At 34.9% G+C, this 71,196-nt stretch overlaps 6 protein-coding genes, 1 long non-coding RNA gene and 1 pseudogene across 9 annotated transcripts; 2 read left to right on the top strand and 6 right to left on the bottom strand.

The window, feature by feature from the left end:
* Positions 1-4,063: 4,063 nt before the first annotated feature.
* On the bottom strand, positions 4,064-6,252 carry LOC113703157 (BURP domain-containing protein 5-like). The gene is made up of 3 exons (XM_027224434.2): positions 6,094-6,252; positions 5,871-5,970; positions 4,064-5,432 (listed from the first exon to the last, which is right to left on the bottom strand). The coding sequence occupies exons 1-3, from the start codon at positions 6,133-6,135 to the stop codon at positions 4,690-4,692; spliced, it is 885 nt and encodes a 294-aa protein (XP_027080235.1). The 5' UTR covers positions 6,136-6,252; the 3' UTR covers positions 4,064-4,689.
* Positions 6,253-18,551: 12,299 nt separating this feature from the next.
* LOC113703158 (BURP domain-containing protein 3-like) lies at positions 18,552-21,801 on the bottom strand (annotated as a pseudogene).
* Positions 21,802-28,556: 6,755 nt separating this feature from the next.
* Positions 28,557-31,205, top strand: LOC140012807 (uncharacterized). Its single transcript, XM_072061122.1, has 3 exons — positions 28,557-28,837; positions 29,374-29,673; positions 30,011-31,205. The coding sequence occupies exons 1-3, from the start codon at positions 28,557-28,559 to the stop codon at positions 31,203-31,205; spliced, it is 1,776 nt and encodes a 591-aa protein (XP_071917223.1).
* Positions 31,206-33,193: 1,988 nt separating this feature from the next.
* LOC113704871 (zinc finger BED domain-containing protein RICESLEEPER 2-like) lies at positions 33,194-37,464 on the bottom strand. 2 transcript variants are annotated; one of them, XR_011819770.1, is made up of 2 exons: positions 37,245-37,464; positions 33,194-33,659 (listed from the first exon to the last, which is right to left on the bottom strand). XR_011819770.1 is itself a non-coding variant. In XM_027226741.2 (2 exons), exons 1-2 carry the CDS (start codon positions 35,868-35,870, stop codon positions 33,600-33,602), a joined length of 2,181 nt encoding a protein of 726 aa, XP_027082542.2. In that variant the 5' UTR covers positions 35,871-36,620; the 3' UTR covers positions 33,194-33,599. The 2 variants fall into 2 exon arrangements, 1 of the variants encoding a protein (XP_027082542.2); XM_027226741.2 differs by lacking the exon at positions 37,245-37,464 and adding an exon at positions 33,750-36,620.
* Positions 37,465-39,876: 2,412 nt separating this feature from the next.
* LOC113703150 (UPF0481 protein At3g47200-like) lies at positions 39,877-42,179 on the bottom strand. 2 transcript variants are annotated; one of them, XM_027224428.2, is made up of 2 exons: positions 41,864-42,179; positions 39,877-41,741 (listed from the first exon to the last, which is right to left on the bottom strand). In XM_027224428.2, the coding sequence occupies exon 2, from the start codon at positions 41,704-41,706 to the stop codon at positions 40,003-40,005; it is 1,704 nt and encodes a 567-aa protein (XP_027080229.2). In that variant the 5' UTR covers positions 41,707-41,741; positions 41,864-42,179; the 3' UTR covers positions 39,877-40,002. The 2 variants fall into 2 exon arrangements, with proteins under 2 accessions (XP_027080229.2, XP_027080228.2); XM_027224427.2 differs by having other exon boundaries at positions 41,857-42,179.
* Positions 42,180-50,427: 8,248 nt separating this feature from the next.
* LOC113703155 (BURP domain-containing protein 3-like) lies at positions 50,428-52,082 on the top strand. The gene is made up of 3 exons (XM_027224432.2): positions 50,428-50,586; positions 50,699-50,798; positions 51,013-52,082. The coding sequence occupies exons 1-3, from the start codon at positions 50,545-50,547 to the stop codon at positions 51,795-51,797; spliced, it is 927 nt and encodes a 308-aa protein (XP_027080233.1). The 5' UTR covers positions 50,428-50,544; the 3' UTR covers positions 51,798-52,082.
* A 2,069-nt stretch (positions 52,083-54,151) lies between these two features.
* LOC140012593 (uncharacterized) lies at positions 54,152-54,506 on the bottom strand. The gene is made up of 2 exons (XR_011819771.1): positions 54,350-54,506; positions 54,152-54,226 (listed from the first exon to the last, which is right to left on the bottom strand). It is a non-coding gene; the product is annotated as an uncharacterized lncRNA (long non-coding RNA).
* Positions 54,507-63,617: 9,111 nt separating this feature from the next.
* Positions 63,618-65,554, bottom strand: LOC113704872 (UPF0481 protein At3g47200-like). The gene is made up of 2 exons (XM_027226742.2): positions 65,316-65,554; positions 63,618-65,192 (listed from the first exon to the last, which is right to left on the bottom strand). Exon 2 carries the CDS (start codon positions 65,155-65,157, stop codon positions 63,634-63,636), a length of 1,524 nt encoding a protein of 507 aa, XP_027082543.1. The 5' UTR covers positions 65,158-65,192; positions 65,316-65,554; the 3' UTR covers positions 63,618-63,633.
* Positions 65,555-71,196: the final 5,642 nt, after the last annotated feature.

Below are 71,196 nucleotides of genomic sequence, written 5' to 3' on the forward strand. Positions count from 1 at the left end.
CCTTCCAAACTCTTTATCTTTTGTATTTGATTCCAAGTTTGGTTAATATACAAGATATGAATTTTGTGTTCAATACGTGTCTTTAAAGTTTATACCTTGGGTTTGGTTGAACTATCTATGATTGTTAGTGTTAATTGTTTGGTTATTTGATTGCTATGATTTGAGCAAGTTATTTAGCACTTTAACTCTTTAAATCATGATTAATCTGGTACCATTAATTGTGATTATCTAAGGTGTTGTTTCTGCAATAAAAATTGAGATTTAACACTGGTTCAAGAAGTGCTAAACATAGGGAGTACACTCATAAGAGTAGAGGTGCACCTATGTAGTTTTAGTGATTAATTTCATGCAATTTCACTGAAGAAATGAACTTGTAGCTAATTTCATAACCATGAGAATAGGTATGGATTAGTTATGAGTACAGTTGATTCACTACGAAAGTAGGTTTCACATGTTTAAGGAAATTACACCATAACTAGCCTAGATGTAGTATTCAATTATCCAAAAATGGCACTTGCATAAGTAGTTAGGGATACCACAACCTAAGGAGCTTTCATTTGTTATTTTCTTGTATACGTTCAGTAGGTTTTAATTTGTTATAATTCATTAATAGTCTAAATAATAGAGAATTTTTAGTAGTACTGGTAATTGCAATCTTGCTTGTGAGATCGACCCTTAATACCCTATACTCGCTTGCGATTCGTATACTTACGATAAATCGCGTGTGGGGTATTTAGGAGTTTATAAATGTAAAACTTGATTAGGATGAACTTAATTGTATATGTATACCCTGCGCACGTCACTAAGACTTACTCTAATCGTGGAAACCAAAACCCCCGAACTTTTGGAAGCCATATAGCCGATCCAAGAGATCAGGACATACCAGAAAATTCACAACCTTATGGAGAGGTCATAGCTCGAAGGGCCGAGTTTGTGGTCTCTAGTCTAGGGTTTTTTGAAGAGATTGTTAGGCATATGAAAGGTAAGGATAGAGGTGAATCTTCTCGAAGATAGCCCGAAGAGTCTTCTTTGTCTTCTTTCGAGGGTGACTCGGATGACCATCACTCCAAGAGAAAGAAGCAAAAGGACCTTTCTAAATTGAAAGGCAAAGTGCATTCTAAAGTTTCCTCAGTTTTCGAGAGCACTGCTCAAGAACCCGTTCAAGAGGAAGGACACAAGTGAATGGTCTAGATACGGATCGGCCCTTTACGGAGATAACATGGTCTTTTCACCCCTAACATTAACGAAGAAGTTTTTCCAGCGAACTTCAAATTCCCAAATGTTCCATTCTATGATGGAAAAGGTGATCATGAAGACCAAGTTGATGCCTTCTTATCGGCATTCAGATTGTATGGGATCTCCAACGCAGTGATGTGTCGGGCGCTTCATCATTTTGTTAAGACTTAATAGTTGAGCAATTTAATGGCTAGTCTTCTCATGCATGGTATGCACCGATCTTTAGAATCAGCATAGTATGCAGGGTCAACCGCCATCCCCAAGTTTTTGAGAATTTTCTTTTAGCTCCTAGGAAATTTTAGAAAATTTCATTAAAAATCCTTCTCTTGCACCCGTAGATTATTAGTTTTGAGTGTAATTCTATGATTATGGCTTGTATGTTTTTTTTTTCTCTTCTAACGCTTAGCTATTCAATCTTGATATCTGATTATAGCTCAAAATTTTTTTATCATTGCCTTCTTTTAACAAAAAAATAATAGTAAATTTAGTGACATGAACACAACAATGAAGCTGCGTATTCATTACTGAATCGAAATATGCATTAGTTATTTATTAATAGGGTTATTATCACTTTACCTCTTAACATTCGGTGTCACTATCAGTTTCTCCTTTAACGTTACTTTTTAGTCACTTTACTCTCAAGACTAATGGTCAAACTTAACGAACTTTATTAATTAAAGTGAAAAGATACGTTTAACCCTTAAAATTATTATCACTTTATCCTCATAAACTATAGCCTCATTATCAATTTATCCCCTACAGTTATTTTTAGCCAATTTATCGCACTATTAAATCAACTTAGCCAATTAAAGAACTCTAGAAGAAAGTACTATTTTCTTTGTATAATAAAAATAATAAAAAATTTAGAATAACTCTTCTCCTTTTTAGTATTAAGAAAAAAAATCAAATTGTTAATCTCTTTCTTCTTAGTAATCTTATTAATATTGAAAATAAAAGAAAGATGTGGAGGAGAAGGGGAAGGGGGAGAGAGAAAGAGCTCAATTCTTTTTTAAAAAATACAAATAAGAATAAATTAAATACTTTTATTATTTTAAAATTATTTTATTTTTCTGTTTACCACCAAATTTCAATCCTAATCCCGACAACCTTAAAGTAATACGATAATATTAGACTCTTCTTTATTTACTTTCTTTGCAAAATCTAATTTTCTATCTCCTTCTTTCCTATCTCCTTTTCTTTTCCTAGCATTAGTAAGTGTGAAAAAAGAAATTTGAGAAATTCTTTTATTTTTATGTTTTTGGATCCCTTAAAGTGAAAAAAATGAAGAATAACCTTTCCAACTTTTTCATTTTTAATTATATATAAAAAGGGTAAATATATTTTAAAAATTTTGACCATACTAGTTAGATTAACGATGAGATAAAATGCTTAGAAAATAATGTTAGGAATTAAAGTGATCGTATCACTATAATTTCAAGGGATAAAGTGGTAATAACAATGTGATAATGCTATAGAATAAAGAGGTATTTTCGTCTAAAATTTTTTAACATATTGAGTTGAATTACTTATGAACGTGAAATGACTAAAAGATAATATTATGGGGTAAATTGATAGTAGTGATATAGTTTAAGAGAGTAAAGTGATAATAACCCATATTAATATGACTACTCATTTCTCTATTCTTCTCATTCCTACAATCTTAAAGGCAAAAAGTTGAATATTCTCTAATCTCAAACTCTGAAAAGCAATCATATTTGATCAGGGTGTAAATTGAAAATACCCATATACATACTATTGCTAAGATGTGTGATATTTGCACTCTTATATTAGCCTCTCATTTTGAAATTCACTTACTGAATAAAAGGCCATCTATGAGTGTGAGTGGCAAATTTGGGAGTGGAAATATCACTTTTTTGTGTCTAATTAGATGCATGTATTGGTTTTATATGTTTGAGGAGAAAACTTTTGAATATATACAAAATTAATTATTAGTTTCAACTTCACATATAAAAGATCACATGTATTTAGGACCAAGTACATAAATTTGAATTTGGCAGATAAAAAAATTGAAATAATTAATTAGTTGAATAGATCACATGTATTTAGTTTTGAAAAAAAATTTCTTGGCATAGTAAATAGAATTTGGAATAAATCAACATGTAATGCTAATGCAATTAATAACAAGTTGAACTTCACAGATTAACAACAAAATAGCAAGGTCAAAAATATTTAAAGAGGAAAAGTTTAAATTTTTCATAAAACAAAAGTTAGGTGTAGGGTGACAATGCAATTTCATTTAATCTTATGGGGCATAATAAAGATCTTCAATGAAAATTTTTGGAATTTCATAGGGACTAAAAACAATAAAAAACTTGGCTGTCCCCGTAGCTTCCCGCCGCCCATGAAAAATTGGCCACATGCATGGTTTATTGCCCCACTCAAAACGAATGATTGGCATTCTGAAAGATTATTTTGCTGATGTCCATGAAAAGAATTATGTGACATCCTATAAAACTGATAGGGACAAATATTCAAAGAATTTATTGTAATTATTATTATTAGAATAGGAAAGAAGAATCTCTTATCCATTGGTCCCCTCCCCTTTGTCTGCATTGAACAATGTTCTGTGGTATAAGCAGGAATGATTGTACAATCTAAACTAGTAAAGCTAAAAATCAACCAAACAACTGAACCACTAACACTACTTAAAAATGAAACCAGGCACCTTTACATCTTTGTAATATTTTTTTTTTTTTGTGAAGAAGTCAATTGACTTTTATTGACTAAACAAACCTAATCCCCAGAGCATACTCCAAAAGCCGGCAACTCTTGGAGCAGCCCCAGGAGACTTATCTACCCAACAAAATCTTTGTAATATTAGATTGACATATATAATTTGATATCAAAGTAGAGAACAAACTAAACAAGGATTTATTTAATTATGGCAACATAATGGATAGAACTCCCAAGCTGCAGAAGACATACGTAAAAACATCAGAGCAACAAATATAGATCACTACTTGGGAGGCGTTAACAAGTTTCTGTACTATATTTAGTGCTTCGGAACCCAGACAATGTGATCCTCAGGAAGGAAATGGCAGATTGGAACAGTTCCTGGCTTCACCTTCAGCAGCTGAAAAGCCAAATGCTTTGGGTTCCATGCATGGTTCAAAGTCGTGGTCGCGGTCACGGTCGCGGCCCGGAACGTTCCACATCGGTCTCGACATATCGGTCGCGGTCTCGGTGAGACGCAAATTTTAAAATATTTAATATTCTAAAAATTATTAATAATATAAAAAAAGTATGCTAAACAAAAATAATAAAAAATAGCAAAAGAATTGGCCGAGTCAATCCGTCACGGTGTAACTCGGCCGATTTCTCGTCTTAACTTGGGATAACTCGGAGTGACTCGGTGTGACTCGGCCGAGTCAATCCGTCGCAGTGACGTCTCGGCCGATTTCTCGGCGAGTCAAGTATCTCGGTATCGTTTCGTCACGGTATCGTATCGGTAGGGGCCGAGACGGTGACGACTCGGCCGAGTCGTCTCGGTCTCGGCCGAGACTTCGAACCATGGTTCCATGCTGATGTATCCCGGTGACAAACAGCTACAGCCTTGACTTTTGCTCCATCGGCACCAACTAAATTAACCATATATGCATCTGTATCCTGTGTGGTGTGGCAGTAGAAAACTGCGTAGAAATAGTTTTGCCTGTGGCAAGAAACTATTTCTTTATCGTCGTTGTTCAACTTGGAAACAGACACAATACCATATTTCTGGACTTTTGCATCTGTTTTTTGTGCTTCGTTAGAAATTGCTTGAACATCTTTGCCCAGCTTTGAAGTAGTGAAATCTACCATTGATTCGAGAGAAGTCGCACAATACTTGTCTTCCCCTTTCATTGCAGGCACCTCGCATTCTGCTATCGTTTCCTTAATAATTCCAGCATCTTGTGATTGTGGATTCAGTGAGTATTTGTTCAAAATTTCAGGAACAGATTTTGACGAGAAGGGAATCGAATTAGCAACCTGGCGGGGCAGGAAAGCCGTAGTACTTTTCACTGATTCAACAAACTTCATATTCATGCTTGAGCCGCGATTGAGGTCCATTTTCAAGAAAAAAACTTTCACTTTTGGGTCAATATGGACATCTTCAGTAGGATTTCCACAATACCTTTTGAAACGGCAATAGTCATTATATTTTTTCAACCTGAAATTGCCCCTTTCCGGCCACTTCCCTGTATTCATTGGATGAGCAACAAATTAGTACAACATATAAATCCGGCCAGCTTTTATTTCTGGTAATGGACTACAATGTCCCTGCGCAAATTCTTCCAGCAATATCCCCATTTTTAAGATCCTTGTCATATGCTTGCTCATGATTAATGGAAGAGTAAAATTATTAAAAGAAAACCGTGTTAGCTCTTTCCTTTTCTTTTTTTTAACACGGTACAAGAAAACCCCTGTAATTATTGAAGTACTTTTTCTTTTTGCATTGTTTTAAGTGAAACTAGAAGTTTTCTATTATAATTTCTCCTTTTTTTGTTTAAGGTTTTTGAACTTGATGAGTGTCTTTCAATTCCCCCAGAATCTAAGGGAAACAAACAAAGACTCAACTCGAGCAATAGAAGCACAGTAAATGGTAGATATAGGAAAGGACCATTTCTGAGACAAACCATCTTTTAGCAGGTCTCTAACAGCTTTGGGCATAGGAGTGTTTGGAAGCTTGGATTTCCAATAAGCTTCAAGATCTGCATGGTTTGCGCCAACTCCTAGCTGAAGTATATTTCACGATACGGAAAAAGAGTTATGCAGTCAGTTTGTACACCATCCAAAGTGCGAGCAAATTATCTATCTAAAAATTAACGTAGCTTAACTTTTTCAGTAATGTATACTCACAAAAAGAAAAGAGAGAAAGTAGAGAAGCTTGAGAAATTCCATAATAGTTTATGCGCACGAGCCACGGTAGGCTGCTAGTATGCAAGACGGAGTGAAGATAGTACTAAAAGCCAATATATTTGAGCGAGATGGCACAAGAAACTTGGCAGCTTTATTTATAAGCGGAAGGGCCAAGTGCGATATCCAATTGTTTGAGAGGGGGAAAGTTTTGATAGGTTGGCAATACTATTCATGGTACGACACCAATCAAGTTTTAACATGCACCTTAAGTAGGACTGTGCTAACCAACTAATCTTAGAGTAGCTGGCCTCTAAGAGAGTCTTAAGGCTCTACTTGCGTAGGCACTCATCTGGACTGATGATGGTTGAGTCCTTAACCCGACCTGGATCTAATAAATTTTTTGGGTTTGGATTGAAAAATAATTTCGATATCCAAATTCTGACATGTTTACTCTAACAAAAAAAATGGATCGGATACGGAATATAGGATTTCGACCCGTATCTAAACAATATATTAATAATTTAAAATATAAATATTTTTAAATACATTTTTTTACCAAATTAATAATTTAGTAATGGCTTTATAGATTGATTTATGGTTAGTTTTGGATTGACTATTGTGAGTTATTTGTTACTTAGTTTTATAATTTGATTTGTTTAAATTGAAAGATTGGATTTGTGATTGATTTTAGATTTAATTTTGAAATATTTAAATTTAAACCTTTTTTTTCAGGGTAGACCCGGACCCTACTCGGGACCCGTCGGACTCGGTTTCTGGACTCTAAAGTCAAAACCGAGTCTACTACATAAAAGCAGGTTCAAGTTCAAAATTTTCAATTCCAACCCAAACTCAGCCCGTTGACGCTCATATGAGCCCCCTCCCCATCCTCCCGGATCTCTCCCTTGGCCCTGTTGGCTCACCCCCTCCCCATATTATAGAGTAGAAAAAAAAAAAAAAAAGGATTGTGCTTCTTGATAGAGAGTGAAGATAATACTGACGGCCAAGATACATTAGTGAGACATCACAGTAAGTGAACTTAATCATCACCTAAAATCAAATGTGCACCTAAGAAAACTGTCATCATCTCTACTATTCATGGTACGACACCAATAAAATTTTGACATATATATTTTCTCTAAACACGCACCTTAACTACGATTAGGTTTCTTCACAGAGAGAATGAAGATAATACTGAAGGCCAAAATATATACATTAATGAGATACCAAAAATTGGCCGCAATTTTTAAATAAGTGAACTTAATCATGACCTAATATTAAATGTGCACCTAAGAAAACTGTCATCATCTCTACTATTCATGGTAAGGCACCAATAAAGGTTTGACATAGTTACTCTAAACATCCACCTTAACTACGATTAGTTTCTTGACAGAGAGAGTGCAGATAATACTGAAGGCCAAAATACATTATTGAGATATCACAGGAATTTGGCCGCTTTTTTTTTCTTTTTTTAAAATAAGTGAACTTAACCATCACCTAAAATTAAATGTGCACCTAATAATAGAAAATATTTGAAATATTTCCTTAAAATATTTTTTAATTATTTTTTTATTTTACACATCACATCATTATATATTATTTTATAAAATTCTAAAAACTTGCAATTCAAACAGGGTTTGAGGCTGCGCTTATAAATTGGCACAGTCTTTGACCCCACTCATAAATGTAGTAGGAAGCATTAATGCGAGCGGAAAATATCAAGGGACATCCTAAAAGGTGATTGGCTTCACCATGTGTTTGGATATGTATTATGAAAAATTTCTCGAGATTCTTTAAACATATTTTTTTTGAAACACTTTTAACTCTCATATATATCATATTACGAAACATGTGCTATGACAAATAAAAAAAAATCTTTCCCAAGTAATATTCAATCAAAACACAATAGTTCTTCTACCTAAGACGATCCAATAATCTGCTTATAGTAGGTCATGATTTATCCACCCTACACTAGAGGTGGCAATATGGATAAATGGTTTATAATTGGTTTTGACTTAATGGATGACGGATGAAATTTATCCAATCCATTTAGATCCATTTATTCCATTTAATAAATGGATCTAAATGGATTAAATAAAAACCAATTATCCATTTATAATCCATTTATATATTTTGGTTACTTTTTTTTTTTGTATTACTATTTCTTGTAATATGAAGATACTTGTTTATGTACTTGTAAATTTTAGGTGTATTTGGATGAGAAAAAGGACAAAATACTTAGATTTTATATGTGTGTGTGTATTCTTTATTACTCGTCAGATATTATATTTTTCATTCCATAAAGTAAGTGTACATCAATATAAATCAGAATTGTTCAGTCTTTGTTCTTCTCCAGCCACATATTATAATCTTTTTAACATTTCTATAGACGCTTTTATCTCCAAACGATCCAAAATAAAATGTCTATGATAGACGTGAAGTCAATAACTTGAACAGCCTTAATTTTCTTTCGTGAGTGCCTGATATATCAATTAAGCACGACAAGTCGCAATTTATTACTACTACTAAACTGGTCCAAGTCAAAGAAGAGGATAAGGATGAGGTCTTTAATCTGTTACTTACAAGTGTAAAAGTAGAAAAAGAGAAAAATTAATAATAATAATGATGATCCACCGCACGAAAGGATAAACAATGAAGATAAACCAAAGACACTAAAAAAGGCTAAATGAAATGAAGTGAATGTGGCCAAAATACCACAAATCTGATCTCATTAAATTGCCTCAACAACGTGTCACATTCGGCCTTTGCTCTCTCTCCAATTTTGCAGTGTACAACTATTTCCAATGCTTTGCACTAAAATGAATCCCGGGGTAAAACATCGTCAGATTATGTGGTTAAATTTCAGGATTTACCGAAAAATCCCAAGAATAAGTAGACAGAGAAACTAATAAAGGTGGCTAAGATTACTGGTAGTGCAAAATATTTACTGGGACTTTCTTTTTTTTTTTAATCGTTATTATTAGGTAAATACACATACATGTGTGGGTGCAGTTAATATATTGTTAAAAGTTAGTTGGTCCCGTTTTGTTTGTGTGCGGGTCTGAGTCGGTGACTCTCTCACTCTATGTATGACTCGCTGCTCAATAACGTGAAGAAATATATGGTTTTAGTCATTTCCTTTCCATTTCTTTTATTTGATTTTTAAGTAAATGGATATATATGGTTTTTATAGATAATTCATATAAATCCATTTAATTTAATGGTTTTACTTTGGTCAACCATTTAAAACCAATACTATAAATGGATAATCCAAATCCATTTAATTATGGATTATATGGATGGATAAATAGATTTCAATCCAAATTGCCACCTCTACTACATATAGTGAGTGCGCTGCCGTGGTTCCGTCAGCGCTAAATTAGCTGAAAGGTAAGGATAGTAAGGTGAATGTTAATCGCATTCTATTTTTTTATAATGACATTCTCATTATCTTTTTTAAGCATATGATTGTTGTTCATCAGACTATATAATAATAAATATAATGAGAGTACCGCTATTTAAAAAAAAAAAAGTGGAGTACAATTAATGTACATATCCCAGATAGTAATCCCCAAAAAAGTATCCAGCCTTATACATGAGGAGAAAAAAATAAAGACTTTACTCTCCTGGACGTTAGGCCGCTAAACTGCTACGCCTTCAACTAGGTAGACGGAGCATTTTACCTAATTTTCAAACACTCCAACTATCAAAGGATTTTCCCATCTTAATTTTCAATGTTTGTATACCTTATGTGCTTTTATTCATTCATTGTTTGTCCTTTTAGGTAATGAAAATGGGAAGGTAGGTTACTTGTTTTTAGCTAGACAAGGTGCTTTATGCTAATTATGGATGAAATTCTTCCCATGATTTTGGTCACATATTAAACGCTCCATTAGTTTTGTACTTGATGTGCATCTGGGAGTGGAGATGTCTGGATAAAAAGTATGATTAAAAGGTGAATCTAGCAAAGAGGATATTACAAGGTAGGGACAAGGTTCTGATCGTCATGGAATACATGTTTCTACTAATTTCTTCATCAGTTTTTCAGTTGTATGCACAAGGCTTGCCATCTGACAGGCCGTGTTTGTATTGTCATTTTTTTCTCAAAAAATTTTTTACGGTTTTTTTATTAATATATTTTTCAATCATTTTTTTATTTCACATATAACAAATTATTACAATACATTTTTCTCAAAAATTTCGTAAACTAGCAATCCAAACTGCACTTTTTATATGCTTATACATGATGTCCAAAGTATAGAGATTTTGATTACGGGAATCTTCAAAAAGGCCCTGCAGGTATCTCTGAATTTCAAGATATGGTGAATGGGAGAGAATGATGGGCATTATCGCACCACTGGGACTTACGTCGGGACCATAATTTAAGTTTTCTTGCAAATTGAAATAGACACCTGAAGACGTAGATATTCCCAATTACGTGTGAAACTTTTTCTTCTTGGGTTCCAATTTGTATCTTTTTAGAGTAGGAAAGAGGAATCTCTTATGTCTGATCCCTTGGTCGCCTCCTTATCTGTGGTTTAAATTGAACATGGATCATAATGCGTATGCTCAAGGGTTGCAATTTCTATTTTGTGACATATTGTTTAAACATACACCTATATATGTTATATTGGCATTGGAAAATGTAAGTTACATGAAAAAATGTCGTAACTTATACTGTGATATAACTGTGTATAGATATATATCAACTACCTATACAACTATACATATTTAAAGATATCTGAACACTAAAGAGTACATATATCAATTCATAGTCTTTCTTCTAAAATTTTCTTTTTGTAGCAGGTGAGGAGTGGGATTTAGGCACCGTTTTGATTGAGGGAATGGGAGAAAAAGGAATGGAGAGGAATTGGAGGAGTTTGAGTTTTGTTGTTTAGATTTATTTTTGATGAGGGAAAGGAAAGGATAAGGAAAGAAAGAGTATAGTTTTTTTTTTTTTTGTTATTAAGTAATGGTTTCCACCCAAAAATGGGCAGAAATAGAAGGAATAAAACTAAATTAATTGAAATAATTTATTTTTTTTTAAAATATCATTTTTCGCTACCTTTTCCAGTAAATTAACACTTGATATTTTCTTTTCCTTTCTTTTCCTTCTTAATCCAAACAAAAATTTAGTATTTCATTTTTTTCCACCATATTTGATCCAAACAAGATAGATGAAATTCACTTTTCTCCAGTCTTCTTTTTTTTGTCCGACATGATAGATTTTATACTACACATACACCTACTCTACATTAGGAGAAGGGGATGACTCAAACGGATCAAGGGATAATCTGATGTGAACTGAACTACTACTGGTTCAGACAGGTTTCTACACACCTGGTGGTTGAGCATTCTAGGAAATCCTGTGAGGACCCGCAAATTTCTTATATTTTTTCTCAAAAATGCCTTTTATTTGGAAATTACTATTTATTAAAGCCCTACTACCCAATCATTCCACAATAAGTGTAAATAAACCTAGAAAGTAGGGTTTCACTTTTCGGTTTCAAGATTGGAGCAAATTAGGGTTTTTGCGATTTTTCGCCGGATGAATTTTCGGTACGGAGCAAAGATCGAATTTGGTGATTAAAAGTGACTTTTAAGTGAGAAATAATATGTGATTAGGAGCAATGAGATAAGGTTGGTGAATAGGAAGTAAAAACCCTAGTACGTGTGTTTTTAAGAAAAACGACGCAAACCAGCGGGTCCCTTAACGCTTTAGACTTGCAATCATTTTCGCTTCGTTAATCATTTTCTGTTTTATGTTTTACAAGAGAGCCCAAAGAAATTGAGCAGTATTTATATTTTCAGAGGTATACATTAATAATACACATTTTTTAAAATAGACGACCACAAGTGATGTCCTATTTTAGAGGAGGGGAACTGCAACCAAAAGCAAACTCTATGGTTGAATCAAGAAATGTGACGTGAGTATTCACCAAAAATAAAAAAAATAAAAATGTGAACGATGGACCAACTGGACTCGAGCACCTAAAAAGAAAAAGAAAAAGAAAAAGAAAAACTGGACTCAAGCAGATAATATTTACGGATCATACAGAGCCGAAATGTGAATGACACACATGGCCCTAGAACTGGGACAAAAATTACTGGGCCATAGCCGGGTTGGGCCGGGCAAAAATGGCCATCTGCACATACCACCAAGGTTAGGTATTTCTACCAAAAAAAAAAAAAAAACAAAGGCAGGTTAGGGAAACGAACCATTAGAACTATTATTTTGTATTGATTTTAACCATAATCCTCTAACTCCATAAATATTTTTTTTTTAATGTGAATTTTACGCTAATATGACAGGTAATATGCTTTGTGATGTTTGGTTTTTATGTCTTGGCAAGTTGAAAAACTAAAAAAAGAAAAAGAAAATAGCAACAAATTAGCTTTGCTTGGATTGTGATTTTTTGTAGAAAATTTTTTACGTTTTTTGTGAATATATTTTTTAATCATTTTTTTATCTCACATACATCAAATTGTAAAGTACATTTTTCTTTAAATACTCCTAAAAATAGCAATTCAAATAGGCCTGAGTCTGCCTCTTGAGGACGTTAGACTCTTGTCATGTTTGGCAAAGTAAAAATGTCGACCGATCCCTCTTGTTACAAGCTATGTTTTCAGAATCGGACCGGGTATCGACTCGGTCAAACTCAGGGGTCAATGGGTTCAATCGGGTTCGATCGGGGCTAAGTCGGATGATGTCATAAATAAAAATTATTTAAAAATTAAAACATTATATTTAAAATACCTAATAACATGTTAATATTAATAAAGGTATATTCATATATATTTGATATTTCAAATATATTTAACAAAAAAATACAAAGAAATTAAACAATCAAGTAGCAATTTATATTATTTAATGAACATTAACAAGTTTAGAATCAAAATTATGGACTTAATTGAAAAATAACACTAAACTTTAAGACAACATTTATAAAGTATGAAATATTTGAGGTATATTAATAATTTTTAACAACTTAGGGGTCAAAATATAATATTAAAAATATTTTGACCTTTCAAAAAAAAGTAAAAAAAAAACCAGGTTCTTTTTGCCTGTCAAACCCGGTTTTTGACCTGGTTTGACCGAGTTTTTAATTTTCCAGTTTTTAGAGTTAATTCGAAAAGGACAATTAGTCGATTCCCGGTTCGACTGGTCGGACCGGCCGATCCGGTCCGAGTTTATAAACAGAGGTTACAAGAAGTTGATGTTTGGTGGTCACTTGATTGCCATTCAGCTGCGTTTTCCTTCCCTAGAGTTCTTTCGTTTGGGTCCATCTTTAGTTGGGAGAGAAGGAAATTGTATGGATTCTAATGCGGCACAGTTTTTAACCTGCATGCAATATTTCATGTAATGGATAGTAAAATCATTTGTCCACATTATTAATCATTTTGGTACATCGTCTAATTTGCAACACTGTAAAAACATGATGTTGAAAACTGTGTATAACTGGATTAATCTTTCCTACACTTACAGTGTATATATTATCAGTGTTGAATAACTTTTGCACATATGTCATGAATCCAATGCTGACAATTTATACATCGTCAGCGCAGGAATGATTTACTCATAAAGTTTTATCCAATTGTATATACTTTTTTTCAACATTTAGAATTTAGAATTTGGCCAATCATGCAGGGCTCCTATTTCTACTTTAGTTAGCAGACTCCTTAGTTCGTGAAAATGTGTCCTAAGAAGCGACAAATTTGCAATGTTAATGTTGAAATGGACGTAATTTTTTGTTCAGATCTATTTGAAGTTTCAAAGGTCCGTTTGGATTGAAGGATTTGGGTGGATTTGATTTGAAATCCTCCAAATCCTATCTGGTTGTTTGGGAAACTCAAGAGGGTTTTGGATTTAAAATCCACCACAAATTCCCCTATAATTAGGCATCATTTGAAATCTCATTTTCACGGTCTCTTCCTTGAGCTATTATTTCTCTACCTTGAAGCCTTCTCGTAAGCATGTGTAAGTCTCGGTGAGATATGCCGGCCATTGTTGCCGACAACTGGATAGCTCAGAAGTGCAGAGAAAAATGAAGGAAAACGATTTTGAATCCCCTGTGTGATTTGCGTTGGTTTGCGTCTCGATTTAGTTGAATAGATCGTATTTATAATAGAGAGAAGTTACAGCTAAGGGAAAGAGAGAATTGAGAAGTTGGGTGCAGCTGCCGGAAACGCATGAGTGCAGAAGCAGGGAATTGAAATAGTGGGAATTGAAATAGTGACCGGCATCGAAGAAGAAGAGGAAATAGGAATTTGACATTTAGCCCTCAAGTTTTTGGTTTCACAGTTTTACGTCATGTATTTTTGCCAATTTATTAATTCTCCTTGTTTTGTGATTTTTTTATATCCAAACAATGTATTTCAATTATTAAGAATTTGAAAACTATTCATCTCAAATGCATTCATTTGAAATTCTCCCTCAAATTCGAAACAACCGATCCAAAGGAATAAAATCATTTAGAAAGTTTCAGTCTTCTTGATGGCTTGGATTAGAGGTAGGGTATGATGTACTTGTCCTAAAAAGGGTTTTACGACTTAAAATTACATCCTTCATTGCGAGCGGTGCAAATTACCAAACGACATTTTCCTCCTATGCTTATTGCTTAGTGTGCATGGTACAAGGTCACAAGGGTGGCCAAGTTAATACGAAATTATAAATACTAGTTCACAGGCCCCAAAAAAATGGTTGCTACAGCCTACAACTGCTATTTTTCAGTAGAAAAGAACAGTAGAGAGAAAGTGGGAGGGGTTAGATTGGATAGTAAGATGGAAGGAATTGTGAATAGAGAATATTGAATTCAGGACCTTCTGCTTATTAAAAAAAAAAAAGAATAGTAGACATAGGAGTGTCAATACGGCCGGGCCAGCCCGAGCCCAATCCGTTCGACCCGATAAAAAGCCTAATGAACCTACAATACCAGTGAGCCGGACTGAGTTTGGGCCTCAAAACTAGGCTCATATTAAATATGAACCGAGCCCGGGCTTTATTAGGCTCAAGCCCGATAGGCCCGGCCCTATATATAATATAATATAGGTAATTTTTATAATATTTATATTTTGATAATATAATTATATATATAGGTATTATATATAATATTTAAGTTTTAGTTGTAGAAAACAAAAAAAACATTAGTTTTTGTAAAAAAAAAAATGGAAAAGTGGATGCCATCATGAGCCATGATGGCTCATCCTTTTGACCCTAGAAGAGCAAGTGAGCAACGGTAGGAGTAAGAGGAAAAACAAGGAAAGAGACAACGGCTAAAAGAAGAAAAAGAGAAAATGAAGAGAAGAAAAGAAGGAGAAATGAGAAGAAAAAGAAAAAGGGAAAAAGAGAAGAGAGAAAGGGGGGATCTAAGGAAAAAAAAAGAGATGAGAGGGAGGCAACGAAAGAGAGAAGGGAGAGAGAAGGAAAACCATAGAAGAAAGAAAGAGCAGAAAAAGACACAAGACACAAGAAGAAGAAAAAAGCTCTCACTTTCCAGTCTCCACTCCGTCTCTCAATCTTTTCCTGTTTTACAATTTTCCTTTTTTTGGCATTAGATGTCAGATGCAAACAATGAAGACATTGTTATTACAATCACAGATGTTGAAGCAACAAAAACTGCAGCTAAACAAGAACCTGAAGGAGAAGAAACAAATAAAGGTGAAACGAGGAAAAGAGAAATGAACGTGAAGTCCAAAGTTTGGCTCCATTTCACTAAGATTTCACCAAAGGAGGAGGAATGTACTTGCAATTATTGCAAGAAAGTTTTCTCCTGCCATAGCAAAGGAGGAATAACTCATTTGCATCGTCATATATTTGGTGGCATATGTGTAGCCTACAAAAGATCCATGGGTGGACAATCGTCAAAAAGGCAAACACTTCTTAGTTTCCCCAAAGGTAATTCAGATCAAGTTAATAACTCTATTTGGAAATTCGATCAAGAGAGTAGTCGAAAAGATCTGAGAGTGCTTTCAGTACAGGGGACGTGTTTTGAATAAGTTTTGTAGCTCATTGTTACCCTCCACTGTTGAAGCATTAATTTGTATTCAAGATTGGATTAAAGATGCACATAAGGAAATTGATTTTGAACAAGAATTTGATCCTGATTTTACTGGTTAGTAGCAATATTTAAAAATTTTCATTAATTATTTGATTTCTTGTTGATATTTAGACTAACAAGTAGTGTTTATTCTACCAGCTCTTCTTCCGTCCAAGAGTTAAAATCAACTCCTCTACTGGTTTTTTTGAGAGCCAATATTGGTAATGTATATTTAAAACTCTAACTTTTTTTATTGGTTGAGTAAATTTTTATATGAGCTTGGGTTAAACCCGAATAAGGCTCACAACCCGAATATTATGTGAGCCGAGCATGAGTTCACATTTATTAACCCGAACTTCATAGTCCGAAACCCGAAGATGTTATAAATTAAAAGAGTTGAGCTTGTGCTTATAAAAGCCCGGCTCATTAGGCCCGATTGACAGACCTAAGTAGACATAAGGAAAGAGAAACTGGAAAAAGGGGATGAAAAAAACACAGAAAATGCACCCCCCCAAATAAAAAAAAAAAAAGGACAAGCAAAAAAATTTCATATATTGTGTAGTTTGTATCTACCATTTTCCCACTCAAGTGTAATGGAAAAAGTGTAATTGCCTTACGGTAAGTAGAAGGTAGTACAATAACTAGGCTTAATTACACTATTCTCCCTGTGATTAGGTGTTTGTTGCACTTTGCCCCTTGAGTTCATTTTATTAACACTTTACCCCTTATGACCAACAGTTAAAGTTCATAGTTAGTATTTCCACCGAAATAGGATAATGAAACTACTTTTGTGCTCATATAATCATAAAGTGCCTAGATTTACTGAAAATCCTATTGCTTCTCCCTTGTTTTCTTTCTTCTTTTATGCTTTTTTTTTCTATCTACACCATTTCCTTCCATTGCTACTATTCTTTTTATATGTAAAATAATTATTTAAAAATACCTTTCTCAATTCTTTTGATTTTCTTGACACTTTTTGTATATGGAATATCTATATTAGAAAATGCTACATGTTGATTAAGTAAGAAAGCATATTTCATCAATTTTTTTTAATCAAAACAAATATAAACATGTTAGATATTATTATTATCTATTTATAAATACCATTTTAGAATGACAAATAAACAAATTAATGGTACAAAATCAATTGTTAAAGTAAATTGACAATTTAATTCTATATATCCGATAGTTATATTAGAGGACAAAGTGACTAAATTGGAAAATGTAGAAAAATGAAAGAAAATATGACACAAAAAAGAAAAGAAAGGAAGGTTGGTCTATTTGGCAATTAATGTTTGAGAGTTAGCTAATCTCAAGACTTGATATTCAAGAGCATTAAGCTCATTATTTTCATCATGTTGGATGGAAAAACTAGCCCTAAGTTTTGACCATTTCATAGGAGGTAAAATGTTGATAATCAGAATTCAAGAAGCAAAGTGCAACAAGCACCTAATCACATGGGGCAATGTGTAATTAATCTAATGCTAACCCTAGAACTTATACCTCCTTTTTTTTTTTCCTTTTTGTTAGTATTCATCTATTTACTTGTTTGAACATCCATTGTTTTATGTCTGAAGTTATAAATACTATGATCATGTAATCAAGTTGTAAGTTTTTCTGAAAGGTAGACAAATTGAAATAGAATGTACAATTTAGGGTGAATGGAAATTCATCACAAAGTGACTTAAATCAAAATTGTGTCCAGAAAAACATTAATTGAAAACTTTTGGCATAAAAGTAGTATGTGTCAGTTTGCTAGTAAGAGCCTAACTGTTTTATTACCAAAAAAAAAAAAAAGAGCCTAACTGTTCTCATAATAAAAATGACTTACGTATAACTGATACAAATTCTCCTCAAACATAAATAGGATCGCGAGTGTAAATTCTCAATGTTACCATCTAGCACAAGTGCACAGCCGACCATTACCGATTAGGAATTCATGGAGAAACAGATGCAAATGCCAACACAAAAGCATGGATGTCGCATGGATTTGGACACGGGTAGGGTTGGTCCGGAAGGTTGATATGTTTGTTGTAGATTCATCAAAAAAGTTTATACATTTGTTATAGGATCTATATATTATGCAATAAACAACATAATATAGGAGGTTTTTATTATAGACAGGGATGATTATATGGAATGTAAAAATGTAAATTTACATACTAGTTTGAAGGGTAAATTTGTTAATTTATTAGTTTAAGTTTGACTTTTACTATTGACTGATAATTTAACCTAAATCATGAGGGGGGTTATATATAAATTTTTAAATTATATAGAGTTATGTGATAAAGTATCAAATCATAGGAAGTAAAAGGTAATTTACCAAAATAGTGGATTTACACATCAACTACATGCAAGTTGCAACTGAATATAAGAGGTATTTATTATAAACAAGGATGATTATATAGAATGTAAAAAGGTAAATTTACGCATGAACCAGATACAACTGAACCATTAACAATATGCTTACATTTGGGGGATATGACATTGACATAATACAACCGGTGACGAAGAGGCCAAACAAGGATTTATTTAATTTAATTATGGGAAGATAATGACTTCAACACCCAGGCTGAAGAAGACGTATATAAAAACAGCATCAAAGCAACAAATATTGATCAATCTGGAGATGTAAACAAGTTTCTGCAGAATATTTAGTTCTTTGGAACCCAGACAATGTGATCCTCAGGAAGGAAATGGCAGATTGGAACAGTTCCAGGCTTCACTTTTAGCAGCTGCCTGAAAGGCCAAATGCTTTGGATTCCATTCTGATGTATCCTTGTGACAAACAACCACAGCCTTGACTTTAGCTCCATCAGCACCAACTAAATTAACCATGTATGCATCGGTATTCTGCGTGGTGTGGCAGTAAAAAACCGCGTAGACATAGTTTTGCTTATGGCAAGAAACAATTGTTTTATCATTGTTGTTCAACTTGGAAACATCCGCAACACCATAATTCTGGAATGTTGCATCTGTTTTATGTGCTTCGATTGAAACTGCTAGAACATCTTTGCCCAGCTTTGAAGTAGTGAAATCAACCATTGACTCCAGGGAAGTCGCCCACTTCTTGTCTTCCCCTTTCATTGCAGGCGCCTCGCACTCTGCTATGGTTTCTTCAATAATTTCGGCTTCTACTGATCGTGGGTTCATTGAGTATTTGTTCAAAATTTCAGGAACGGATTTGGACGAGAAGGGAATGGAATCGGCAACCAGGCGGGGCAGGAAGGCCGCGGTACTTTTCGCTGATTCAACAAACTTCAAATTCCTGCTTGAGCCGCGATGGAGGTCCTTTTAAAAGAAGAAAACTTTTACTTTTGGGTCATTATAGAGTTGATCTTCAGTAGGATTTTTACCATATCTGGTCACAAAATATCTGACACCATATGATCCAAATATTGAGACTGCCTCCGGTCTTAAGCTGAAACTGCCACTTCCAGGGGACTTCCCTATAGTTAATGGATGAGCAACGAGGTACAAGATACAGATTTTTAGGCCAGCTTTTTATTTATGCTAAATGGAATACAATTTCCACTTTTTAATAACCTTCTCACATGCTTGGTCAAGATTAATGGAAGAGTGAGTTCACTAAAAGAAGAAGCATGTTAGTTTCTTCTTTTCTTTTCTTTTTTTTTTTTTGTTGCAGTACAAGAAAACTCGTGTAATTATTGACCATATCATATAATTTATAGCTATTGAATAGTTTTGGTGTTTGTTCTTTTGAAGTAGGTTAAAAGGTTACTTTTGTTATATTACACTGAAAAAAAGAAATTAATAAGTGGGCAATTGGTGGAATTTCAATAGCGAATCCATAATTCATTAACATGAGATAACATCACTATCAATATTGACCTTCTCATCTGAACATACTTTATGCAATCACTTGTACATAATTATTAGACATTAAGTATCTTTTCATAGATAGCGTTCTTTCTAGGGTTGAATCTTATACTCATTTTCTTGGCCCTTATACGGAAGAAACCATAAGATACTGAAAGACAAGAAGAACTGTGTTTCTCCATCGCATGGTGTTATAAAGTTTTCTTTCTTGTTTTACTCCCATTTTGTTCTATTTTCAGTGAAACTAGAAGTTTTCTATTACAAATTTCTTTTAGGTTTTAGAACTTGGTGAGTGTCTTTCAATTCCCCCAGAACAAATAAAGACTCAACTCAAGCAATAGAAGCAGAATAAATGATAAATAATACGAAAGGAGCATTTCTCAGACAAACCATTGTTGAGGAGATCTCCAATAGCTTTGGTCATAGGAGTGTCTGGAAGCTTGGATTTCCAATAAACTTCAAGATCTGCATGCTTTGCTACAACTAACTCCTAGCTGAAATATATTTCATAATGCAAAAAAAGAATTTCGTCAGTAAATTTATTTATTTTTTTAGTAATGCGTATACTCATAAAAACAAAAGGAAGAAAGTAGAGAAACTTATGAAATTCCATAGTAGTTATGCACACGAGCCACAGTAGAAAGCTAGTATGCAAGGCGGAGTGAAGGCATACAGTACTAGAAGCCAAAATATTTGAGCAACCATAAGAAACTAAGCAGCATTATTTATAAGCGGAGGACCAAAGTGGCATTGCCAATTGTTAAAGGGGCGAAAGATTTTACTAATATCTTGGCTGTAATATTCATCGTATGGCACCAATCAAGTATTGGTATAGTTATAGTTTAAGCTTCTTGACAGATAGAATGAAATAGTGAAGGCCAAAATATTTTAGTAAAGATATCACACAAAAATTCACCGAATTTTTTTATATGAATTTTTCTAACGCCTAGTTAGTATTCATTAGCACACCTAAATTACAAGTAATAAATACGTAAAATTACAATTATTGCATCCTATGCATTTAGACAATTTTCCAATAAATTAATACCTTAGCCCCTCTTAATGCCAAACCGTTTTTATATAAGTGAACTTAATTATCACCACCCTCAAAAAAAAAAAAACCCTTAATTATCACCTAAATGCGCACCTAAGAAAACTGCCATCTGTACTTTTACTGTTACCTAAATTGCATCCAAGAAAATTGTCATTTACACCTTTATTGTCACGAGAAGATCGATCCTGAATATTCAAAGTCTCATGTAATACCCCAAATATTGATAAAATATTATCAAGTCGATCGTGAAATTGAGAATTCGGTGTCTCATATTATACACCCAAAAAAAAAAAAAATTCCCCCATTTGATTACCACCTACTAAAGTTGAGAACCCTAAGCACATAATACCATCTCCAAAGCTCACCAAAATTCAGCGTAACCATGCCACATGTAAAAGTGGGGTACATAGTATACATGGATGAGGAAACTGTTGGCTAATTTTCTTTTGCATGAGGCGAAAAAAATTAAGCAAAATGTGGAAGCTCTTATACATTCAAGTTGTTCTAGGGTACAACTTAAAGGATTGTTATATATGTTTTGCTTGTACCCAAAAGGATAAAACTGTTGCATTCTGCAATTGAAGCACAAGGGTTTTGTTATAAGCTTGCAAATTTGATTCCTTTTCATCAAAGTATATATGAAAATTATATAATAATACAAGGAAACTGATGTAACCATTGAAGAGCTTCCCAACTCTTTAATATTCCCCACATCAAAAAGCAAAGCTCTGCTCCAGGTCCAGGCTTTTTGAAGACCTCATCGTCGATGACCCCACTCATAAACGAAGTGAGTTGGCATTTTGAAGCAGCATCTTGCTGACATCAATGGAAAAAGTTCTGCTGATGTTAGCAGGAAAACTGTCTTTCAAGAAACGTCAGATTATGGTCCCGACATAAGTCCCAAGTGTGATAATTGCCCCGTTCTTCTTCTCCATTCGTCAATGTTGAAATTCCCAGAGGAGTGACACAATGTTGAAGATAATTATCTGCAGGGTCTCTCAGAAGGTTTCTGCAATCAAAATCTCTAAACTTTGGACACCAGATTGGAAGTCTTGTGCGAACAACTGACGAACAAATTAGTAGAAACATGGAACATCTATTGCATGACGATCAGAACTTTCTCCCTGCCTTGTAATTAATAGTCTTTCCTATATTCACCTTTTAATTATACTCTTTAGTCAGACAACTCCAATTGCAGATGCCCATCAAGTACAAGACTAATGGAGCATTTAATATGAAACCAAAATCGTGGGAAGAACTTCACCCGTCAGCACGAGGCACCTTGTCTTGCCCACGATAAAGTGAACTACTTTCCATTTTATTACCCAAAAGGGCCAAAAAAGAAAAAAAAAAAAAAAGAAAAGAGTAAAAGCACATAGGGTGTACAAAACAATGAAAAGTAAGGGGCCTTTGATAGTTGGAGTGCTTTGAAAATTGGCTAAAATGCTCCGAACACCTAGTTAAAGCGGTAGCAGTTTAGTGCCAAAATGTCCACAAGAGTAGAGGCTTGATCTTTCGCACATGTACACGGCTGGAGTGTTTCGAAAATTGGGTAATTTAGCATTGATGGATTCGCCGTTGTGCATTGAGTACGTGTAAGGTGGATCACCTACTGTGACTGTGAGCAGGTCATTGGATCATATTAGGTAGACAAACTCCTGTCTTTTGATTGAATATTATTTAGGAAAGTTTTTTTTAAAATATATATATATATATATATATATATATATACTGTGACACAGTTTTTTTTTTCTTTTAATTTTTTAGCCACTTTTTAAACCTTATACATGTGTTATGGTAAGCGGAGAAATGAATTGGATGGTTTGAGGGAAACGCATGTATAAGGTTAAAAAGTAGCTAAAAAAAATTAGAAAACAATGATGTATTCGGAGAATCTTGAAAAAAAATTAATAATATGGATCCAAACACACAGTGGAGCCAATCACCTGCCAGGATGTGTCCCGTATTGCTTTCTGCTTCCAATGACTTCGTTTATGAGTGGAGTCAAAGATTACGCAGTCTTAAAAAAGTCACGAGCGTACTTAAGTTGTTTGTATTGCATTTTTTTTAGAGTTTTTGGAAAATAATCACAATAATATCATTTAAGATATGATGTATATGGAAAGGGAAAAGGGATGGGTTGAGTGGTGCGGTGGTAAGATATATAAATGAAAAATTTCGGATTTGAAATCTCTCACTTATAAAAAAAAAAAAAAAAAAAAGAGGTATGATGTATGTAAAACAAAAATGTGATTGAAAAAAATGTATACAAGAAATAATCACAGAAAATAGAATTATTTTTCCCGAAAAACAATCATCCAAACAAACTATTAAATACTTGACCACCTAATTGTAGATTCGATAAAATCTATCCTCTTATAAGCTTTGTGGATAACAATCCTTGACTACCTAGTAACGTGAGGAAGCAGCTCATAGTTTAATGAACCAGTCTTTTGAAGATGGTTACCCTTCACTTTCTTCGCCTCCAAAAGTGGCCCATTAAATTTGTCTTTTCTCTTTTTTTTTTTTTTATTTTGGTCTGTTCTGCTGTGTCGACCACCTCTCCAAGTGGTACTGATTATTTTTGGACCCTCTCGCTAATAGCTGAGAAACCAATTTGTCGAGAGGCAAATTAACCCTCACAAGAGATTTAAAATTCTTTTTTGATTTGTCGGTTAACTTCTCTAGATTTAAATCTCACACCCTGAAGTTTAAAAAATTTGGAGAATATGCTCTTCTAATTTAGAGAATATGCTAGTATGGTACTCTTCTAATTTAGATTGGCCTTGCCTCTAGTCTAGCCTCAAATATAACACGGTTGGTCCCCTCCTGTTTAGTGTAGTATATTGTGGGTATTACCAATTGAAAACAAAAAAAAAAAAACTAACATTTGGGTCCTATGTGATGGCCACACTTATTGTGAAGGACATTAATAGTATCACAGACGTGTGAGTTTAAACTCACAGAAGCCACAAAAAAAAAAAAAAAAGTTCTTAAAGGGAGCACCGCAAGTCTACTAGTTGCAAAAAGAACCCTTTCAAATCTCCCAAGAGCAAAAATCCATTTATCACACTCTACCCTTTCTTCTAATGCACTTGGAATTGAAACAAGAAATAGATCATTTGGGTTTTTTGGATTTTTTTTTTATCTAGGTTCCATACCTGTGATTGGTCCAAACTTATCTAGAGATCATGTTTTGGATGTGATTGGTAATCGGGTTGCAATAAATTCATGATGGATTTTACTATTTTGGATGTTTGGAAGGGGAATGTAGAAAATACTCTCGTTTTTGCTCTTAAGATGATGAACCAATGACCTTTTCATCCAAAATTCATCAAGTTACGGACTGTGATAGTAAGTTACGCGGCCATTCTGCTATTTTCCTACTGTAAAAATATGAAGATGAAATGAAAGACTCTCTGAGCTCTGGTTCGACAGACTATTCTCAACCACTAATTTTTTAAGTTTATCATTATCTTTTTTTTTATTCCTATCTTTTTAGTATTTTTGGCCTTGAAATTGTAGATTCTTTCTCGTTGTTTTAAATCTCAAATGATGTAAGTTACACTTTTATCCCCACTACATTATTTTAACAAAAACAAATAAATTTAACAGTATGAGACACAATAATGAAGCTGTATATTTATTACTAAGTTGAAATATGTATTAATTATTTATTAATGCGACTACTCATTGCTATATATTTTCATTCTTACAACCCTAAAAGTCAAAAAGTATAATTTGACTATACTCTAACTTGAACTTTTCAAAGCGATCATATCTTGAAATGCAGATGAAAAATGCACAGATAATATTTCTACGATGTATGATTTTGCACTCCTAATAAGATGTAGACATTGGTTTTATATGTCTAAGAAGAAAACTTTTGACAATATACAAATTTAACTATTAATTTCAACTTCACATGTGAAAGATCATATATATATGTAGAACCAAGTACATAAATTTGAAATTTTTGGCTAATAAAAAATGAAATAATTAATTAAAGGGTGTACATAATTTAGTTTTGAATAAAATATTCTTGACATAATAGACAAAGTTTTAACAAGTCAATATGTAATTCTAATGCAATTAAGAACAAGTTAAATTCCATAGGTTAATAACAAAATAGCAAGGTCAACAATGTTTAAAAAGTAAAAGTTTAAATTTTTCATAAAGCAAAATTTAGGTAAAAGGGGGCAGCGCAATTTCTTCAAATCTAATGGAGCCAAGTGCGACAAGTTAAGAAGGTATCAGCTTCTCTCTTGTTTGCGAGCTTCTCTCTCTACTTTGAGAGCTTCCCTCCTATAATAGGAGACTTTAAAATTCAAAAGGCAGCGGCAACCCAAAATAGAAAGGAAGGATTCTGAGATTCACAGTCAGTGTAGTGACCCTTCATCTTCTGGTGTACTACAAACACCCAATTTTAGCAACCTAAAATCTCCATTGTACTTACACTTCTGCGTCCTGGTGTGAAAGAGGTCATGATCCGGGGAACAGTAGATGGGTGCTAACTGTAAAGGTCTTGGTAGTGTGTGCTAGTTTAGCGGGTGGTTGGATAGGGTTCCTTGTGTCTTTTAGATCGTTTTAGGTCTCTATTTTTCCGTACTCTGTTTCTTCTACTCTGTTTTGCAGGTTTGAACAACTGGATTTCTGAGAAAGGAAATAGTGTAAAGGTGGTGTCAAGCAGCTGGGTTAATAGAAGATGGAAGAAGAGCTAACTCGTGCTTTCAGCAAGTTTGAGCTCTCTTCAACGGAGCTGGAAGGGGTGGATCTTTGCTCGGATGATGTCAGTGAAGGAGTCAAAGATTGCAGCAGGAGTCTGGTAGGCAGATTGATAGGAGAGAAAGTGGCAAATTTCACAAGGGTTAAAATTTTCACCAACCATGCGTGGGGATATCCCAGAAATTTGGTGGTAACTGAGCTCGGCCCTAACCTCTTTCAATTCCAGTTTGAAATTGATGATGAACGGGAAAAAGTGTTAATGGGAGGTCCGTGGGTACTGGACAATCAGGTCCTAGTGATTAAAAATTGGGAAATGGGATGTGAAAGAAAGCCCCAGTTTTTTAGATATACCTACTTATGGGTGCAGGTATGGAATCTCCCTGTTCACTAGCTGTGTAGGACAGTGGGGATTAAGCTAGGAAAACTTTTCAAATCAGTGAGAGAGGTTATAGTTCCACCAGGGGGGAAAAGAGGGTAGACATATGAAGAAAATGGTAGAGGTGGATGTGCAACAACCTCTTCTCAGAGGCACTTTGGTGAAGCTTGAGGGAGTGAATACATGGGTGGAATTTAAATATGAGCGATGTCCGGATTTTTGTTATAACTGTGGGATAGTTGGCCACGGTGACAAATCTTGCACTGGGGAATGGAAGGAAGGACAATCCGATAGGGAAGGTCAATATGGAGCGTGAATGAGAGCGGGGAATATCATGACCTCCCCTTTGAGAGCATACAAAGGGGCCGAGGCTGAGGTAAAACAAAGAGGTATGGTGGTAGCAGTGAGTAACAAAGACCCAGGAATTCATGTAGGAACTTCTAGGAAGAAGGGTGTTAGGGGTACAGCTGGGACGAGTAGTAATAGGGGTGAGAATGAGAGTAAGAATAGGGAGCAGAATAAGGAAGCTATGGAGTGGAAGTGGAGGGAAATTTTGAGAGAAAACAAGGAGCTGGATAAAAGTGTGGAACAAGGTGAAGGGGAGGGGGAAAAACAAGTGAAAAGAAAAGAGCCAGTGGAGAATGAAAAGATAGAAATCAGCAAGGTGATTGTGGAATTGGGGAATAGGGAGAGTAGAACTTCTGATCATGCTCCAGTGGATATGATGATGGAGACTGTGCCAGGGCAGGAGAATTTGGATATTCTTGAAAATGGTGGCATAATAAGTCAAACAAATGAGAGTGGAATTAAAGGTAGCAGATCACCAGTAAACGAGAGCATACAAGGGAAGGGGAAATGGAGAAAAAGCTCACGAATTAAAAGAGGTCCATTACGAGACATTACTGGCAGAGAGCCAGTGTGCTCGTTTGGAGAGAAAAGGAAAGTGATGGTGGATAATCAAGAGTTGGATATTATGGAGGAAGATGTGGATGAAGGCACGAGGTTCAAGATGGCAAAAAGGGATGAAGGTACTGGTAAACAAGGAGGGGAAATGGAGGCTAACTCCGCAATGCCTCCACCAGCGAAAATAAAGCTGGCGGTGTGGAATTGTCGAGGAGCAGGAGGCCCCTTGACAATTCCCCAATTGAAGGAGGTACTTCACCTCCACTCTCCTAGTATTTTATTTTTGTGTGAAACAAAGAACCAAGAGGCTTTTATGAAACAAGTGCAAAAAAAAGTAAAGTTCGAGAATAGTTTTATAGTTAATCCTAAGGGTAGAGCTGGGGGGTTAGCTTTATTTTGGAAGGAGGGAGTGGTATTACTGGATGTGCATGGCTCAGATTGGTATATTGCAGTGAAAGTAGTGGACAATGAAACAAATGATAGCTGGTGGTTTGTAGAGATGTATGCAAGTACGGAGGGTAGAGTTAGGAAATATCAGTGGGAAATAATTGAGGAAAAAAAAACGAGAATGGGGTGAGAAATGGGCTGTAATGGGTGACTTTATTGGCATTTGCTCTAATGGAGAGAAATGGGGTGGGAATGAAAGATCTGAGGGAAGTTTTCGGGACTTTAAGGGCTTTATTTCTGAGAACGAGCTAGTGGATATTGGGATTGTGGGGATTCCATGGACTTGGTGCAATACATGGGAGGGGGGAGGTAAAGGAGAGGTTGGATAGATGTTTAGGAAGTGTGGGATGGACGCAAGTCTATAAAAAGGTAACCTGTGAGCATATTGAAACCGAGGCCTCTGATCACTGCCTACTAATGGTGGACACAAAACCGCAACAAATGAGTGGGAAAAGACGATTCTTCTTCGACCACAGATGGGCGAAAGACAAAGCTACTGTGCCTATGGTTCGCACAGCGTGGGGAAAAGAACAAAATGGATCCAGGATGTATAAAGTTACAAGAAGAATTAAGGAGTGTAGAGTAGCATTGATCAAGTGGAACAGAACAGCAAAAGGTAATGCAAAGCTGAAAATCCAGGAAATTAAGGAGCAATTGAAGGTCACAAGAGTGCAACAGAGGAGTCATTGCAACCTTGAAGATTTAGCTAAGCAAAGCTAACAAGGAAGAGGAGCTATATTGGAGTCAGAAGTCCAGAAGCAGATGGCTCAAGGAGGGGGACAAAAACACTGCCTTTTTCCATCAAAGTGTCATGGCTAAAAGGAAACGAAACAGAATCAGTGTTCTCCAAAAATCTGATGGGGAATGGTGTAGGAGCGACAAGGAAATTGAGAAGGAAATGTGTAACCACTACAATGAACTTTTCACCTCCAACAATCCAACAGAGTTTGAGGATGTGCTACAAGGCATACCGTGCACTATTTCCAATCTCATGAATGCACAGTTGATTAAACCTGTGGACGAGGGGGAGATTACACAGGCCATTTTTTCTATGTTCTCTAACAAAGCCCCATGAGTTCATGGTATGTCCCCGTGTTTGTTTCAATCTTACTGGAGCATCATCAATGTTGACATTGTCCATGCCATTTCTACCTTCTTTCATACGGGCAATCTTCTTAAGACCATCAATGAGACCATCATTTCCTTAATCCCCAAGGTTGACAATCCTATGATGCTTGCTAACTTCAGGCCTATTAGTCTTTGCAACGTTTTGTATAAAACCATTTCCAAGATTTTGGCTAATAGACTGAAGAAGGTCCTTAAGCATTGCATTAGTCCATCACAGTCTGTATTTGTTCCTGGCCGGTAAATTTTAGACAATGTTATCATTGCTCATGAAATTTTACATTTCCTTAAAAGTAATAGAGCTGGTAAGGTAGGCTTCATGACCCTTAAACTTGATATGTCTAAAGCCTATGATAGAGTGAAGTAGAAGTTTCTTGGTAGAATCATGATGTAAATGGGTTTCTGTCCCACTTTTGTTCGTTGGATCATGACCTGCATTTCCACGGTTTCTTACTCTTTTAATTTAAATGGGCAAAAAGTGGGTAGTGTGAAACCTTCCAGAGGGATTAGACAAGGAGATCCCTTATCTCCTTATTTATTATCTGTACTGAAGGGCTTTCAAACCTGATCAAGAAAGCTGTGGATAACAAGCATTTAACTGGAATCAAAATTTGCAAGGACAGTCCTATGGTATCTCATTTATTTTTTGCAGATGACTCCCTACTATGTTGTAAAGCAAGTAAAAAAGAAGCTCAAAAGCTCAAGGAAGTACTCAAGATTTATGGACAAGCATCTGGACAAGTAGTAAATTTTCATAAATCTGCTATGTTTTTCAGTAGGAATTCTCCCAAGAGAGTTAGAGGGGAAATTAGTAAGGTGCTGGACAATATGAAGGAGGCGCATAGTGGCAAATATCTAGGACTTCCGATGACGATTGGGAGAGATAAAAACCAGGTTTTTGGATTTCTGATGAACAACATTAACAGTAAACTCCAAGGTTGGAAACAAAAATTGCTTAGTCAAGGGGGTAAGGAAGTTTTGATCAAAGCAGTCATCATGGCCATGCCAACGTATATCATGTCCTGCTTTAAATTACCCAAGGATCTGTGTAAGGCTGTTTGTGCTAAGATTGCGAGGTACTGGTGGGGTGGTGGGGAACAGGAAAAAAAGGTGCATTTAGATGGAGTAAGCTTTCTGAGGTGAAAGGGAAAGGGGGTATGGATTTTAGAGACCTGGAAGCCTCCAATTTGGCTATGCTTGCGAAACAAATTTGGAGAATTGTGATCAATCCAAATTTGTTAGTAAGCAAAGTCTTGAAGGCTAGGAATATGAAGGAGGAGAATTGGTTAGGACAGCAACCCTCTAACAATGCCTCATGGTGCTGGAAAAGTATGCACAAGGAGGGGAATTGCTTCAAAAGGGGTTATGGAAGAGGGTGGGAGATGGGAGGTCAATGAGGATTTGACATGATAGATGGATACCTGGGTTGGTGGATGGAAGAATTCACACAGCTAAACCAGTAGGATGTCAACTTGAGTTTGTTAACGAGCTTATAGAGGGAGGGAAGTGGAACATTGATCTTTTGCAGCATTGGTTTCATGTAGATGTCGTGAACCATATTACTAATATTCCACTTAGTTTGTATGACAGGAAAGATAGATTATTCTGGAACTTCAGCAATTCTGGAATCTACATTGTGAAGACCGGATATGTGATTGCTAAGGAAGAAAAGGAAAAAACGAATCAAAGGCTAGCACCTGATCCGGAAACCAGTTGGGAGATAAGAAAGCATACAGTTTGGAAAACTTTATGGAGCCTAAACATTAAGCTGAAATTTAAACATTTTTTATGGAGATGTCTAAAAAACGGATTGGCTACTAATGAAGCTCTCGACAAAAGATTTGGAATAGAGAACAAGATTTGTCACTGCTGTGGGGAGGACACGGAAACCATTGAACATATCTTCTTCAACTGCCCAACAGCGCAAGTAATATGGAAGATTGCACCTGTACAGTGGGAAGGGTTGGCTAAACTTCAAGGCAACCTGTGGAGATGGTGGGAAGCTGTGTTGCAAGCAGCAAAAGAGACTCAAGGTGTAGGCAGAATCCAGCTTACAGCAAACATCTTATGGCAAATCTGGAAAGCAAGGAATAAGTTTACTTTCCAGTGTGAAATAGCTGATGCAAATGTAATTGTAGACAAGGCACAACAGGAATGGATCGAATATGAGGCAGCAAAGGAGTCAGACACAGGGACAAATTCTGCACCAGAAAAGGCAACACCAGTCCAGCAGCGTTGGGAACCTACTAAGGAAGGAACAATAAGGATCAATACGGACGCTACTATCTCGACTAAAATGGTCAGATCAGGTCTTAGGATCATTGCAAGGAACTGGCGTGGAGAATTAGTGAGAGCGAAAGGAATCACTGCGAGGAGGAAAGGAATTGCAGCCACTGAAGAAGCTCTAGTAATCAGAGGGGCGCTCAAAATGGCTCAGTTTGCAGGATGGACAAATATAGAAGTCCAATCTGACTGCAAGCATGTAGTGAGCCTCATCAACACGGACAATGTCCAAGACTGTAGTCTTCAAACAAAATCCTGGAAGACATTGACGTTCAGAAGAAAAATTTTGAAAGATGCGCTTTCACTTTTGTACCTAGAACGGTGAATCAATGTAGCCATGAATTAGCTCAGTTTGCAACAAAGGCAACTAGAAGCTTTGAATGGGAAGGTTCTTTCCCAACTTGGCTTTCAAGGCTAGTTAGAAAGGATATGGGGGTAGTTACCCCTTTTTGTAATTAATTCTTGTAATTTCAAATGTTGATATATATATATATATATGAGATTCTCGTTTATCAAAAAAAAAATGGAGCCAAGTGGGATTGCCAATTGTTTGAGAAGGGGAGAGGTTTGATATGGTGGCTGTACTATTCATGGTACGACACCAATCAAATTTTGACATAGTTAGTCTAAACATGCACCTTATCTAAGAATCGGCTTCTTGACAGGGACAGTGAATATAATACATACATTAGTGAGATTTCACAGGGAATTGGCCTCATTTTTAGATAAATGAACATAATCATCACCTACAATTAAATGTGTACCTAAGAAAACTGTCTTCTGTACTTTTATTGTCACGAAAAAACTGATTGGTGAAAATACTACCAACTTGCAACATTGAGAATTTGAGTATCTAGTAGTATACCTAAAAAAGAAAAAATTCCATTTGACTACCACCTACTAAAATTGAGAACCCTGAGAACATAATACAGATGTAAAAGTGGGCTACATGATATACATGGAGGAGGAAATTGTGGGCTAATGTTGAGGCAACAAAATAAATCAAAATGTGGAATCTCTTATCTATTTAAGTAGTTTTGTTATGTTTTACTTGTACCTAAAACTATTACATTCTACAATTAAAGCATATGGTTATTGTTATGAGCTTGTAACTTCGATTCCTTAAACATCAACTATGCAGCGATTAGTTTTAGCTAAGTATCAAGCTATGCAAAACATACTTAGATAAGTTTGGTATACATGCTGAATTACATTCACATAGTATTACTCCACCTATAAACAGCGATTCTAAATCATGATATTTTTAAACTATAGACACAAACATGAAAATTTTTAAAATTAAGGAAATGAATTATCCATTAGTTTGTTTTTATCACTTAAGTAGTAAATCACTTAGGATAGGATTTTCCATATAGTATATTTCAAGGCACATAAACACAATAATGTTTGATGATATAAGAAAATTCTAGATGAAAATTATATAATAATACAAGAAAAGTCATATAAATTGAATATACTAATATTAGTTCTAGGTATTTGCATTTTACATGGTATGGGCTTCCTAAGGAAATATCAAGAATATCCTTATTTAAAAACTAAAATGATTGAAGTGACCAAAATAAATAAATGTAATATGCATGGCATTTTAACCCGTCATGGTTTTGTATTTTACTACATAATCCCATTATATTTTAATGATATTAACCCCCATGTGATTTTCAAATATATAACCCCCTATGGTTAATTAATAATTTGAAACTTTATAGAGAAGTACTTTTTACATTTTAGTTGATTTCATTATACAATATAAATTTTATCATTTTGGCACTTTAATTCAAATTATGAGAGGATTATATGTAAATTTTCAAATCATAAAAGAATTATGTGAAAAAGGCTAAACCATAAGGAGATAAAGTATATTTTATCCAAAAGTTAATTTTACTATATTTGTGTCAGGGCCATATTTATTGTGAGTAGTGCTGTTAATCGAGCCGAGTCGAGCCGAGTATCTGAACGCCGAGCTCGACTCGTGACGAATTCGAGCCAAGCTCGAGCTCGCTCGTTAGCGCTAACGAGCCATAATATGCACTCGAACTCGACTCGAAAAAAGGAAATGTGACTCGAACTCGAGCTCGAGCTCGACTCGTTTATCACAAACGAGCAAGGCTCGGACGAGCTCGAGCTCGAGCTCGAAATATCTATCCGAGCTCGAGGCTCGAGTTCGAGGCTCGAGGCTCGATTTTAGACTCGAGTTCGAAGCTCGAGACTCGATTTTGAGGCTCGATTTCAAAAGTCAACAATCAGTTATTACGAAGTCCTGCTCCAGCATATCCAGATTTAGGCTATCCAAAATCAACAAAAAATATTAGGATTGGCAACCAATGCCATTCACATTCAACAATACACAAACTCTAACCACATTTCATCCAAGACAAATAAGACCATAACATCCATGATCCATACAACACAAACTCCAGGGGCTGCAGTCAACAAATACACAAACTACAGTCTAATTCCATATGAGACAACATTCATAAGAGCCAATATACCATAACAGGTTTTGTCCAGCCAAATAAACGCACAAACTACAACCAAATAACCATGTAAAACACTGCTACATAGCTTAAAAATTGTCCAACTTCAAACACCTGACAAGAAAAAGTACAACCCCTTCAGAAATCACAAGAAAAAGTACAGCTTCACAAGTCCAGCTTTACAAATCACAAGAAACAGCATCACATATTCCAGAAAACAGCCTTCAAATGTCCGGAAGATCAATTTCTTCAATTGTAGATGATTCGGAAACATCGAGTGGTTCCTACAAAAGGAAAACAAGAAAGTTACAACTCCTAGCAAGATAAAATGAGCTGCCAAAATAAATAACTAGTAGAGTATATATTTTACTTACACGAGACTTGTTTTTTAACCCATGAAGATTGCGGATCCAATCATTCCCACAAAGTAGCATTTGAACCGTTTCAACGGACATAGAAGCACGCCTATCATCGATTATTCTACCACCAGCACTGAAAGTAGATTCGGACGCCACGGTTGTAACTGGAATAGCGAGTATATCACTTGCCAATCTTGACAATATAGGAAACCTCCACCTTTCCCCTTTCCACCAACCCAAGACATCAAGATTTGCATTTGCATCACAAACATATCTGCCCTCTTCCAAATAGACATCTAAATCTGATTTTTCAGGGGGAGCCTTGTCAATTTCACTAACAACCATCCGAAATTTTTCTTTCCCAGTTAGAACATTAACTCCAAGCTTTTTAGCAGCCCCTTGAGTAGATTTACTTGAAATTTCCGAATGTTTTCTTTTTCCAGCTTCCCTTGGTGGTTCCTCACTATGAGATGAGACGTAAGCATCCACATATTCATTATAAAGGTCATAAAGAATGCATCTCATCTCATCAATGTACCTAGGGGCTGCAACTTCTCCATAAATAACTGGGAAAGTATGATTAACAAGGACCATTTTGTACCTCGGATCAAGAATAGCACCCAAAGACATCAAAACATTGCTTTCACCCCAATACTTGTCAAATTTTAGTGCCATACTTTCAGCTATAAACCTAATATGATCAGAAAAATCGAGAGCTTTTTCATTTAATAGCTCTTTAATCCTATACAACTCTACAAGAAAAAGGTTAGCTGTTGGGTAATCGGATCCAGAAATAATATTGGTGATCTCATAAAAAATACCCAAAAATTTACATACTTCTTCAACTTTCATCCATTCAAACTCACTTGGGACATAGTGAAACCCAGGATCAATGTCCCCATACCTGGGAAATACATCCCTAAACTCTAGAGCTGAAGCCAACATCAAATAAGTGCTGTTCCACCTAGTTGGGCAGTCCAAAATGAGCTTTCTATAAGGCAATTGAAGCTGTTTTTTTATTTTGGCAAATTCATTGAGGCGAGACTCTGAATTTTTCAAATATTTAATCCCCTCTCGAACAACATCAATCACATCAACAATTTGATTAAGCCCATCTTGAACAAGCAAATTAAGTATATGGGCACAACACCTAACATGAAAAATTTTTCCTCCAATGCTCAACCTTTTTCTTAGAGAGAAATCCTCTTTAACTCTCCTAATGCATACATCATTATAAGAAGCATTGTCCACAGTGATAGTAGAAACCTTATTTTCAATCCCCCACTCAAGAAAACACTTACTTAACGCATCAGCAATAATTACACCCGTGTGAGGAGGTGGGACATTACAAAAATTTAGAACCCGTTTTTGCAACACCCAATCACTATCAACAAAATGCCCAGTCACAACCATGTATTGAATTTTTTGACCAGATTTCCACAAATCTGTGGTTATACTAACCCTATTGGCACCTTTTAAGATATTTCTCAGCCTTCTCTTTTCAAGCATGAAAGCAGTCACACAATCTTCCTTTACTGTTTGCCGGTTAATCTTTTTATAAAATGGAGATGCAGCTTTCATGAACTTGTTAAAAACAACATGATCCAACATAGAGAAGGGATACTCATGTACAAGAACCATATGAGCTGCTAACTCTCGTACTTTAGCATGATCATAAGAGAAATTAGTTATAGAAGTTATACCATCCGAGGGGCCTTCGGTAAAGGATAACACTTGCTGCCTCTTTTGATTTTCCTCTCCAACAGCCAGCCTCTTTTGTAGGCAATTTTTGAGATGACGCTTGTGTTGAGAAGTAGCTCCAGATGGATTTTTGACAAATAGTTCTTTGCAGTGATTACACTGCACTTTCAATGTTCCATCAGGCTGTTTTACTATAGTCATATCCTCCCATATTGTTGACTTCTTTTTCCGTTGTTTTTTTTCAAACGGATTTGCTCCTTCAACAGCACCTTTTTCCCCTGTTTCTGTTCCTTTATTCAGCTGATCTAAGTGATCTAAGTCCAGCTCTTCTTCGCTCATCTCATCAGCATTAGATTCCACCTCAAGTTCTTGTTCGACAGCTTCATTTCCAACCTCCATAATAGGACTTGTTGACGATCCTTGGTGACTGTACATACCTATTATTTAAAAGGAAAAATATACTTGAGTCAAGTCCATAAGGAACATATGCAGGAATATATGCAGTCAAGTCCATATGATATTTAATAACTATTTTCAGCTTGCTTTTCGCCATTTCTACAAATGCATGAATCCAAATTAGCAATAAAACCTGAAGTACCATTTATGCAACAAATAACAAACAATTTTAGAATCCAATATTAGTGGCCAATTAGACCTGAATTCAGAATAAATCTCTACATATAAGATTAGTTAACTCTCCATTTCTCCTGAAAAAAGAGGAAAAGAAGAAAGGTAGACAGAGAAGTATTTTCATCTATAGAGAAATTATCTAGAGAAGTAAATGGTGCCAGCCTGTGCTGCAGGCGCAATGCCATGAACAAAAAATTGCCAAATCATCCCATCCTCATTCTCACGTGGTCGTGCACCCATGGCAAGGTTTAGCTTCTGCCTTGTGGATCCCTCGATGGGAAGCAAAAGAAAAGGAAAACAGCAAAACAAAAAAGAAAAAAAAAAGAAAATCAAACATCCCTCTATGCAGCCAGTGCCTATATTATTCATTCAATAATTCATTTAACTCAATTCACACACACATAAATGGCCCCAAGACGAAAATATCAAACTAATCAAACACTTTGAAATTGAAATGAAATGAAATGAAAGGCCAATCAATCCCTGTGATAGTGTAACAGTTAGCTCACGAACATTGACATGTTTCATTCAAAAGATCAAAAATTTACCCAAAAAAAAGAAGTATGCTGTCCAAATTAAGTCCGTAAGGCTTTGTGAGTCAAAAATGAACCACCCTTTAGAGAGGCTTTGCAGAGTTGAGGTTAAATTCTAAGATGAAAACTCTTAATTGGAAACCAAATTTGGCAGCTTTAGCTTTGAAGCACTAACATAACAGTCCCATATAACATGATGCTACCCAACTTGGCATTTGAATGACAAAATTTTTGGATTCTTCATAATTAATACAGTCAAAAACATTAAAAAGAGAAAATTGAAGTGTAGTATAACGTCTGTGCGTATCAAACTTAAATTGGATTTTCAAGACAACGGTCTTCTTTCTGAAATTGCATAAGCTATCCGTTTTGGAATGTAAAAACATTACAAAATTAAAAAATTAACTAGTACAGAACAGAAGTTACGGGTCATTATTGATTATGCAAATTACAGAAATTACAGAAATTATGCAAAATCCTTAAAAGCCTTGCAAGTAGAAGACGGTCACCAGACCTTTAAGTCCTTCTCACATCACATGTTAAGTTTTTGAAGCATAAGCAACAATGAAACCTAAAACCAGAAAAGAGACAAGAATGAACTCTTGTCATTCAGTATAATTAACCTACGAAAAGAGACGAGACTTACCAGAAATCACGAAGGATTAGAGAAACCAGTCAAATTGGACTGGTTTTTGGCCCTGGCCGTGGACGGGGTTGTTAATGGCAGAAAACAGAGGCTGTGGGCGGCAGTGGAGGCAGAGGTTGCTGTGGGTTGCGGCTGTGGAGTGCGGCTTGCTGTGGAGTGCGGGGTTACGGTGTTGCGGGGTTGGGGGCTGCGGGGTTGCGGGGTTGCGGTGTTGCGGGGCTGCGGGGGTTGCGGGGCTACGGGGTTGCGGAGCTGCGGCGTTGCGGGGCTGTGGGTGCGGCTGTGGGTTACTGGTTGCGGGCTGCGGTGTTGCGGGGCTGCGGGGTTGCTGGGTGCTGGGTGTTGGGTGTTGCGGAGCTGTGGGTTACTGGGTGCGGTGTTGCGGAGCTGCGGCGTTGCGGGGCTGTGGGTGCGGCTGTGGCCTGTGGGTTACTGGTTGCGGCCTTGCGGGGTGCAGCGGAGAGGGAGAGGCAGAAATGAAGAATGAGAGTATGAGACGATGCAATATCAACCCTAGTCCAAATTTCTACCTGTTGACTGCTAAAATGACACAAATACCCTTCTTTGTCGAGCTCAACCGAGCTACTCGATAAAGAATCGAGTTCGAGCTTACTCGGCTCGATAACTAAACGAGTATTTGTCGAGCTCGAGCTCGGCTCGTTAATTGAAATTAACGAGCCGAGCTCGAGCCTTATCGAGCCGAGCCTTAACGAGCTTTCGAGCTACTCGTTTCGCTTAACAGCTCTAATTGTGAGATAGTCCATCAGCGCAGGTCCATATTACAATTTGGAAGTATTGATGACTTGATGTCAAGAGGCTTGAACTAAAAGACTACTTTTTTAAAAAAAAAAATCAATAAAACTACTTTCTTTTAGTCCAAACAAAATATCAAAAAAACCTACTAAAAAGTTTTTCAAATAATTTAAACTTAAAGTTTGGTGCTACTTGGACTTTTCTAAAGTGCTATAAAAAACTTTTTTTTTTAATGATATTAACGACAGCAGTGGTTGGGATTACCTACTTTAGTTTGCCGCCTTTTAGGCCCTATTGTAAGAAGAAGAAAAAAAGGAAATTAAAAGAACTTAAATACTAAAGAATGTCAAGTAACAAAATGTACCTTTTTGTGTAGTCAAATTGGAACTACAAACAAGGAAGTAATGTGACTATTTTGGGAAAATCTTAAATAGTAGAGGATTAAAGTGAAATTCACCGTCTCTTTTTTCTCCTGTTCTCGAGAAAGTAATTTTAAATCAAACCAGTAATGATTGATTTTAAGCTCACGGCAGCCCTTGAATAGGCTCACCTCGAGCACTCAGCGGGTTCACGACAGAAAACAGATGAATATACAGAGGTTGTAATCCAGGAATATTTATTAAGGACTAAAAACAATTGAATCCTACAAGTCTCAGACAGTATAGTAATTGCCCTTCACTTTCTTCGTCCTATGAGTCTGGCCCCATTTGCTCCTCATTTCTGTTTGTTTTTGTGTCAAAAGCATATGCAGTCTGCTGGAGACAATTCCAAGAAGGGGTCCATTTTCTTGAGCCGTCTCGACTCAAGTGCAGTAGGAATCAAGATGAGAAAGCTTCATTGAATTCTTCACATAGCGCCAATTTTGAAGCTACCCTTCACTTTCTGCGTCTCTAATTCTGGCCGATTTGCTTATCAATTTTGTTTGTTATTGTGTCACGCACATGCAAGTCTACTGAAGTCTAGTCCAAGAAGGTGTCTGTTATCATGTTCCTATTCAAGTATTGCAGTCATGCTGCTCTGGAGTAAGACTCCTTTCTTCAAACGAAAAGAAATATTAAAGGGTAAACTACCTTTTAATCATAACTATATTTAAGATTTTCCCTCATAATTTCTCTTACCTTTGACCCTTTACCTTTAGGATTTTTACTCATAACTTCTCAAAGGAAGGGTACGTTTTGATTTCCTTTTTCACTTTTGATTTCTGTTTTATTCTTCAGTTTTATTTATTCTCCTTCCTCAGAAAGCCCTGAGAAGCAACACCACATGCAGCCATGGCCCATGGCTGCAACTTATAGTAGTAATATACTAAAATAAAGAAACCTACTGCCTATAGTAGAAAAAAATTAATTTGTTGGGGTCATCTGAACCCAAGGCTTTCAACATAGAAAGATGCTATCTTGACTTTTTTGATGTGCTATATTTTTTCGGATGACCATCATGGTTTTATTCCAGAAATGAAAAAACAGGCAGAAGATCAAGATTGTGAATCTATGATTTCGTGGGAATTTAATTCTTGAGAGAATCTGTTTTAGGGTGTCCACTAGCTATGCCCCAACTTCATATATTTCCAGCTTTCAGGCCAGTCCTCTACTTTAGCAAGAAAAGCTTATAGATGCTTATCATCCTTCAGGTTCATGTCACCGTCAAAAAGCAAAAACATGAACTAAGGTCTGCAACCACTGTAGCCAATACATTAATCCTTCTTCCCAGATTAAAACCAAGAAAGAAAAAACTTGTTTCAGTGGCAAGCGTGAGTTTCTGTTCAAGGGAATAGGGATAGCCATTCATCAAGGCTTCTAGTCTAAGTATTTGTTGCTTGGGGACGTGTGTGTTAGCCAAGGATTAATGACTATACAAAATTCTTACATGTCTTTTCCAGTTAAATGAAAAAGCCTGAATTGGCACAAAGAGCATATTATACCACTCAATTGCACATCATCGACTATGAATGAGGGAACAAAGTTGAGACAAAGCGCACAAAATAATTCAAAATAATTCCTATTTATTAGGACACTTTACATGCACAACTGGTCTCGCTTTCGAATTGTAGGATCGAAAATATGGTCTGCACAAACGTCAGAACGAGCAACACAAGAGCAGCTGCAAATGAGATGATGGACCAGGGGTTATTGAAATAATTCCTCATCAGATGAGCCCTCCAGATGTTCCAACGCCGGCTAGAATACTCGTTCACTTGCTTGAAAACTCTCGAGTAACAGAAGAAATCGTTGCCTGCATCAGTCTCGACCTCCTTCACAAGACTATTAAACACTGAAGATATCGCTTTATCATCACCTAACCACTTGGTTATAATTTTTTGGTGTCGAAGCTTTTCAACATCCCTTGAGGAATCAATGAGACTATCCATGAACGTGATATAATCGATTACATATCTTCTATCATTCAGTCCATTAATCATGTAAAGTTCAAACCCAATTAAGTTTCTGAAGACGCATTCTGTAACATCATGAACGTCCAAAGTCGGGATTTTCATTACCCCCTTTTCAAAAGCAATATCCAGCCACGATACACTTTCGTTAGCCGTCTCAAACTTTATCCCGGCTTGTCGCAGCTCGCTTGCGCATTTTATGTGCTCGTACACCTGGCCACTTGTGGAACAATTGTCTTGCGAATCCCCATTCTCTTGGCTTTGATGATCAGCTACTCGTTTTGCAGCAAATGAAAAACAGTGCAAGCTGCTAGTAATTTCGTGTAGCTGGGTTGCGGATACACCTTTCTCCAAATCCCAGCCGCTTGTGGAATAAATGTCATGTGGATGCCCGTTTTCTAGGCTTCGATTATCAGCTGCGGGTTTTGCAGCAAATGGCCAACATGCGCTGCCAGAAATTTTATGTAGCTTGATTGAGGATTTTTTCATTAGCTTCAACCACCCGCCTCTTGTAGAACGAAAGCCTTGTGGATCCCCGTTTTCTGGGCTTAGATTACCACCTGCTAGCTTTCCAGCAAATGACCAACACCAGCACTCGTGCACCAGGTGAAGAAGATGAACGACATCTCCAACATTTCCAGCAATGTTTGTGGTAGGATTCGGTAATGATACAGGTTTCTCACCTGGGAAAAAGAAATGCAGAGGTGAATGAGGGAAAATGGCAAGATCAACGAGGTTCTCCTCCTCAGCTCCTCCAGGTGACTTAGTCATTTCAAACAGACGAACCAGGATGAAGAAAGGCAGTTGATTTTCAAACAATAGTATGTCCCTGAACAGACATCCTATTATCCTACGATTCAGGATGATGGGATCACCTTGTTTTGGGGCATAATTAAGGGGATACTCTTTGTACTGGCACCAACCAGCATATTTCCTCAAAAGCTCAATGATAAAGAACCCGTCAAGTAGCATCATTTCCACAAATTCATCACTACCAAGACCAATCATATCTTCTTCTGCATACCAAATTCGAGCTTCATCTTCAAGGTCTTTTAAGGCATTGATGTATCTCTCGGTACTTGACTCGCCTCTTCGAAGGAGAAGCTCTTTCAAGTACCACAGCTTATACGTCTGCGCTTTTACCAAGTTTTCCTTACCGTGATGATAAGGCCCGATAGAGAACATCTGTGGTTCGTACGCCACTTCATTTTGGCTACGAAGTTTATGATGGACTCTGAAAATCCGTTGCTTGCTAAATGAATTTGACAGCCCAGAAAGCTTTCGATCAATACGAGTAGTCAGTCCTTTGTCCTCAGACATCTTAGTATATGTTGTTGAGCAGAATCAGAATACCACTGCAAGACCAAAGTGACAGAAAATTAATCACAAAGTTGGTTCAGAAACGGTAAAGTAGAACAATAATGGCAAGATTAAACTCGCTATTACTCAATTCTCCTTCAGGTTACTTACATCTTACCGGAAAACCAACAATTTGCGTAGTTGTCTGCGAGTAATCTTGATTTGCTCGAGTACAGGCACGTACAAAGATTGTCTTTGTTACAAATGCACTTGAGGCCTGGCCAGGATTTTATAGTGCAGCACGAGCTCGTGAAAAGAATGAATTACTACTTTTTAAGTCTTATTCTTAAGAAGATGCAGATCAGATATGTATTAGCTGATACATCCAAATTGCTATGTAAGATGCCAAGCAATTTCCTTCAGTAAATTACAATGTACAACAGTTCTCGTGGAGAGACGTGCTACAGAATACCGCCCCTATCCGTTGACTTGCTGAACAAAAAAAGTATGCCTTACTTAATAATCCAAGCACCACACATCGAACCTTCCTTGATGGTGCTAAATAGGGGTGTACAACTTGACCCAGTGATCCGCAAAAGCAGATCAGATCCGGATTCGATCCGAATTAATCGGGTCACATTCAAGTCAAAGAGCTATGCAGATCAGATTCAAATCATTTTTTGTGATTCGCAGATATCTAATCCGACCAGCATAGTATTTTTGTTATTTTTAAAAATATTTTATACATTAAATTCAAGAATTTAAAATAGTTTTATCTCTTGTTTCCTATTTTATTTTTATGTCCTCTTCCAAAACAAGCTTCTTTGTATAAGATATTAAGTTTTTAAACATATTGTCATATAATTTGTTGACAAAAAATTTGTAAATGAAATATTTGATCTTATTTGTTTGAATCAAAATAAGGAAAAAAAATACAGAAGTTACTTTAAATTGCAATAAAAAAAGATTAACTTCCACCAAAAACTCTTTTTATAATTAAAAACTCATACTATGTATTTATATAGTATTTAAAAACTAGTTTATATAATACTTTTGAAACTCTAATATATTTAGAATTTATTTTATCTTTAGAATGTTTAGTTTTTTAAAAAAAATTTAAGAATCAAATACAGATCAGATATCTAATTGATCTAATCCGCATAATACATATATCCACATTAGCATATTTGAATACGGATCACAAAATGACTAACCCAAGTTTTGTGGATAGGGTCAAATTTTGGTTCACGGGTTGGATATCCGACCATCCAACCCGTGAGCACCTCTAGCGCTAAACCAACAATTGGAAGTAAATTAAGAAATTGTTGTTTGACTTTTCTTTTTCTTTTTGTTTGGTTTGGAAATTCAGCTTCTACAAAACCATGGGTAAAGCTTATAGTACAAGTGTGCAGAAGAAAAGTTGCCAATACAGGCACATGAAAACTTTTAGTGTGATAGCCTGTCTGGGAGAATGGGTTGTGTCTGAAATAAAAAATTATGTGTGGGAGTGGGTAAGGATATACTTTAAATGAACATGTACAAAAAAAAAAAAAACTGTTCTTTTTTTTTTTTTTGAGAGTAGAAAAGGAAGTTAAAAAATAAATAAATGAAGTGTTTGATTCATATTCTGATGAAAAACATGCTTGGATTGAAGTTTTTCCCAGAAAAATTTTTATATTTTTTGTGATAATATTTTTCAATCATTTTTTGATTTTATATACATCAAATTATTACAGTAATTTTCTACAAAAAAAAAATCTCTAGAAAATAGCAATTCAAACAAGGAATTTTATTTGGAAGAAGACAATCTTAATTAGATGGGAAACATGGTGGACAAAATTCTAGAAATAAAGTCTTCTATTTTACTCATGCAACCATTGAAACAAACTAAATATGAACCACAGAAGTACCATGACTTAATCATTTAAGGACCAAACAACAGTCAGTACTAGGGCTGCAATTTCTGGGAAAGCTTTTTAAGTAGACTCCATACAACCAATTTTTACTGCACATACTCTTTGTTATGATTTTTTGTTATCGAATATTGATAAACAACAGGCGTGAAGATTGTGAGATTTTTCTTGGGACCAAGTAGCAGAATTGGATAGAGGAAGTAGAGACAAAGTAGGTAAAAAAGGAGTAAGACCACAAAATCTGATAGATTTTGTTTGGATATGTTAGTTTTCTCTCCAAAAATTTTTTTACTTGCATCATACATATGCTTTCTTCAGTTTTTTTTTAAATCTTTTCAACGATTTTTTTAATCTCACATTTTTCACATAATAAAAAAAATACTACAATAATACTTCAAAAATCTCCTATATTTGCTATTTATATTTCGGACGCACAATTCTTGTTCCTCTTCCAAAAAGACTTTCTTTATGTTTTACCATGTAGCCAAAGAAAAACTGAACAGTACTCTCATAACTACACACTAATGATCCGCAATTTTTTCAAATTTATTTTGAGGATAAATTATTTTTTACCCCCTTGTGATTTGGTGATTTACCACATAATTCCCCTATCATTTTCGGCGCAATGATTTGGGTTAATTTGTCATCATTAATTTTTTTTTTTTGTTCAAACTAACTGTCAATAGTAAAAAATCAAAATCAAACTAATATATTTAGGAGAGGAGAACTTCATATAATTGAATCAAGTGGTGGGAGTACTTACTAAAAAATTTTTTTTAAAAAAATAGATAATGTGATAGACGGGTAACGAAATTTGGATCCTAATGTGTGTTGGAAAACTCTCGCAGGCCCATGATAGGAACTACACACTGACGGAAACGAATTTTAATCACGGCCCACGATAGGAACCGCATAATAATAGTATTATTGATTTTAATCATGATTCTATATCTTAATAAATAGTATTAAAAAAATGAATTTTTGTACTACTATGACCGGAGAGTCACGCCCGCTTGCCCATGGGGAGTCATTGCACGAGGAATTGGCTCATTTCTAGTGGGTTCTCTCTCCAATTTTTTATAATATACATTTGGATATATGATATGTATTTTCATTTATTAGGAAGGAGCATGTCATGCATCTGAATATACATTGCGAGAATAGAGAGAGAATTCATTAGAGATGAGCCAAGTCCATTATGTGGAACCTAACTGCAATCATCCCAAACAATTATGTCCAAATTTAACAATGGGCCTGCAAAAAACCTATACTTAGCTCTTATGGGAATTCGATTCTTTATGATTTTTGGGACAAACTCTATTTGCACTTCCAAATTTGTATTGTTTTTTCACTTTGTATCATAAACTTTAATTTTAAACATTTTATACTTTATCCTTTCAATTTTAAATACTTTACATCCTAAACTCTCAAATTTATCCCATTTAAGTCTAATCAATGTCATTGTTAGCAAAATGAATAAGATAAAAAAATGATGCAAATTGATGACATTGTATCATTTTATTCTAGTTGTGATTCCTTAGCTCTTTTTGACCACATCAACATATTATCATTGAATTATATGGTCCTAATCACTAATACTTTTAGCAAAATTAACAAAATAAGAGATGGAACAAATTAATGACAATATATCATTTTTGTTCTAACTGTAATCCCTTAGCTTATTTTGGCCACTTTCAACATAATATCATTAATTTATAGGGTCTTCTATTTCGTTAATTTTAGTAATGTTGTCATTGATTGAATTTAAATGAGATAAACTTAAAAGTTTATGGTACAAAATGTCCAAAATTAAGAGTTTAAAGTATAAGGTGTCCAAAATTAAAGTTTAGGATGCAATAAAGTGGAGTTAATGATTTTTACGGTAATATCTCCTCCAATTGAACTAGAGTTTAGTTGAGGAGCAATAAAAATTTGCAACAAAAAATAAGAGATGGAGACTAAGTAGAATCTAAATACTCAAATACAATTTGGGATATACTTGAGAAAGCGAGAAGGGATCCCAAATTGTTAAACTTAGTAGTTAAGACTCAAGTTGGCATAGCCATTGGGTTAGTGGTTTTGAGTCGGGACTACGTAAGGAGGTGTAGGCATTAAGTGTTGCATAAGACTAAGGTTTTGGTAATTCAATTCAGCATTTAAATTTAATGGGTTCAATTAATATGTTCAGTTGCGTTTGATAACTAAAATAGAACATCTAAATTAGTTAAATGGTTCTGAATTTTCTAAATAAAATTTGGTTCCAAAAATAAGTGATAAACTATTTTTTTTCCCACAACAATATTATTCCTATAATCTAATATATTCTATTCACTAGCAGGTATAGAGACCTGGTTAAACTAAAGTGGTGCTCTGACACTTCCTTTAGATTTTTTTTTACTATAAGTGGAGTTTAAACCCCCAAACTACAGTCCAAAAAGGGTTTTAGTCCTTTTTTTGTGGTTACTGAGCCAAAGTTGATAGGGTGTTAATTGTTAGTAATTTTATTATTAATTTTCCTCTTTATCCTTGCCAAATATTTCTTAATTGTTAACATATACTTATATTTGGTATTTGAACCTATCTACAGAGAATGAAACTAAAAAGTGCTAAAAAGGGACCTATTGGAGAAAATTGCTGCACACTTGGGAGACCCCTAAAAGCTTCACGAACCCTGGCCCACATGATGCCACAGACGGATTGAATTTCTTTTGCTGATTAAGAATGGTCTGGGCTTTGGAGTCTTTTATGAACAATAGGAAACGAAAGAGGAAAATTTGGCAGAGCCTCACTTTTGGGTTTTCTCACTTTCGGCGGGGACCACGGAGATAAGAAAAGGCACTAGTCATTACTTTAAAAGGGGAACGTACAGAGGCTTGAAAGCTATGTTTTCAGAATCGGACCGGATATCGACTCGATTGAGCTCAGGGGTCAGGGGTCAATGGGTTTAACCAGATTCGATAGGAGTTCAATCGGATGATGTCATAAATAAAATTTATTTAAAAATTAAAATATTATATTTAAAATACTTAATAACATGTTAATATTAATAAAGGTATATTCATATATATATTTGATGTTTCGAATATATTTAATAAGAAAATACAAATAAATTAGAGCAATCAAGTAGCAATTTATATTATTTAATAAGGATCGAAACATCATATTAAAAATATTCTGCCCTTTCAAAAAAAGTAAAAAAAAAAAAAAAAAAAAAAGAGACAGGTTCATTTTCCGGTCAAACCGGGTCAAAACCCGATTTTGACCTGGTTTGACCGAGTTTTTTATTTCCCGGTTTTTAGGATTAACTCGGACCGATCAACTGGCCGGTTCTCAGTTCGACCAGTCGGTCCGGTCCGAGTTTAAAAACAGAGCTTGAAAGGGGACTTGTTATCAATAGTTTTAGCATAGCTTTAGTCTTAGTTTTTCTTTCTTTTTCCTTTTCATGCGCATGAGGTGCTCGACAATATTTCTCAACGGAAAAAAAATATCTTTTACTCTTGCTTTCTAGTGAAAAATGTGATGCCTTTGCAATCAATTAATTCACGTGGAGATTTATTTATGCGGCGTGGCTAAGCCTTTCATCTAGTCAAGGACCAACTCGACGGCGCAGTTCCAAATACCTGTGAGATCTAATTAGTTTTCACGCGTTCCTTAATTCGTTAATATTTGCACGTTGTCTATTTGAATTTTCGTGGGATTATTTTGTTAATTGGATGGCAAGGGTCCGATGTTCAATGTGACTTATTAATCTCCTGTCAAATTAGTCAATTAAATTTGTAATTGTTTGATTGATTAATATTAGTGGCAACTGGCGTGTTTACATACCAGGGGAATGTGCAATCTAATTTAAATAACCCTCGTAGCGTGTTATTGATTGGGGTTAAGCTTTTCTAGATCTTAATGCAATTGGAAAATTAATTCCTACAATCGTACCTAGGAGTTTTTCCTGGTTTGGGGTAATCAATGATCGTACCTTGGTTATCAATAAATTAAGGAAAAATTGATCGTTAGAGTTCGTCGGCGACTATAACTAGCCTATTAATGAATTAAGTGAACCTCTCTTGCATCAATGATCGGGTAAGTGGACTGTGTCTGAGTAGTTGTATTCTTGGCTAGAATTTATCTTTTCTTGACTTAATTCCTGCCTATATTCGTGCTAGTTAATTATTTATTTTTAGTGAATTGCGTAATTGTTTTTAGTTTTAGTCCGATAAAATCCCCCTTTACCAATTGGAATCTCAAAGAGACAAATATCCCTAGTCCCTGAGGAGACGACCCTACTTGCCATTGTCTACTATTTAGTAAATTTTGTCAATTAATTAATTCTTGTATATCGGATTAAGCAAACTTTTCGGGAACAGGGTGAATCAAGTAACCCATTGCATATTTAGAGTCCCTGCTCCAGCACTTAGGATTCATTATTGACTGCTTTTAGTGGTATTTAGGTTTTTATTATTATTATTGCACAGGCTTGGCACCTGTCAACTTTACACTTTTTATTCGTAGTACAATCACCAATGAAGAGTTTAGCACTAGTGTTACCTTTCTCTAAAGTCATGTATTTCATGTTTTTTTTTTTGTAAGACAATTATCTAGTGTAACTCATTACTTATATTTGGGTAAATTTGATTTTCAAAAATTCAATGACGTAAATAGTATATTACATCATCTCATAAAAGTGATGCGACACAATTTGGGTTATTGAATTTTTTGAAAATCGGATCTACCTAAGTTCTGGTATTCAAACGAAGCTTGTTGAATAAATTCGACTAACTACAATGTGAATTAATTTTTTTTTTAAATCTCAACTAAATTATCTAGCACTAAATGAAATGAAGTATCTTGCTACTTCATTTCATTTTCCACAGAGAAAATCGCAAAAAGAGTTATTAAACTATTGAGAATTTGGTTATTTGATCATTACACTATTTATTTAATTGCAATTGCCATTCACTCTATTAACCAAATAGTGAAAAAATTTTTGTGACTTAACTAGTAAAAATTTATACTTTTAATCACTCAAATAATATTTTTTATGACTTAAATAATAAAAATTTATACTTCTAATCACTCAAATTATAAAACTATACATTTTTTTATATCACCAGAAGTATGTTTCAATTAATTGAATGATCATATTAGCTAAATAAATGTCTAATAGCTAAAACAAAAAAATATATAAATAGCATTGTAACATTGCTTGAAGAACCCATCTGCATTTGTGTCTATCTGGTTCAACTTATTACTTCTTTTTTTTTGCTTTTGCTTTAGCTCAAGTTGTGGATAAGCAAAAAGGGCATATGTGGAACACAAATATCATCTCACTCCTCAAAATTTTTTTTAATGCTCATTTTTCTGACATGGGCTGATCTTGTTACTCCAACTATAAGTTCAGGAAAGGTATCTGATATTTTACAAAGTTCAGGAGAGGTGAGTGAAACTGTCAGAAACCTCAGGGGAAGTTTCTGAAATTATCCTCAAAATAATAAAGGAAATAACTTCATATCATACAAATAAGAAAAATTGCTTACTTTAAAGTATTTGCTTACCACACAAAATATAAGAGTGTTTAAAAGAAAAATATGCCAAATAAGATGCCAGCTTTCTCACTGCAAATTTAGGTGATAATTATGTACACTTATATAAACGAGTGGCCAATTTGCCAATGATACGTCTTTGAAGAATCTTAATGGTAGTTACGGTGCAGGTGTATAGTAACTATGTCAGTACTCCGTTGTTTTTTTTTTTTTTTTCTTTTTTGATTTGATGTTTCGTTTGTTTTCAAGGATATAATATATAAAGACTTGATGTTGAATGGCGCAGACCTGACAAGTACAGCCATTAATTGCCGAACTATGAACTATCCCGTGGTTAAGCAGCCAACAGCCATCTTGTGGGTCCCGCTTAAATTGCTCTTTTTGGGCCGATTTAACTGTTAACTCCTTTGTGCTTAGTATAATTATAGGGTGTGTGTGTTTATTTCAGTTTCTGGAAAAAAAAAAAAAAAGCAGCCACCAGCCTGCCATCCCACATCGGTTGATCGTGGGATCTTTATTCTGAGTTTAAATTCCATGGGAGCACCTTTCTGTCACCAATTGGTTGGATGAGTATTTCTTGTGGATCCCGCTTAGGTTGCTCTTCTTGGGCCGATTTAACTGTTAACTCATGTATGTTTAGTCTAATTATAGGGTGTGTGCGTTTATTTCAGTTTTTTTTTTGAAAAAGACAAACTCATTCACGAGAGTAGTGTGTACATTGGGGGGTTGGGTCACCATCCCACATCGGTTGATCGTGAGGTCTTTTCTCTGAGCTTAAGTTCTGTGGGAGCATCTTCCTGTCACCAATTGGCTGGATGGGTGTTTCTTGTGAGTCTCGATTAAGTTGTTGCTCTTCTTGAATCGGTTTAACTGTTAACTCCTGTATGTTTAGTCTAGCCGGTTTAACTGTTATCTCCTGTATGTTTAGTCTAATTATAGGGTGTGTGTGTTTATTTCAGTTTCTGAAAAAAAAAAGCAGCCACCAGACTTAAGCCACTTGAAAAGGAGCCATTATTCTGTTGTCACTGTGAAGCACTCAACTTTCGAATAATTGATCAAATAATTAGCACTCGACTGCAGACCTGAAAAGTACAGCCATTGCTCAACTGTCGGTGGCTAAGTTGTCTTTAATAATTTTTTTAACGGAGTTTCTACTTTCATGGACTCTTCCTCTCTTAAAATTATGATAGATTAGTTTATAGAAATCTTGACAGAAATCTTGACGAAACTTTTCCCTCTCCAGTGAATAATTGATTAAATAATTAGCACTCTACTGCAGCTCTTCCACTATAAATAATGCTAGTACTATGGTTCTTGTGCTACTACTATCTCACCTCAATATTTCGGGTTCTAGTACCGTCATCGCTGGGTCTTACGTACTGGCATTCTACTGTGGCTAGTATTATTTGATGGACTTGCTCAAGCTCCTCTGTTTTCTGACATCTGTTTCTGTGAGTAAAGTATTTGAGAACCTAAGCTATTTTAAATTCGTGATAATTTGCCTGTACTTGGGAAGCGTAGGAACTTACTCATAAAACTCTTTTTGGGTGTCGTGATAATCAGCTAGGAATTGCAGCACAGCATGCAGATCTTGAAGTTTATTGGAAATCCAAGCTTCCAAACACTCCTATGCCAAAAGCTGTGAGAGATATCTTACAGAACGGTTTGTCTGAGAAGTGCCACAATTTAATTTATTTTTCCGTAATATTACCAAAATTAACCTTTGGAAAATTAACGATTTATATATCTTTTATATAAATTTAAATCTCGTAAATATATGAAATATTTGATGTTATATATTATTAGTTTAATAATGTTAAAATTCGCTCCATCAAAATATTTGAAAATTTTCTTTTTTGCCCCTCCATTGACTGCAGGAAAGCCTCCAGGAGTTGGCGCACTCAGCGCAAGTCCCCAGGCCGTCCCATTCCGTTATGGTAGATATATGATCAGATATGGTAAAAATCCTACCGAAGGCCAACTTCTTAATCACCAAAACGTAACAGTTTTCTTCTTGAAAATGGACCTCCATGGCGGCTCAATCATGAATCTGCAGTTTGTTAATTTACTGGAGAATACTGCGGCCTTCCTACCCCGCCAGGTGGCTGATTCCATTCCCTTCTCGTCCAAATCTGTTCCCGAAATTTTGAACAAATTCTCAGTGAACCCAAATTCAGTACAAGCCGAAGCTATCAAGGAAACCATAGCAGACTGTGAGGAGCCTGGGATCGAAGGGGAAGACAAGCGTTGCGCAACTTCTCTCCAGTCGATGGTCGATTTCACTACTTCCAAGCTGGGGAATCATGTTGGAGCAATTTCAACCGAAGCCCAGAAACCAGATCCGAAAACCTTAAAATATGTTATTGTGGATGTTTCCAAGTTGAATAACGATGATAAAGCAATCGTTGCTTGCCACAAGCAAAACTATGTCTGCGCAGTTTTTTACTGTCACACCCTGCAGCATACTGATGCATATAGGGTTAATTTAGTTGGAGCTGATGATGGGGCAAAAGTCAAGGCTGTGGTTGTTTGTCACAAGGATACATCAGCATGGAACCCAAAACATGTAGCTTTTCAGCTGCTAAAGGTGAAGCCTGGAAATGTTCCAATCTGCCATTTCCTTCCTGAGGATCACTTTGTCAGCTGGGCTCTAAGGCACTGAATATTCTGCACAAACTTGTTGATATCGATCCGACCAGTGATCACTATTGTCGCTTCTGCGGCTTGGGAGTTCTACTGATTATCTCCCTATAATTAAGTTGATCCTTGTTTAGTCTCTTCTATCTCTATTGGTTGTATTAATTATCCATTATGTCAGTGTAATATTCCCTAAATGTAAAGGGACCTGGACAAGTATTATGAATACTTGATGTGTAAGTTGCTATTTAACGTTGTGTAAGATCATCCTACAAACTTATCAATTGAGAAATTTAGTATCCCTATCAAATTTTTAGTATCTTTTTTGGTAAACAAAGATAATGCATGGCTAGATTAAAAGGAGCAAAGACATAGGGATTGTATTAGTTTAGTCTCTAATAATAATACCCTCAACCAATAATAGCACTACAACAATACCACTAGTATTTTAAAATTAAAACCCCACACCAATGCTCTATTGATCAGTTAAGAAGAGGACAGGGTTGACCGATTGAATAGGTATACCACAAAAAATACAATGGAAAATTGAATGCCTTCATAGTGAGGGCATCTATATAAATATAATATATGCAAATTAAAAAAAATATAGAAATACAAAGAAGTACAAAAATGGAATGGGGAATCTAAGAAATAAGGAGAAAAAACATGTGTCTAAACAAAAGAATTTTGGGCAGGAAAAACACGGATCTTGGCTACGTTGCAATTGCTGCGTGCACTTAATGGTAACATTGGGCTAAATCGGTTGTAGAAGACTCTAAAGATAGCTTATAAGGCTTATAGAAGTGGCTCCTACTGATGTAGTAGTTAGGGTGCATTTCATAAAATTGAAAATTGAAAATTGAAAATATTAAATTATTGAATAGTTAAGTACTAAATTTGATACATTTAAATGTATACATTAAACTTTTGATAGGGTGTCGAACCTGTGCAATAATAATTACCAACTCAAGAAAAATACAAATTTTGTATATAGCGGTGAGTAGGGTCGAATCTACAAGGACGGGGGATAATTCATTTCTTCTAAAGTTCAGCGCATGGGGATTTTTGGAAAATATAAAATAACTAATTAACTAACTAATGAAACAACTAATAGAAATAAACAAGAATTAATCAATAACCGATACGACTCTAACCAAAGGTGCAACTTTTCAGACACGGTCCATTCAACTGATCATCGATGCAGAGATAATTCAATTACTCATTACTAGATTGGTTATAGTTGTCATACACGCGATGAACAACCAGTTTTTCCTTAATTTCTCGATAGTTAAGGTACGACCGTTAACTGTTTTTCTAACCAAGAAATAACCCTAGGTACGACCATATGATTTAATTACTCGATTGCATTAATAATTAGAAAAATCCAACCCTAACCAACAAACACGCTACGAGGGTTTGTTTAAATTAGATCATACGTTTCCCCAACATGAAACCAATCACGCTGGTCGCCACTGGTATTAATCAATTGAACAATTACGGATTCGATCAATTAATATGGCATTAGATCATTAGCTTAATTCGAATATCGGGCCCTTGATCATTAGCCAGTTGTGGTCATTTTCTCTTTCAGATGCTCTCTTTTCTATTAAAAATAAAAAAGGAAAAAAAGGAAAAACTCACTACAAATCTAGCTAAATTGGAATTATTAGTATGTTTATACAAAATTTTCTATCACTTGTTAATTCAAAATTTTCCGTCACTCTCTCCATTCAATCAATTGTACAAAAATTAGTTTTGATTTTGTCATACTACATTGAACGGGAACTCATTGTGCATGTGGCTCTATGGGAGGAATAGCACGTAGGGCTGAGGAAAACAGTCTTATACCTTTATTTGGGATGGATACTCGTCAGTCCGGAACCTCCTATGTTAATAATGGTGGTAATGAGAATATGATTGAGTTTGAAGAATTTGATTTAGAAAACGTGGAGGAGGTTGCTCCTTGTTAGGGGATATGGTCAGAAGATTAGATTAGTAATAAAATTTGGAATTGAATCATTGTAGGAATATTTTTTGAAAAAAAATGTTATTTTGGCGAAAAACTCGGAATGATTGTACACAATCTAGCATGCTAGCTCTTTTTCTTTTCTTTTCTTTTTTTAACACGGTACAAGAAAACCCCGGTAATTATTGAAGTACTTTTTCTTTTTGTTTTGTTTTAAGTGAAACTAGAAGTTTTCTATTACAATTTCTCCTTTTTTTTTTAAGGTTTTTGAACTTGATGAGTGTCTTTCAATTCCCCCAGAATCTAAGGGAAGCAAACAAAGACTCAACTCGAGCAATAGAAGCAGAGTAAATGGTAGACATAGGAAAGGACCATTTCTGAGACAAACCATCTTTTAGGAGGTCTCTAACAGCTTTGGGCATAGGAGTGTTTGGAAGCTCGGATTTCCAATAAGCTTCAAGATCTGCATGGTTTGCCCCAACTCCTAGCTGAAATATATTTCACGATACGGAAAAAGAGTTATGCATTCAGTTTGTACACCATCCAAAGTGCCAGCAAATTATCTATCTAAAAATTAACGTAGCTTAACTTTTTCAGTAATGTATACTCACAAAAAGAAAAGAGAGAAAGTAGAGAAGCTTGAGAAATTCCATAATAGTTTATGCGCACGAGCCACGGTAGGCTGCTAGTATGCAAGACGGAGTGAAGATAGTACTAAAAGCCAATATATTTGAGCGAGATGGCACAAGAAACTTGGCAGCTTTATTTATAAGCGGAAGGGCCAAGTGCGATTGCCAATTGTTTGAGAGGGGGAAAGTTTCGATAGGTTGGCAATACTATTCATGGTACGACACCAATCAAGTTTTAACATGCACCTTAAGTAGGATTGTGCTAACCAACTAATATTAGAGTAGCTCATCTCTAAGAGAGCTTCAAGGCTCTACTTGCATAGGCACCTGTTTGGACTGATGATGGTTTAATCCTTAGAGGTGTCAACGGATCGAGTTTACACTCGAACTCTACCTGGATCCGATAAATTTTTCTGGATTTGGATTGAAAAATAATTCGGATATTCGGATCCGGACCTGTTTACTTTAACAAAATAAGGGGTCAGATAAAAAAATATATGATTCCGACTCGTATCCGAATAATATATTAATAATTATAAAATATAAATATTTTTAAATACATTCTTTTACCAAATTAACAATTTAATAATGACTTTATATATTGATTTGTGGTTAGTTTTGGATTAACTAATGCGAGTTATTTGTTATTTAGTTTGTAATTTGATTTGTTTAAGTTTGAAAATTGAATTTGTGATTGGTTTTGGATTTAATTTTGGAATGTTTAAATTTGGACCTTTTCTTTTTGACTAGATCCAGACCCGGTTTCAAAATTCTAATGTCAAGACTCGTCGGATAATGGATCGGGTCCGGATCTACTACATAAAAGCGGGTCCGGATTCAAAATTTTCAATTTCGATCCGGACTCGACCCGTTGACACTCATATCAGTCCCCCAGGATCTCCCCCTTGGCCTTGTTGGCTCACCCCCCCTCCCTCCCATTCCCTAGTATAGAGGAGAAATAGGTCTATCGTGTCCTGGAAAAAAAAAAAAGGATTGTGCTTCTTGATAGAGAGTGAAGATAATACTGACGGCCAAGATACATTAGTGAGACATCACAGTAAGTGAACTTAATCATCACCTAAAATCAAATGTGCACCTAAGAAAACTGTCATCATCTCTACTATTCATGGTACGACACCAATAAAATTTTGACATATATATTTTCTCTAAACACGCACCTTAACTACGATTAGGTTTCTTCACAGAGAGAATGAAGATAATACTGAAGGCCAAAATATATACATTAATGAGATACCAAAAATTGGCCGCAATTTTTAAATAAGTGAACTTAATCATGACCTAATATTAAATGTGCACCTAAGAAAACTGTCATCATCTCTACTATTCATAGTAAGGCACCAATCAAGGTCTGACATAGTTACTCTAAACATGCACCTTAACTACGATTAGTTTCTTGGCAGAGAGGGTGCAGATGATACTGAAGGCCAAAATGCATTACTGAGATGTCAATCACCGTCGGTTTTTCTAGATCCCATTGAATCCTCCGGATAGACTAGAGTAGGAGTAGGAATAGAAATAAGTTAAATTATATGGTGCCGTCTCATAAAAAAAAAAAAAGATATCACAGGAACTTGGCCACATTTTTGTAAAAATATGTGAACTTAATCATCGCCTAAAACTAAATGTGCACCTAATAATAGAAAAAAATTTGGAAATATTTCCTTGACATAATTTTTTTAATTATTTTTTTATCTTACACTGTTGCACACATCATATCATTATATATTTTTCTATAAAACTCTAAAAACTTGCAATTCAAACAGGGTCTGAGGCTGCGCTCCTGGCTTTTTTAAATTGGCATAGTCTTTGACCCCACTCATAAATGTAGTGATTGGAAGCACTAATGCGAACGGAAAAAAACATGGGACATCCTAAAAGGTGATTGGCTTCACCATGTGTTTGGATATGTATTATGAAATTTTTCTTGAGATTCTTTAAACATATTTTTTTTTAAAAAATTTTGAAACACTTTTAACTCTTATATATATCATATCACGAAACATGTGCTACGGCAAATAAAAAAATCTTTCCCAAGTAATATTCAATAAAAACACAATAGTTCTTCTACCTAAGACGATCCAATAATCTGTTCATAGTAGGTCACGATTTATCCACCCTACATATTGTGAGTGCACTACCGCGGATCCGTCAATGCTAAATTAGCTGAAAGGTAAGGATAGTAAGGTGAATGTTAACCGCATTCCATTTTTTTTAAAATGACATTCTCATTATCTTTTTTAATCATATAATTTTTATTCATTAAACTATATAATAATAAAGATAGTGAGAGTACCACTTTATTAAAAAAAAGTTGAAGTACAATTAACGTACACATCCCAGATAGTAATCCCCAAAAAAGTATCTAGCCTTGTACATGAGGAAAAAAGATAAAGACTTTACTCTCCTGGACGTTTGGCAGCTAAACTTCTACGCCTTCAACTGGGTGTACGGAGCATTTTACCTAATTTTCAAACAGTCCAACTATCAAAGGATTTTCCCATCTTAATTTTTAATGTTTGTATACCTTATGTGCTTTTATTTATTCATTGTTTGTCCTTTTAGGTAATAAAAATGGGAAGGTAGGTTACTCGTCCTGAGCAAGACAAGGTGCTTTATGCTAATGGATGAAATTCTTCCCATGATTTTGGTCACATATTAAATGCTCCATTAGTTTTGTACTTGATGTGCATCTGCAAGTGGAGATGTCTGGATAGAAAGTATGATTAAAAGGTGAATCTAGCAAAGACGATATTAAAAGTTAGGGAGAAGGTTCTGATCCTCATGGAATAGATGTTTCTACTAATTTCTCCCTCAGTTATTCAGTTGTATGCACAAGACTTGTAATCTGACTGCAGACCGTGTTTGTATTGTCATTTTTTTCTCAAAATTTTTTTTTATGTTTTTCATTAACATATTTTTCAATCATCTTCTTATCTCACATATAACAAATTGTTACAATACATTTTTCTCAAAAATTTTAGAAACTAGCAATCCAAACTGCACTTTTTATTTGAAATGCGAAGCCATATGCTTATACATGATGTCCAAAGTATAGAGATTTTGATTGCGGGAATCTTCAAAAAGACCCTGCAGGTATCTCTGAATTTCAAGATAGGGTTAAAAATAAAAAAATTTCCTGTGATATACCTAATATACAAAAAAGTCTCCCGTGATTTTAAAATATACAAAATGACACCTCATGTTTTGAACTAAATTGTAAACTAACATAATTCGTTAAAGTTAACGAAAACGACAGTCTCGATTGTTAAACTTACCGGATTCCGTCAAGTTTATTATTAATTTTACCGGATTCCATTAAATTTTTCGTTAAGTTTATCGGATTCCGTTAAATTTAATGAATTCTGTTAGTTTATAATTTAGTTCAAAACATGAGATGTCGTTTTGTATGTTTTGAAACTACAGAGGACTTTTCTACATATTAGATATAACACAGGGGATTTTTTGTTTTTAACCCTTCAAGATATGGTGAATGGGAGAGAATGATGGGCATTATTGCACCACTTGGACTTATGTCGGGACCATAATTTAAGTTTTCTTGCAAATTGAAATGGACACCTCAAGACGTAGATATTCCAAATTACGTGTGAAACTTTTCTTCTAGGGCTCCAATTTGTAGGAAAGAGGAACCTCTTATGTCTTATCCATTGGTCGCCTCCTTATCTGTGGTTTAAATTGATTATGGATCATAATGCGTATGCTCAAGGGTTGCAATTTCTATTTTGTGACATATTGTTTAAACATACACCTATATATGTTATATTGGCATTGGAAAATGTAAGTTACACGAAAAAAAAAAGTAGTAACTTATACTGTGATATAAATGTGTGTGTATATATATATATATATATAAAAGTATTTCTACTACCTATACAACTATACATATTTAAAGATATATGAATACTAAAGAGTACATATGTCAATTCATAGTCTTTCTTCTAAAATTTTCTTTTTGTAGCATGTGAGGAGTGGGATTTAGGCACCGTTTCGATTGAGGGAATGGGAGGAAAAGGAGAGAAGAGGAATTGGAGGGGTTTGATTTTTGTTGTTTGGATTTATTTTTGAGGAGAAAAGGAAAGAATAAGAAAGGAAATAGTGTGTGTGTGTATATATATATATATATTGTTAAGTAATGGTTTCCACCCAAAAATGAGCAAAAATAGAGGGAAATAAAACTAAATTAATTTAAATAATTTAAATTTTTTAAAAAAATAATTTTTCTCTACCTTTTCCAGTAAATTAACACTTGATTTTTTCCTTTCCTTTCTTTTCTTCCTTAATCCAAACAAAAATTTAGAGTTTCATTTCTTTTCCCTCTATATTTGATCCAAACAAGAAATATAGAAATCACTCTTCTCTAGTCTCCTTTCCTTTCTTTTTCATTGGTGTCCTTTTCTTTCCTTTCCCTTGCTTTCCTTCAATCCAAACAGTGCTTAGAAAGTGGGGAGCGAAGGGAGGCTTGTAGTCATATATAAGAACAACTCAACAATAATTGTTGACATTACTACTTCTAATTATAGATTTATAAGTGTGTACAAACAGGCCTCACCGATCCAACGAAAACCCTTATATCAAATTCATGGTATAAGTGCGTTATATATAACTATAAGAAAATTCTAAAGTTAACCGCTCCTTCAAATTGTATCTCTTTATGATAACAACGATCCATATTTTAAATTCAGAGTTCTTCTATTCTACGTTCTAAGAGTACAAGACAAGAGTGGAACTAATAGTTTGTTATCTTAAAAAGTATAAATTTTCTTCGCGAAAGTTAGCCTGAATTCTAGGGGTGGATGATAATATATGAAATTTATACTGAAGTCATTCTCCATATTTTGTGCGTTTATTCTATGCCCTTAGGAGGTAAAATAGACGAAACCTTTAAATAATTCAAATTATTAGAATCTCATGGCAAAAAAAAAAACAATTAATTCATTATTAACGGATAAATTTAACTTGATGACATGATATCTACTAGAAGAGACTATAAAATCTCCTATAACTATATCATCCATATATAAGTAGAACTACAAAGCGTATATATATGTTATTACTTTCTATGTATGGTCTGTTTATGACTAAAACCTTTTAAACTAGTAGACAATATCAAAACTTAAAACCATTTGGACCAACCATCACACTGTTTTAGCATATTTAGTTTTGACTTAAACTCTTAAACAAGTAGACAATTTCAGATTTGAAACCATTTGAACTTATTCTTACTTCTCACTTAAACCTTTTAAACTACTAAAGAAAAAAAATTGGATTTAAAACCATTTTGAGCTGTTTACCAATGCATATTTAGGACGAAAATAGAAGAGGACAATCTGGATTGCACTAGCTAGGCGTAGATTCAAAAGATTTGCCTTCTGTTCAGCATTTTTGGTAACAATCCTAAGACCACCCAGAAACGCGAGGAAGCAGCTGCTGATAGTTTAATGAACCAGTCTAATTGGCTACCCTTCACTTTCTCTTCGCCTGCAAAAGTGGCCCATTTAAATTTGCTTGCTTTTGATTTCGGCTTCTTGCGTACGTGCACTACTCTCCACACATGTCAAGTCCAAGGATGAGCCCATTCTTCCGGAGCCTCTCCAATTGGTATTGAGTACTGTAGGACTGTCTCCAATTGGTGTTTGACAAGTTGTTTACTAGATGGGATTTAAAATCCCTCTTAAAAATCCAAATCCCACGTCTTCAAGTTTAAAAGATCTAGAAGATATGCCAATACTTTTTTTTTTTTTTTTTTGGACACGAAAGACATACACTTACTTTATACTAGGAGAGAGGGGACCTGAATAGTTCCAAAAAAAAAATCGGAGGGGACTGAACCACCACCGATTCAGATAGATGCACTACACACCCATCTAGAGAGCCACTTAAAATAGTAGGCCACATATAGTTACAAATAACCTTAAACCTTGCCTCCCACCAAGCCTTACATGCTAGCGTGGTGGCCAATAGCCAAATGGCTGTTGGTTTAGAAGATATGCCAATTCACTTCTCTAGTTTAGATGGGCCTTACCTCTACCCCATTTGGGATAACACAGTTGAGTTCAATAAAGATATTAAAAATATTGTTACCATCATTTGGGCCACATTTATTGTGAGAGAGTCCTTTAGCATGTGTCCATGTTACAAGTTGCAAGTAATGGGGACTTGATGTCAACAGGCTTGAATTAAGACTTGTGCGATTTCTTAGGATAAAGTAGGGGAGTTGGATAGGGGAAGTAGAGAAAAAGAAGGTAAATAACGAAGGATTGAGACCATTCTTTTATTTGTCTTAACCGTTAACGCTTTAGACTTGCCATCATTTTCGCTTCGTTAATCATTTTCTGTTTTATGTTTTACAAGAGAGCCCAAAGAAATTGAGCAGTATTTATATTTCCAGAGGTATACATTAATAATACGCATTTTTGGTAAATAGACGATCACAAGTGATGTCCTATTTTAGAGGAGGGGAACTTAACAACGCAACCAAAAGCAAACCCCGTGGCCATCTGCACATACCACCAAGGTTAGGTATTTCTACCAAAAAAAAAAAAAAAAACCAAAGGTAGTTTAGGGAAAGGAACCATTAGAACCATTATTTTGTATTGATTTTAACCATAATCCTCTAACTCAATAAATATATATTTTTTTCGAATGTGAATTTTATGCTAATATGACAGGTAATATGCTTTCTGATGTTTGGTTTTTCTGTCTTGGCAAGTTGAAAAACTAAAAAAGGAAAAAGAAAATAGCAACAAATTAGCTTTGCTTGGATTGTAATTTTTTGTAGAAAATTTTTTACGTTTTTCGTGAATATATTTTTTAATTATTTTTTTTATTTCACATACATCAAATAGTAAAGTACATTTTTCTTCGAAAACTCCTAAAAATACCAATTGAAGCAGGCCTGAGTCTGCCTCTTGAGGACATTAGACTCTTGTCATGTTTGGCAAAGTAAAAATGTCGAGCGATCCCTCTTGTTACAAGAAGTTGATGTTTGGTGGTCACTTGAAGATTGCCATTCAGCTGCGTTTTCCCTCCCTAGAGTTCTTTCGTTTGGGTCCATCTTTAGTTGGGAGAGAAGGAAATTGCATGGATTCTAATGCAGCACAGTTTTTAAGGTGCATGCAATATTTTTCATGTAATGGATCGTAAAATCATTTGTCCACATTATTAATCATTTTGATACACCGTCTAATTTGCAACATTGTTAAAACATGATGTTGAAAACTACGTATAATTGGATTAATCTGTCTTACGCTGACAGTGTATACACTATCAGTATTGAATGAATGACAATTATGTAAAATTTGAATTTAAAATTTAATTTTTACACACATGTAGAGCTGTAAACGAACCGAATCGAACCGAGTATCTCATGTTTGAGCTCTGTTCGTTAAGCAGTTCGAACAACGTTCGTGTTCGTTCGTTAATTTTCGAACTCCAAACCTGTGTTCGTGTTCGGTTCGTTAAGTAAAATTCGTGTTCGAGTTCGAGTTCGACTCGTTTAACATAAACGAGCCGTTCGCGAACATGTTCGAATGCTCGAATCCAAATTATTTTATGCCTTAAATATGCCATGCGAATTATTAATCATTCTAAAAAATAATTAAAGCACTAAGTGACTAAATTCTATTATTCATTAACTATATAACTAACATTAACATAAAAATAACAAATAAAACAAAGAAATTTGCCCTCCAAATATAAAAGTCCAACCATAAAATTAACCCAAAAATTTGTTAAATGATAATTATGTCTATGTTCGCGAACGTTCGTTAAAACTCGCGAACATGCTCGTGTTCGCTCGATTATTAATCGAACAAAAAAATTCGTTCGAACTCGGTTCGTTTAAAATTTCGAACGAGCCTTTCACGAACACGAACGAGCCGAAACGTACCGAGCTACCGAACAGCTCGGTTCGTTTAACAGCTCTACACACATGTCATGAATCCAATACTGATAGTGTATACACAGTCACTGTAGGAAAAATTTACTCATAAAGTTTTATCCAATTGTATATTTTTTTTCTCAACATTTAGAATTTAGAATTTGGCCAATCATGCAGGGCTCCTATTTCTACTTTAGTTAGCGGACTCCTTTTGTTTGTTATTGTGTCAGGCACATGCAAGTCTACTGAAGTCTAGTCCAAGAAGGTGTCTGTTATCTTGTTCCTATTCAAGTATTGCAGTCATGCTGCTCTGGAGTAAAAACTCCTAAATTAAAGGGTAAACTACCTTTTAATCTCCCATATTTAAGATTTTCCTTCATAATTTTTCTTACCTTTGATCCTTTACATTTAGGATTTTTACTCATAACTTCTCAAATGAAGGGTACATTTGCTTTTACTTAACAGAGGTCAGGTTTGACCCCCTCTAATTCGCTGTGTTCTTTTACGTTATAACTTTTAGGTTATAAATAAATTAAGGAATGACATCCCTATTTAAAAAAAAAAAAAAAAAAAAAAAAGAAAGAAGGGTACGTTTGTTTATTTGACAAATGACATCTACTACATTTCCTTTACTTCCCAGTTCCCACGTACGTTTTGATTTCTTTTTTCACTTTTGATTTCTGTTTTATTCTTCAGTTTTATTTATTCTCCTTCCTCGGAAAGCCCTAAGAAGCAACACCACATGTAGCCATGAGCCATGGCTGCAAGTTATAGCAGTGATATACTGAAATAAAGAAACCTACTGTCTATAGTAGCAAAAAATTAATTTGTGGGGGTCATCTGAACCCACAGCTTTACTCCAGAAATATAAAAACAGGCAGAAGATCGAGATTGTGATTTTGTGGGAATTTATTTCTCGAAAGAATCTGTTTTAGGGTGTCCACTAGGTATGCCCAAACTTCATGTATTGCAGGCTTTCAGGCCAGTCCTATACTTCAGCAAGAAAAGCTTTTAGGTGGTTATCATCCTTCAGGTTCATGTTACTGTCAGAGAGTACCAACATGAACTAAGGTCTGCAAACATTGTAGCCAATACATTAATCTCTTCCTAGATTAAAACCAAGAAAGAAAAAACTTGTCAGGGCCTCTAGTCTAAGTATTTGCTGCTTGGGGATGTGTGTGTTAGCCAAGGATTAATGACTCTGCAAAATTTTTACATATCTATTCCAGTTAAATGAAAAAGCCTGAATTGGCAAAAAGAGCATATTAAACCACTCAATTGCACATCATCGGCTATAAATGAGGGAACAAAGTTGAGAAAAAGCGCACAAAATAATTCAAAATAATTCCTATTCATTTTCGAATTGTAGGATAGAAAATATGGTCTGCACAAATGTCAGAATGAGCAACACAATTGACATGACGGACCAGTGGTTTTCGATATAATTCCTCATCAGATGAGCCCTCCAGATGTTCCAACGCCGGCTAGAATACTCGTTCACTTGCTTGAAAACTCTCGAGTAACAGAAGACATCGTTGCCTGTATAAGTCTCGACCTCCTTCACAAGTCCATTAAACACTGAAGATATCGCTTCATCATCACCTAACCATTTGGTTATAATTTTTTGGCGTCGAAGCTTTTCAACATCCCTTGAGGAAGCAATGAGACTATCCATGAACGTGACATAATCAATTACATATCTTCTATCATACAGTCCATTAATCATGTAAAGTTCAAACCCAATTAAGTTTCTGAAGACGCATTCTGTAACATCATGAACGTCCAGAGTCGGGATTTTCATTACCCCCTTTTCAAAAGCAATATCCAGCCACGATACACTTTTGTTAGCCGTCTCAAACTTTATCCCGGCTTGTCGTAGCTCGCTTGCGCATTTTATGTGCTCGTTCACCTCGCCACTTGTGGAACAATTGTCTTGCGAATCCCCATTCTCTTGGCTTTGATGATCAGCTGCTGGTTTTGAAGCAAATGGAAAACAGTGCAAGATGCTAGTAATTTTGGGTAGCTGGGTTGCGGATACACCTTTCTCCAAATCCCAGCCGCTTGTGGAATAAATGTCACCTGGATCCCCGTTTTCTGGGCTTCGATTACCACCTGCTAGTTTTCCAGCAAATGACCAACACCAGCACTCGTGCAACAGGTGAAGAAGATGAACGACATCTCCAACATTTCCAGCAATGTTTGTGGTAGGATTCGGTAATGATACAGGTTTCTCACCTGGGAAAAAGAGATGCAGAGGTGAATGAGGGAAAATGGCAAGATCAACGAGGTTCTCCTCCTCAGCTCCTCCAGGTGACTTGGTCATTTCAAACAGACGAACCAGGATGAAGAAAGGCAGTTGATTTTCAAACAGTAGTATGTCCCTGAACAGACATCCCATTATCCTACGATTCAGGAAGATGGGATCACCTTGTTTTGGGCCGTAATTAAGGGGATAATCTTTGTACAGGCACCAACCAGCATATTTCCTCAAAATCTCAATGATAAAGAACCCGTCAAGTAGCATCATTTCAACAAATTCATCAGTACCAAGACCAATCATATCTTCTTCTGCATACCAACTTCGAGCTTCATCTTCAAGGTCTTTTAAGGCATTGATGTATCTCTCAGTACTTGACTCGCCTCTTCGAAGGAGAAGCTCTTTCAAGTACCACAGCTTATACGTCTGCGATTTTACCAAGTTTTCCTTACCGTGATGATAAGGCCCGATAGAGAACATCTGTGGTTCGTACGCCACTTCATTTTGGCTGCGAAGTTTATGATCGACTCTGAAAATCCGTTGCTTGCTAAATGAATTTGATAGCCCAGAAAGCTTTCGATCAATACGAGTGGTCAGTCCTTTGTCCTCAGACATCTTAGTATATGTTGTTGAGTAGAATCAGAATACCACTGCAAGACCAAAGTGACAGAAAATTAATCACAAGGTTGGTTTCAGAAACGGTAAAGCAGACCAATTGTGGCAAGATTAAACTCGCTACTACTCAATTCTCCTTCAGAGTACTCGCATCTTACCCGAAAACCAACAATTTGCGTAGCTATCTGCGAGTAATCTTGGTTTGCTCGAGTACAGGCAGGTACAAAAATTGTCTTTGTTACAAATGCACTTGAGGCCCGGCCAGGATTTTATAGTGCAGCAGTAGCTCGTGAAAATAAAGAATTACTACTTTGTAAGTCTTATTCTTGAGAAGATGCAGCTAGTACTCAAAAGCAAATGGTACTTAGCTGATACATCCAAATTGCTGTGTAAGATGCCAAGCAGTTTCCTTCAGTAAATTACTATGTGTACGGACCCCTTTATGGTAGGAACGCATTGACCGTTCCTACCGTGGGCTTGCTCTGCGTGTCTAGACAAGAAATTGACACATCATGGACTGGCCATGGTTGAATTGTTTGTGGCCCAAAACCATTTGGACTACGAAGCACAGATCACGCGCTTGGCAAGGTGAACTCGTCAGGCCTGAGAAAAATTCTACACTACAGCAACTGTACTGCAATGCTTCGTTCGAATTTAATTAACTTTTGTCTTCACTTCTCCCATTTTGGTATTTGCAGCACTTTTATGAAAGGCTTGCCATGTTACTAAATTCTAATGTTATCTTTCAAATGTTACACTAGATCTCACTTACACTCATGCTTCCTAACAATTGTTATTTTATTTTTTTTGGTAAGAACAATTTTTATTTTATGACAGTACTAGTTTCGTTCCTAATTCATTTACAACGGTGCTTTGCATTTTTCACATTTTTTATTTTTTATTTAATAGAAAATTTTATAGAACAACTTAAAATGCTAGTGTATAAGAGTGAATATAGTATTTGTGATACAAGGATTCAAATTAAACAGATTAAAAATTGTTAACTTATAACAACTTAATATTTAGTTGTAATTGAATATTATCCCGTAGTTGAATTGCATTTACTCTAATTAATAGTGGTAAGTCAACATATAAGCGAAGGATATGTAGTACTTGATGAACTGAATTTCTATTCAAGGTATTAAATGCTAAGTTCAGTAAATTTGGAGAGCACTTACAACGCCATGATTACATGCATACTACTTTGGACTACATCCATTTTCAAAGGAGAGAGAGCATAAGAATAATAAAAATGTATAGGAATGAATGGCTGTTTATACAAATTAAAAGATATTTAAGTCAAATCCAAAATATAAAATTTAGAATATTGAAAATAAAACAAATTTAATTGAATTGCAACAAATAGTGACTGATTTTGCATAATTGTAGCGTTCGTGTTCCATTATTATAATTTACATTTTATACAAATGAAAGTTTCATTCAATATGACGGTTAATTAACTTAAGGTTTTCTTTGAATGATCAAAACATACATATAGTGACTCTTTGTAAAACATTTTTAAAAAAATATAACCACTATCCATAACAAAGGCACGCCAAAATGCTCAAAATACCCATATATCAATACCCTTTTCTTTATTAACTACACAACATATCCTTTCAAAATCTCAACTAATATAAGTATTTTTGACAAGTCACTATAACCCCAAATGAACCCAAAGAAAGACTCAAGTCAGCAAAAATAACAAAGCAACACTATGTCAACAAAAATAACAAAGCAATACTATGTACTTGTATATAATAATAATAATAAAAGGAAAAAATATAAATACTAATGAAAGTAGCTATTTAAGACCGATTTGAATTACTATAAACAAAACCTTATCATTAGCACTGAATTTCAATTATGAAATATCTAAACTAGCACATGAAAAGAATAAAAATTGGGTTTCTCTAATGGGTGCCCAATGGGCACTTGTTAATATATCCAATATTCAGCTAATCTACCATATATATACACATATTAACAATTATTACTTTTCCTTATATTTACATACCTTTCTTATTTAATCTTACCTACCACCTTTTGTATTTATTTGCTTTTCCTAATTAATCATATATTTCTAAAAATATGACACCTAAAATATATTCTAACGGGTGCCCAAGGCCATTAAAAATTAGCCTTGTGTAGTTGTATTTTTTACTTTATTCTAGTACGTACTTGTTTCAAAATAGTTCATATCAAAATCCAAAGGAAGATTTTAAATGCCTGTATTAGCTTTTTTTAGCATTATTGATAGATACTATCCTTAGGAATGGGCAAGAGTCGGGTACCCGCCCTATGCACCATTTGATTGACCTGATCAGTACGTTGCAGGTAAGTCATCTTTTAACCCTTACCCACCCCACACATTAGTGGGTACCCCATTATATTCTACATATTCATATAAGGTTTAACAAAGATTTTTTTTTTTTTCAAAAAAAGTCTCCCACCAAGAAACAAATATGTGAAGAGAATACAAGAAAAAGGGGAAAAATTAAAAGAATTCAAAATCAATAAAAATTTAAAATAAATAGCACATTTTTTAAAATATATATTCCATATTAATTAAAATCATTTCTAAAAAAATATAAGATTATGGCCTCTACAAATGAATCTTGTAAATAAATTATAGTTTTTCATATTTTTAATGCAATTTATTGAATGAAATTTAGTTCTAAAAATATTATTTTATATATATATAAATAAAAAATATATGGGGGCAGGTCGAGTATCCGTGATTTTTTAATTATGTGATCATAACCCGTCCTATATCTAAGCTATTACTCTACCCTCTTTTAATCCGATCAAATAATATGAATTAGATATCCTAATTTTTAGATCAAATCAAATCGGATATGGCGGATTTTCAAGTTAGTGGGTATTATTGCCCTACCCTTAACTATCCCAAATAAAGAACATGAAATGTAAAAACTACCATCATTTGTTTATTTCTTTTTTGAAATTGATATTATTTTTTAATTTTGATATTTCCTAAGTTATTTTTTATTTTGTTCTTGCCAAATTAATAATATGTTTTTGGGTAGTGTCCAACCAAAAAGTTAAAGTGTTATCTTTTCATACATAAATTTGTTCTTTTGATTTTTTAACTTTAGACAATATAAATATTTTATGTTTATAAATTGGACATTTTAATTTAATGTTTAAATAGTAGTTACATATTTAAGTTAGAATTATCAAAGGTAATAATACATATTTCTATTGGAATTACCTAAAAGAATGCCTGGAGTAAATGTTAGTTCTTTTTTGAATTTGACAATTTGTTTTATCTTTTATATTTGATAAGTTGTTTTCATTTTGTTATTACCAATTTGAAGGATTTCAATTATTATTTCCTTATTAGCAATAATCATTTGAAAGTCTGGTATTGTGTTAGTATGTTAAGTTTTGTTAAAATTTTTTAGAAATGTTACTCACACGTAAATGCCTATATGAGAAGTATGTAATTTCAAATTGTACTAGTATTTTGAATGTTGTTAATATATCAAAAATGTAACTAACTTATGACCGCATGTATAAGGTTAAAAGTAGCTAAAAAAATTAAAAAACAATGATGTATTCGGAGAATCTTGAAAAAACATTAATAATATGTATCCAAACACACAGTGGAGCCAATCACCTTCTAGGACGTGTTCCGTATTTCTTTCTGCTGACATTAGGGCTTCGAATGACTTCGTTTATGAGAGGAGTCAAAGATGACGCAGTCTTAAAAATGGAGAAAATGCCGGTTTTCATCCCTAAAATTTGGGGTAAGGACACATTTCGTTCTCCAACTTTTGGGCACGACACATTTGATGTCTGAATTAATAAATTTTTACCAATGTCATCCTCAAACGGCAATTTAGCCAATTTTTAATGAAACTGGTCACGTGAAAATCACATGACCGTTAAGTAGACTTAAATCACGTTTTTAACAAAACCTGCCAGTTTCCTGCATGCAATCAGTTAATTTTTGGCAATTTTGACTAAACATCCATCAATAAACACTTGTGTCCCGTACGTAAGGGGGGAAAAAAGCTAAAAATAAAGATAAAATGAAAAATAGGCAAGAAAAGAAATAATCAGCATGAAAAATGAAAAGGGATAATTTCACAAACATCCCTTGAGATTTTTAATAGTTACAAAAAGCTCCCCTCAAAATTTAAAAATTACATATACTTTGCATACTTTTACTATTTATATAAGAGCAAATTATTTGAGCAGCCATTGAACTATTTGACTAGTAAAAATTTGGCCCTTTAATTATTCATAACATATTTTTACCCATTGAACTATTAAAAGTATAAACTTTGAGTTATTCATAACATATTTTTACTCATTGAACTAGTATGTTTTGTATTTAACATAAATTAAATATGTGAAAGTTAAAAATAATAAAAAATTACCCATAAAATACCAGCTCTTTATGGAAAACTGGTAGGCTTTATTAAAAATGTGATTTAAGTTTACTTAACGGTCATGTGATTTTCACGTGACCAATTCCGTTAAAATTGGTTAAATTGCTGTTTGAGGATGACATTGGTAAAAAATTATTAATTCAGACATCAAATGTGTCGTGCCCAAAAGTTGAGGGACGAAATGTATCCTTACCCCAAAGTTTGGGGATGAAAACCGGCATTTTCCCCTTAAAAATGTCATGAGCGTAAAGTTAGGTGGTTTGTAATTGCATTTTTTTAGAGTTTTTGGGAAAAAAATTACAATAATACCATTTAAGATATGAGGATATATGTGGAGAGGAAAAAGCGATGGATTGAGTGGTGTGGCGAGAGTTTTTGGGGGGGAAAAATCACAATAATACCATTTAAGATATGATGATGTATGTGGTGAGGAAAAAGCGATGGATTGAGTTGTGTGGCGATGAGATGTATAAGTGAGAAATTTCGGATTTGAAACCTCTAACTTTAAAAAAAAAAAAAAATGGTTTAACGTATGTAAAACAAAAAACGTGATTGAAAAAATGTATACAAGAAATAATCACAGAAAATAGAATTATTTTTCCCAAACAATCATCCAAACAAACTGTTAAATACTTGACCACCGAATTGTAGATTCGATAAAATCTATCCTCTTATAAGCTTTCTGGATAAAATCTATCCTCTTATAAAAACAATCATCCAAACAAACTATTAAATACTTGACCACCGAATTGTAGATTCGATAAAATCTATCCTCTTATAAGCTTTCTGGATAACAATCCTTGACTACCTAGTAACGTGAGGAAGCAGCTCATAGTTTAATGAACCAGTCTTTTGATGGTTACCCTTCACTTTCTTTGCCTCCAAAAGTGGCCCATTAAATTTGTCTTTTCTCTTTTTTTATTTTGGTATGTTCTGCCGTATTGACCACCTCTCCAAGTGGTGCTGATTATTTTTGGACCCTGTCTCGCTAATAGCTGAGAAACCAATTTCTCGAGAGGCAAATTAACCATCACAAGAGATTTAAAATTCTTTTTTGATTTGTCGGTTAACTTCTCTAGATTTAAATCTCACACCCTGAAGTTTAAAAAATTTAGAGAATATGCTAGTAAACTCTTCTAATTTAGAGAATATTCTCTTCTAATTGAGAGAATATGCTAGTATACTCTTCTAATTTAGATTGGCCTTCCCTCTAGTCTAGCCTCAGATGTAACACATTTGGTCCCCTCCTGTTTAGTGTAGTATATTATGGGTATTACCAATTGAAAAAAAAAATTCTAACCTTTGGGTCCTATGTGATGGCCACAATTATTGTGAAGGACATTAATAGTATCACAGACGTGTGGGTTTAAACTCACAGAAGCCAAAAAAAAAAAAAAAAAAAAAATCTCAAAGGGAGCACCGAAAGTCTACTAATTGCAAAAAGAACCCTTTGAAATCTCCCTAGAGCAAAAATCCATTTATCGCACTCTACCCTTTCTTCTAATGCACTTGGAATTGAAACAAGAAATCGATCATTTGGGTTTTTTTGGATTTTTTTTTATGTAGGTTCCATACCTGTGATTGGTTCAAACTTATCTAGAGATCATGTTTTGGATGTGAT

This window comes from Coffea arabica, chromosome 8e, assembly GCF_036785885.1.
Source record: "Coffea arabica cultivar ET-39 chromosome 8e, Coffea Arabica ET-39 HiFi, whole genome shotgun sequence".
Lineage (NCBI taxonomy): Eukaryota > Viridiplantae > Streptophyta > Magnoliopsida > Gentianales > Rubiaceae > Coffea > Coffea arabica.

What these genes read in the sequence shown, in the direction of transcription:
- LOC113703157 (XM_027224434.2), bottom strand. Translation starts at nt 6,135, where the DNA reads ATGGAATTTCTCAAGCTTCTCTACTTTCTCTCTTTTCTTTTT. An exon ending in ACTTTCTCTCTTTTCTTTTT is followed by an intron (nt 5,971 to 6,093) that starts GTGAGTATACAT and finishes AATATACTTCAG; the next exon opens with CTAGGAGTTGGCGCAAACCA. An exon ending in TAGAGACCTGCTAAAAGATG is followed by an intron (nt 5,433 to 5,870) that starts GTTTGTCTCAGA and finishes CAATGAATACAG; the next exon opens with GGAAGTGGCCGGAAAGGGGC.
- LOC140012807 (XM_072061122.1), top strand. Translation starts at nt 28,557, where the DNA reads ATGTCCCCGTGTTTGTTTCAATCTTACTGGAGCATCATCAATGTTGAC. An exon ending in TCTGTATTTGTTCCTGGCCG is followed by an intron (nt 28,838 to 29,373) that starts GTAAATTTTAGA and finishes TATGTTTTTCAG; the next exon opens with TAGGAATTCTCCCAAGAGAG. An exon ending in GTTTGTGCTAAGATTGCGAG is followed by an intron (nt 29,674 to 30,010) that starts GTACTGGTGGGG and finishes TTGACATGATAG; the next exon opens with ATGGATACCTGGGTTGGTGG.
- LOC113704871 (XM_027226741.2), bottom strand. Translation starts at nt 35,870, where the DNA reads ATGTACAGTCACCAAGGATCGTCAACAAGTCCTATTATGGAGGTTGGA. An exon ending in GGTTAAAAAACAAGTCTCGT is followed by an intron (nt 33,660 to 33,749) that starts GTAAGTAAAATA and finishes TTCCTTTTGTAG; the next exon opens with GAACCACTCGATGTTTCCGA.
- LOC113703150 (XM_027224428.2), bottom strand. Translation starts at nt 41,706, where the DNA reads ATGTCTGAGGACAAAGGACTGACTACTCGTATTGATCGAAAGCTTTCT.
- LOC113703155 (XM_027224432.2), top strand. Translation starts at nt 50,545, where the DNA reads ATGGACTTGCTCAAGCTCCTCTGTTTTCTGACATCTGTTTCT. An exon ending in GTTTTCTGACATCTGTTTCT is followed by an intron (nt 50,587 to 50,698) that starts GTGAGTAAAGTA and finishes CGTGATAATCAG; the next exon opens with CTAGGAATTGCAGCACAGCA. An exon ending in GAGAGATATCTTACAGAACG is followed by an intron (nt 50,799 to 51,012) that starts GTTTGTCTGAGA and finishes CATTGACTGCAG; the next exon opens with GAAAGCCTCCAGGAGTTGGC.
- LOC113704872 (XM_027226742.2), bottom strand. Translation starts at nt 65,157, where the DNA reads ATGTCTGAGGACAAAGGACTGACCACTCGTATTGATCGAAAGCTTTCT.